The sequence below is a fragment of the Cyclospora cayetanensis genome, unplaced genomic scaffold, assembly GCF_002999335.1.
Source record: "Cyclospora cayetanensis isolate NF1_C8 unplaced genomic scaffold, CcayRef3 CcayRef3_contig_56, whole genome shotgun sequence".
NCBI lineage: Eukaryota > Apicomplexa > Conoidasida > Eucoccidiorida > Eimeriidae > Cyclospora > Cyclospora cayetanensis.
Genome location: NW_020312546.1, coordinates 76,862 through 145,486, shown reverse-complemented (window position 1 = coordinate 145,486; position 68,625 = coordinate 76,862). Strand labels below are relative to the sequence as shown.

Genomic DNA, 68,625 nt, shown 5'->3' with positions numbered 1-68,625 from the left:
ACGCAGGTTGACGCTTGCTTCCCAGCCGCTGCTGTTGCTGCTGCTTCGCTCTGCTGCCGCTCCTGCTGCTGCTCTTGCAAACAGCCCCATTCTTCCTATATTTGCGTTTTCGGCTGGAGGGCCTAAAGAGTGCCCAACTTGAGGGCAGCAAAAATTGGCTGGTCGAAATTGAATTCAACCCGACAGAAATTGGCGTTTCTTTCTCCCCCTTTGAACCCTAAACATGACACCGCGAGGACTCTCCAGCCCGCGCAGCCAAACAGCTCCCTCTGCTCGCCGTTTGCATGCCTAAAAGCCGTATGGCGCAAAACTCAGCTGGACACCCTTTTCTGCGTGGTCCTCTAGTCAAGTGTGTTGCCGTTCTTCCCCGCGAATCCTGACGCCCTCTCGCCATCCCACTTGAACTTCAAGCCGCAGGCGCCTCGCCGATCGTATCGTATGGCGTGCAGTGAGTGGCCGCCTTGAAAAGAGCGCAGGGGAGGAGGCACTGCTCGTGCCAGCCCACTTTTAGACATCTCTTTCTCTGTCTCCCGCACTCTCACTCTCTCTAGCCGAGTCGACTGGTTGCGGTGTATGGCGGTGCTCCCACGCGTCACAGCGGCTGAGCGCATCCCTACCTAGAGGCCCCTCCCTCATGACTGCATCATCAGCAAACGCACTGCCGTAATCGGGAAACATTGCAATTTAGCCGCACGGTAGACTTTTCAGAGCGGGATATCTCCGCTATGCGCGCGCCGTTCTTTCTCTTTGGTTTCGGCTAACGGCGGCAGCGAGCGAGCGAGCGAGCGACCAACGAACGGGGAACGGCAAAAGGCCGCACAAGCCGAACAAATGAACTTTTTACCGTCCTCTTCTCTCCTCCTTGGACTCTCCAACGCAGGAGCGTCTGTACGCCGTCCGCACAGAGAATCATGGGAACCCCCTGAAGGCACAGAGCTCGGCGACGTTTGCGCCCGTGCAGGAGGCGCGCCTTCTCCTGACATCTCCCCCGAGGATCCCTTCTTCTTCCCCCCTGACGAGACAGCCAGCAACGCAAAAGCAGCGGCAGCAGCCTCCTTCTCCCCCGCCAACCCTTCCAGGAGGAATGCTTCCTCTTCAGCCTCCTGCCAAGTGCCGTCTGCATCGCACTGCTCCGCCGCTGTTTCTCCGCAGGGGGGGCGCCCTCTTCGCACCGCTTCCTCCTTAGCATCGCAGGCGCCACAGAATAAGGGCGAAGCATTCCAAGAAGAGGGATCTCCCCCCTCCTCAGCAACAGTCAAGCAGCAGCTGGCAGCAAGCCACAGTAGTGTTCTACGTAGCCGTTTTGTCTCAAGAAGCGACTCTTTGCCAGCTGTGCGTCGTGCCTGCTCCGGAGTTTCTTCCGCAGTGCCTTCTGCTCCCTATGAGCGGCTGCTTCTGCAGCGGCAGCAGCAGCGACGGCAGCAGCAACAGCAGCAACAGCAGGAGGCCGCTTTGCTGCCACAGCAACAGCAACAGCAAAAGCAGCAGCAGCATGAGGAGGAATCCGCTTTGCTGCAACAACAAGAGCAACAACGACAACAGCAGCAGCATGAGAAGGAGGCCGCTTTGCTGCAACAACAAGAGCAACAACAACGGCAGCAGCTGCATGCGGAGGAAGCCGCTTCGTCGCAACAACAGCAGCAGCAACTCTGCACCCTCATCTCCTTCCCCACTCTTTCTTCTACTTATGGCAGCAGCGAAGGGCTGGCGGCGGCTCTGGAGGAGAGACACCTGAAGCAGCAACAGCTGGAACGGCAGCAGCAGGAGGAAATTCAGCAGCAGAAGCAGTTGATTTCGCAGCAGCAGCAGTTGACTTCGCAGCAGCAGCAGCACAGCCCGCCGCCTCAGGCGTCACCAGTAGCCGAGCTAAAGGGCCATGTGCTTTCTCCAGGCTTGCGGCTTCAGCTGTTGCACGAGCTCCTGCTTTCTTCCTCATCGGCAGCTGCAGCCTCCAGCAGCAGCATGGGAAGAAGCGAAAGAAAGTGGTGGAGCATGGACGACAGAAATCTGGAAGGCTTCGCATTTACGCATCACAGGACCTTTCTAAGGAGACTTGCGAGGTAAGCAGTTTGCATGAACACCGCTCTCGCCAGCGGCGACAGTGCTTGGGATCTGTATCGACTGCTGCTGCGTTGAAGGCACAGCGCATGCAAAGCGCATGAGCGGCAGATGCACGTTGAACATTCGAACCGACAGACACACTCCTGCAAGTCGTAGCCTCTCCTCCTGCAACTCCTATCCTCTGCCGCCTCGCCCTCTGTCTCGTTTCTGCACTCTTTCGTAGCTGCTTCTCTTGCCACGCACTCCGCAAGGATCTCTGCGTAGCTGCCTTTCGCGCTTTCCCCTCTCGTCCTGCTGTGTGTCGCTTTTTTTTCTTCCCCCAGTTTTTCTGTCGTTGCAAAGGCTTGTCTCGCTCGCACGGCTGCCTGCCTGCGGGGTGCAATGCAGCGGTACATACGTCTGCATGCGCCTTAGTGTCCATCCCACATGCTGTGCGGCGCTGTTTCATGAATCAAATTGCATGTATGCGTAATTTTCCTCTATTTGATGACGCACACCACACAGGCATGCGATGCGTCTTTTGCTAGGGGTGGTGTTCATGGGGTGCGTGCGCTTGCCCTTAGCCACACGGAGCCGCTGCTGACGCTGGCTTGGCTCTCACTGCAGATCGCTCTGCGTTTCATGGATGTATGTGTGTATTTATGTGTGTATATTTGTGTATGTGTGTATATTTGTGTATGTGTGTATATATTTGTGTATGTGTGTATATATTTGTGTATGTGTATATGTGTGTATATATGTGTGTATATTTGTGTATGTATATGTGTGTGTATATATGTGTGTATATTTGTGTATGTGTGTATATATGTGTCTATATTTATATTTGTGCATATATATTTGTGTATGTGTATATTTGTGTGTGTGTGTATATTTGTGTGTGTGTGTATATATATATGTGCGTATATTTATATTTGTGTGTGTGTATATATATGTGCGTATATTTATATTCGTGTATGTATATATTTGTGTATATTTATATTTGTGTATGTATATATTTGTGTATGTATACATTTGTGTATGTATATATTTGTGTATGTGTGTATTTGTATGTGTATCTACGTAGCCTTCCTGCTGTCTTTGTGTGCGTTTCAGAGGGGTGCCGCCTGCTTACCGCTGGCGTGCGTGGCAAGCAGTGGCTGCATACTACAGGGAGATGTGCTGCGTGAGCGGCTTGAGTCATGCATGCCTGTCTGCCAGCCAAGGGCAGCACTCTGTGCACTCTAGAGAGACTTCCGAGGCTGAAAAGCTGCAGCAGCACATCTTGACGCTCCCCGGCTCCGTGGATAAGGCTGCTTTCCTCGAAGCGTACGAAGGGGGGTATGTTTGCCCCAAGTTGTATGCAGCACTTGCAAAGCACAAGTCTGCATACTCGAATCTCATTCTGATTGACGTTCCGCGAACTTTTCCAGAGATCACCGCAGTGGATAGAGACGCGCAGGCTATGCTCTTCCACATCCTGGTTAGTGCGAAGGGGTAAATTCTACGACGGGGGATTGGTCTTTCGCGGCAGCAGCCGGCTGAGATTGGGGGCACGTCACACAGACACATCCACACACACATACACACAGCACTGTGTATGTGTGTGTGTGTGTGTGTGTGTGTGTATGTGTATGTGTATGTGTGTGTGTGTGTCGTGCCCCCTTGCGGGTGTGCCGTTCACGATCGGTGCGAAGTTTACGCTTGCTATTTGAGTCAACCTCCCCTGTCTTTGGCTAAAGTTTTCGAAGCCACGGCTCGTGGGTTGTTCTGTGGTTGCCTATCCTTCCGCAGAACGCCTTTGCCAACTTGCATGTGGAGGTTGGATACTGCCAAGGTGCGTATTTCTCCCCTTATCGGCCTTTTCCTGCTGTGTATTTTTGCATTTCTGTCATGCTTTCTACCGGGATTACGCAGCTTCTGCATTCATGATGAGTTTTCGTGGGTGCGCGCTGCGTATTCGGGCAGGCGGGCAGCGCTGCATGCGGAAACCACGCGGGTGTGCTGCTGCCGTGCTGGATATTCTTCCTTGTCGCTCCTTCTTCTTCTCGCAAATGCTATTTGTCTTGTTTTCCGATGTTGCCAGTACAGTGCAGTCCACAACCACTTTCGACCTTCATGGGCTGCGCTTCTGATATCCTTGCGCCATGCCGTCTGCTCAGGGATGAACTTCGTTGCAGGCCTGCTGTTGCTAGTCTCTTCGTTTAACGAGTTCGAAACGTTTTCCTTCTTCTGCTTCATGATGACGAAGCAACACTTGAAGGAATTTTTCAGGGAGCGATTCCCTCTCCTCAGGAAGTACATCAAAGGTGAAACTGCACTGCTGAGCCGCACAGACACCGTGTGCATGACCTCTAGAGCATCCGAAAGACAAAGGCAACGCTTCACAAACTCGGAGGTGTAGATGTCGGTGGCAGCTGTAAACTGTGCAGCTTGTGCTTGATCAAGCGGCCGTGAGAGACGAGCCAGAGAGAGAGAGATGAGAAAGGGTCGTGTCTTGCCTGCATCGATTTTGCGCGTACTCTGAGCCCGTCGTTTTTCCTGCTTTCTTCTTTCCTCGTATGACTTTACGTCTCCGCCCAGTTCCTAGCAGAATGGCGCGTCATGGAATGCTCTCTTCGATTCTTTGAGCTCCCTCCCTTGTCGTGTGCGTCTGTCTGTTTCGGGTGCAGCCTTCGATGAGATGGCAGTGGTGCACTTGCCCAAGCTAAGGGAACATTTTCTTGAGGAAGGCGTCTCTGCTCCCGTTTATCTGCATCAGTGGTACTTTGGCTTTGGCTTGCAAATCTATTTACGCATTAGTATTCCACTCATGCAGAAGCTACCAGAATGAGCAGCAGACAGCGCTTTCCATGAACAGTGCCCATAAGCAAGCCTCTGATCACGCACGCCTCTGCTGGGGTGGTGCCTGTCTGCACTCCATTCTGCTCACAGTTTTCCTTCTTTTCCACCGAGCGCAACAGGCCGAGCCTTTCTGCGCGCACACGCACTCAGATCGAGCAACGGGGCCTAAACCTAGCTAGTTCGGCTCGATTTTTCTGCAATCGCTTTTTCTGTCGTCTTCCGTTCCGCTTCACGGTTCTCGTGTTCTCACTAGCCAGCCCAGCCTGTGGTGCAGGCATGCTCTCCCCATGCTGCAAACTTTAGTGCCCACGCGTGTGTTCTCTGATTATATGCGCAGGTTCCTCACCCTTTTCATAACGTCCCTTCCCCTCCGTTCCGTTTTGGTGGTGTGGGATTTTCTTCTCGCGAGGGGCCTCCCCGCTGTGCTGCAACTGGCAATTGCACTACTGCGAGTTTTAGCTCGCTTTCTCCTCCGTCTCAAGTGAGTCGGAGCGACACTGGCTAAAGCTGTCGGTGCTAGCATGAGGGAACGGGCTCTGGTGCATGTCAACCAAAGACCGCGCACCTCGCGCTCATTATGCGCCCACATGACGAGTGTCTCACTGCCCAATCCGACGTGCCTTTCGTTAGCACATGTATACACATATATACATGTATATACACAGGCATATAGACAGACATGCGTAAAATGTTGCTATTGCAGTTGGAAGCGAAGGGTGGGGCTAATTAATCATAGATATAGTGTCTTTCTGACGAGGTTTAGTGGTGTATCTTGCAATGTGTTTTCTCTCACTGCGCTTTTCTTGTATTGCATTGCGTTTCGCTGCTTCTCACCACAGTTGTATTCACCGCCCCTCTTTTTCCCCTGCAGCTTTGTCGTTTGCACAGCGTGCATTGGCCAGTAGCTTGGGTGCGACATGCTTGCCATGCTCTGACTGTCTGGTTTTGTATTCATTCCTCTTGCACCTGCTTCAGATTCGAAGAAATAGTAAAATTCCTTAAATCCCTCAAGTGCAGCGGAGGTGTTGACGACTTCCGCATAGGCAAGATGTTAGTGAAGCAGGCTGCCAAAATACAAATACCGACGCCCATTTTGGAGGTACCGCTGAAAACTCGACAAACGCATCATTATCAATTCTTGATTCGTATTTTTCAAGCAGAAATGATTTTTGATGCGCACGTGTTCTAGACTTTCTCACGAGCCTTCTTTGCTCCTTGCGGGGTCATAACGGGTTTTGAATTGCCGTGGCGATTGCCTCTAGCGAAATGTCATGGTCCCTTTCTATTTGCCATTCTTCGTCATCCCCATCTCGCATGCTTTTTTGTGGACTCCCTCCTTTCCTGCCAAGTCTATCCTGCCTTCTTGGCTGCCCTTGCTCCCCCTTTCTCTCTCACTTCCTCTCCACCGGTTGGTCCCTCGTTTTCTTAGCCTCTTCTTCGTTTTACTTTCCCCAGGTTGCCGCCCTTTCGAACGCTTCTTTCATGAACATGCACCTTGGCGTTTCAGTATTCATGTGCTTGCGTCCTGACGTAGAGAGGCGCCGCACGCGCTTCTTGCGTCCTCTGCGAAGTTTTCGGTTATCACGGTGCCCTCACTTGTGCATCCTGTCGATCGTCCCTTTGCCTCTTCAGCTCCCGGCATTTTCGGACCGCGAAGTATCGTTCTTCGTCTTTTTCTGTCTGCGTCCGTTGTGGGTGTACAGGAAATAAGCCACATGAACCTGGAGACGATCATGAGGGAGGCCGAGTTAGAGGACGAAGAGGAGAGCCGTTCACGGAATGCAGCCTTCTTGACCGTGGTTGACAGCCTGCCAAGCGTTCCACGGTCCGCCCAAAACCCTTTGGCGCTTGTTTCTGGCAGGGCCGATGAGGAGGATGCAGATGATGATGCTTTCTGTAAACTTCCTCTCGGAAGTTCAAGTCTCTCGGGAGCAGCGGGTGGGGGGGGGGCGCCTCGGTCTGAGCAGTCTACCCCGAGGGAAGATCAGTCCGAGGAAATGGTAGTTCTGCGCTCTGCCCCTTCTCCTCCGAAGGAAGACGCAGAATGCCATGAAGCAAGCGTCTTGGAGCGCCAACGAGGGCCTGCTATTGCCGTGGTTCTACCGTGGTTCGCCAGGAGCGACTCCGACGCGCAGCTCAGTGCAAATGCAAGTCCAAGAGACGTAGAGGCACGCAAGGGGGCCGATAGGGGGCACGGATGCGGCGGTGCGTCTTCTGCTGCTGAGGCTGCATTGCGAGCAAGGCGCCATCACCAGCCGCCGTCTCGCTCGGAATCGCAGTCGGATGCTTCTGAAAAGGCCTCAGCAGATGGAATAGAGCAGAGGAAAGAATTTTTTAATCGGGCAGAGCCGCGCTGGACGCCGGAAGACACACTTTTTCGGGCAGCACGAACGTCAGCAGAAGCAACAACTTCGGAGGATCGAGACGGCGCTTTGACCCCAGAAGTAGAAAACGCGAGAAGCTCGTTCGCGGAAGTGCGGCTTCCCTCCCGTGAACCTGAATCGGATGAAGACGGATATGAACTTGTAGAGATTCCCCATGCCGAGAGAGGACGTGCCGAGAAAGCTGGAGACAGCAGGAGGCCGGACGGCAGCGGCAGCACCTCATTATTCGTTCCGAGCGCTTTCGCAGACGAACACGGAAGAGACGCTGAGAGAGACAGAGAGGGAAGCTTCATTGACACGCTTACCCTGTGGCTCGCGGGGCGATAGGCAAGCCTCAAGTCGTTAAGTGTGTATTTTTTTGTCTGGGCGCTTGTGGGAGCGGAGCGGTGAAGTCTAAGGGGCATTCGAGGTTCATGACTTGGCGCCAATACCCTATTTCATGGTGCTACGGAGCGCAGTTCGTGCTGTTGGTTTTATATGGTGGGTCTCAGTTGTATCGAGCCTTCTGCTCTGATGTTTGCATGCATGTCTGCTCTAGGCCCCTGAATGCCGAGCTTACTGCAGACCAAGTGGCTATCGTTTCTGTACATGACAGGGTAACAGATACATTTTTCTGTTTTTGGACAGTAATTTTGGAGCAATCCTTTACGAGGCTCAAGTGGTGCGGATATGCTGCTCTGATGTGGTCCGTTGCGTTGCGTGGTTCATGGAGAACCGCTTTTTCAGCCTACTTCACGTGTAGAAGGGCTGCCGCCTACACGGCCTTAGGAGAACTATGTTGTGCGATACAGCGCATGTAGGGTAACTCGGCGGTTATTACTGCACTACGATTTCACAAAGCGTACAGATTTTTGAGCGGAGACCATTGGTAGCGGGGCATTTCGGAGCTCGAAACACCTTTTGCACCGCAGCGCATGCATATTCTATGGCTTTAGTCCGGCAGCTAGGGCCTATGACTCTTGGAACTAGCGCAGTCGCATGGACCGAATTTTGGGAGAACAACAATAGAATTATCATGACGAAAACTGAGTAAATGAAGGTCATAATACTGGGGTTGGCTTACTACGGCAAATCTTTTGGAAGCTAGCGTCATGCAAGTGTATTAGTTTCAAGTGTACAGGCCAGCGAAGCTAAAACCTGCAATGGGCTCATGGCGCCACACAGCAATCGTATTGCTTTGATGAGGATAGAAAATCGATGATCGTGTATTACTTCTTTGGAGCACTGTCAGTTCGCCGTGTAACCTTTTCTCACAATGCTGCTGTCTGCGGCTACAGATTCGAATTCGTGGGTATATCCTACGGATCAACATGGAGCTGTTGCGAAACGCCTTAAGACTCTTTGCGCGAATGGTAGCCACTTTGCTGAGCGGGTCTGTGGAATTCGAGAGACTTTTAAAGGGTTGCGAAACTCACTGCGCTTCCCCTCATAGGTTAAGGAGTTGAAAAAAAAGCGAGCTTCTCTTGAGAGGGCACGCCAGACTTTTCTGCTTAAAAACCAGCAACTTGACACAGAGATGCGTAAATTACAATCGGAATGCGAAGAAGCAGCTTCTAGGTGCCAGATTCAAATGGAGAGAACAAATGTACTAAAGGAGAAGCTGGTTGTTCAGATCAAGAAGAAGAAGGCACGTCGCTGCCTCACTGCTCTCCTCTGCGCTGCTGCTCTCTATGCAGTTTATATCTTATGGCTTCCCTAGGAATTGCAAAATGCAAATATTTGGATTCGGACGGGGACGGCGTGCGGCGCAATTTCCCACATTCTCAGGTCTGCCCGTGATGTTCTTAACAGCAGAGAACGCTGAGTCTCTGCCTTGAGTGTTTTTCTCTCCTGCCTTGTATTGGGTTCCGTTAGCTCGATATATTTGACATAATTCTACTTGTCGAATTTCTAGGTTGCGGGAAGATCTTCAGAAAGTGAAACAGCACATGTTCACGTCTGAAGAATACAAGCACTACGCGGAAAGCGCAAACGATATTTTGTCCTTGGATGAGAAGATTGTGTCTGCTTTGCAGAAAGCTGCAATGCGTAAGGAATGGGCAAATAGAAACTTCAATTGTGCATTGCTCTGCCGAGATGGCACATCAATAGTGAATGGATAGTAGCTCCTAAAACGCAAACTTTAGTGGTATAATGCACTTTTTTCATTTTTTTGGCCTCAGTTACGGAGTCCAATCTCTCTGCGCTGGCACAAGAGACGAGCTTGACATTGGTAGGCAGTCCTCTTGTTCCTGACATGCAATTTCCACAATTAATGCAACAAGCAAACAAAACTACACAAACAGCCTGGGAGACTCACGTACAGCGAAAAAGCTAAACTGAAGGCACTGCTTTCGCCAAGTCGTCCTGACACTGAAGAGGATAAGGTGAATGGAGCTTCATGCTGCAGTCCAAATGACGCTTGAGAACTGACATCTCGAGGCATTTCGTCTTCCAGCTGCTTCTTCTGACACTGCTTCTCTGTGCTGTAAACAAATTGGACCTTCCTGAGTCATCTTCTGCAGCCTTTGCAAGAACGAGTGATGATTACTACGCATCGTTTCACACCCAGACTGAAAGGCGGGAGGCTTAGCAGAACGAGGAAAGCCTTCAAAACCGAGGACTACGCGAGATCGAGCTCGGGCTTACCCATATCGAGCGGACCCACCTAGTCTTATGAGATTGCAACTGTATTCGACGCCTCATGTGCGTTTGTGAACGAACCAAATTGAAAGGGGAAGGCACGCGGCACATGGCGCAGCGGCGAGCGTGAGCGAGTGAAGCAACATGAAGAACACACGAGTAGCAGCTGCAGATACCGTGGCATTAGGCCAAGCACCATCAACATGACTAATAATAATAAGAATCCGCAGTACAACCAGTTGCTCTTGCGCGCAGCCTTGGCGTCACTGCGTTCAACTAAACTGGCAGAGATTTTTTCAAAATTGTGAACCGCACGAATGATTCCGTCCATGGCACCTCTGTCTCACTAAATTTAGAGATATTGAATGACGAGACTGCGAATTGCCTCCTTCAGCAAGACAACCCGCTCAGATACTCTAACTTGATTCTCTGCTTGCGGTGGATAGAACAGCAATTAGCGCCAATAGTGTACCATTTCTTCTAATAATTAATGTATTATTTCACTTCCTCTCCGCATTTTCCCTTTTACCCGTTTGATTCCTTCTCCCAGGAAGCGCTAGTGTACTGGACTACATATTCACGAACCGAAAAAATATTCTTGGCGGCGCTCAGAAAAATCAAAAGGACGTTTCGCCCTGGCCTTATATGTGGGGTCTTATTCGTGACCATTTAATCAAGGGTAAGAGCACTTGAATGAATTTGATCCGAAAAGTTGAACACGACAATGAAAAGCGCCGGTTGTGGCTGTTGCTGCTGCCCTTTTCCACAGGGTGTATCGACGGGTACCGCGTAAGGCACAATCGCACTTGTTGGCTTCCTCCAGTTCAAAAGGCCTCTGTTTTTGCTTTTCTGGGATAAAACTAAACTTCGCTGCCATTGGATTAACTTCGAGACGTGACGCTACGTGACTGTCTTACAAAGGACGCTGCCGACGACGGCAGCCGTACAAAGGAGGGCGCCAGAGAGTCATTCTTTCCGCGTTGATACTCGCGTGGTTTTCTGCGCATTCACTGAATCTCAGCGCCACTCTTCTTTTCTTTTTGTGTGTGACCCCTCTCCACTCGCAGACGTTTCTGTGTTTCCCTGAGTGGACTCCCGGTTTGGCGCTCCTGCGTCATTGCACCGCACAGAACGAAGAGGATGATGAGCCGGGTGCACACCGACCAGGCGGAGTCGGAGGCGGATCTTTTATCGCTCTTCCCAGACACCTGGAGAGAACTGGCAGGCAATCTGCGGAAGCTTCCCGAGGAGCAACCCGTTCATGCGTCAGCCTCTCCTAACACCCCCCTAAGCCCCGAACACCCTGGAGGGCCCCCTACGGGGGCCTCCCAGCCTCCGGTAGACACACAAGCCTTCTTAGAGTGCACTGAGTTGCTGGGGAGCTTCTCGTGTGAAGTGTTTTTATCGCTCAGACCATGCGACGCCGGGAGTTTCTCCCCGCCCACCTCTTCGACAGGGAGAGATGCCGCGAGCGGCTCCCCCGCTGCGTGCAGCCGCGGCGAGCCCTTTGGGGATAAACGAGGCACTCTCCCTCACACTGCTTCGTCTGCAGAGGCGATGCCGATGGCAGACGGTGCAAGCAGCAGCGGCAGTGCCCCCTTGCTGCTGCCGTCGTCGTCAGCGCACGAAGGCAGTAGCGAGGCACCCCCCCAAACCGTGTCGCTGCCGAGCAGCACGAAGGAACAATCAGCTTTCGCTCAGCAGCCTGCCTCTCGAGACTTGCACGAGGCATCCGATGTCGCTTTGCCGCGACTCACCCTGACCACTGGCTCCCCAGAACGGGCAGCTGCCGGAGAACAACCCCCCCAAGAGGCTGCTGTCGGAGCCTTCTCACCCCGTCCTCCTCCTTCGCCAGTCTCCCTCCAACAGGAAACTGCAGACTCGGAGCAGGAGGCGCAGCAGGATGACGCAGCGGCAAGGGGCAGCGCCGCTGCAGAGACACCCCCCAACCCTTCCTCGCCGAATGGCAGCACACAGACACCCGCAGAGAACGCTTTCCAAGGCAGCAATGGCAGCAGCCTCTCCGCAGAAGCCTCCACAACTGTGCCTTGGGCTACAGCATTCCGATTGATGAGTGGAAATTACCGCAGAAGAGCAAGGAGAAGAACCCTCTTGGCACCCAGGTGCCACGATGCGTATGGACAGCTCGCCAGTGCAAGTAAGATGAGGCTTTTCTGCTGCCCTCTCACGCTTTCTGCAGCAGCAGCTGCTGCAGAAACACTGAGTTTCTTGGTCGTCACCCTTCAGCAGTGCTGTATGCTCCGTGGCATGGCATGCATGGCGTGGCATGCATGGCATGCATGCATACACTCACACCCCTGCCCCCCCGCTCCACGGCTGCCTCTCTATCTGCGCTGCTAAACCGCCTTCTATAGAGCTTTAGACGGCTTTAGAGCCTTCTCAGCAAAGAAAGCTGTCAGATGGATGGGGTTGCTGCTGTATGCATCGTCGAACGTGATTGCACACGAGACAGAGCGTTCGTGCGTCTTTTCTTTTCGCCCCTTCCTACGGTGGGCTGCTTGCGCCTCTAATGGCGTCTTTCGTGGATCGCCACCAATGCATGCGCGTAATTATATAGAGAGAGGGAGACAATCGTCCTTGTCTCTCTCTCTCTCATATTCTTCCGGCACACGGGAAGCTCTTAGTTAGGCTTGAGACTGTGCAAGAGAAGCAGCACCAGCTTCTGCGAATTTTGTGTCATGGCTATAAGTGTATATATGCATATGTACATACAAATGTATACATACATATATATATATGTATATATGTGTGTGTGTGTGTGTGTGCATTAATACGCCTTTTTATGTGTGTACCCCCCGTCTATCGCGCATTTCTGCAATTTGTCTGTCCTGCCTTTGAGGGGGCGTCTGTCTCTGTCTGTCTGCAAAACCGCTTGAATGAGAAGAAGGCGGGCGGGGGAGAGAGGCAAGGGAGTGTATCTGTGTATAGACATGCGAGAGGCAAGGGTGTTATTTTTTGGTGTAGAGATGCGAGAAGAAAGGGTGCTATCATTTTTGTACAGACACGCGGAGGTGTTCATCATTTTGTGACTGTTCGCAGTTAGGCGGCATGCGGCTGCCCGTGAATCGAGACGGCATCTTCTCTGTGGTGCTGCTGAGGGTTTGCTGTGCGTTCGAATGCCGTATGGACCGCGTAGCTGTTTTCCTGCTGGCGATTCGATTTCTTTTGCAGCTGCCAGTCTTTTTTGTGGGGGCAGTAGTGGTGGAGGCAATAGTGGTGGAGGCAGGCAGCAGCAGGGGAGTGGGAGCAGGTTGCGGCATTGCGTATGCCCCTTCGTGCGTAGTCTGCACGCTGACGGGGGGGAATATGATAACGCTGCTGATGGTGCTGATGGTGCTGCGTTGCCTTGGGGGTGGGGGGAGCTTTCAGTGTTTGGTGCTGCTGCTGCGGAGAGGCGAGCGAATGGCGCGGGAGAAGCTGCTGTTTCTTCTTCCCCCCGCTGTGTATCCTCGCTGGCTGCAAATGTTGCATGGGGAGAAGCAGAGAAGTCGGCTGCTTCTCGCGCAGCTGCGCCTCACGTAGGGGTAGAAAGAGAGCGAAACACGCGAAACAACGGAGGAGGTTTTGCCGCTGCTGCGGCTCCTCCTCCTCCTTCTCGGGAAGGCAGAAGCGGCGTCACCCTCCATCACCCCTGCCAAGATCTGCTGCTGCGCTTCCTGCAACTCTTTAGAGAGCTGCGTTGGGGGGAGGCAATTCGTCGCCGCGTGAAGCAGCAGCTCGCACGTCTGCAGGGATGTCTGCTTGCGCTGCTGCGGCTTCAAGAAGAGGTTCTTGCCACGCAACGCAAGCTAGACAGAGCTGCTGACGGGTGCTTCCCTCCAGACTGCAAAGAGTCGGTGCCTGTCGGTGTCTTCCTGCGAGCGGCCGCTCAGTGGATAGCTGCGCAAAATGCAGAAGACGGAAAAACCCCCTGCTCACATAGTGTGGAAGAGACGCCACTCAACGCTCCTGTAGAGACGCTGCTGCTGCCCTTTCTCAGCCACGCCGAACTCGAGCAGTACATACACCCTTGCCCTTCCCTCTCCGGGAGACGCTGTCTGTCTTCCTTAAAATTAAATCCTGCGCATGCTTCATACAGTATGCTGCTTCGTGCTGTTTCATGCTGTATGCTGTTTCATGCTGTATACTGCTTTATGCTGCTTCATGCTGTATGCTGCTTTAGCTGCTCTTTGAGACGTCTTGCTGTGCGCTGTTGGCTGTGGCTAAGTGCAAACTGTCATGAACAAGGGGACTGGGAAATCGGCGGGAGAATGCGAAGGTGGGCGGAGAGTGTTGCGTTTGTCAGGTTCTTAGTTCCTTCTGAAAGTCGCCGTACAGCCTCCATCGAAGAGCGACATTTGATGATTGCTCCTCTTGTCGCAGTGCTACGGGTGAATTTCGACACAGAGAATGTTGCTTCTAGCTTCCCCGTCACTCCTCTTCTTGTGCGCTGTTACGGCCACATGAAGACGTTTCTGCATTTGTTCGTGTGCTCACGCGTCTTCTCGCTTCTGCTGCTTGCTGGTAGCGGTAATATTGCAACAACGAGGCGTCTGTGTGAGTGCTTGCTCGCCGTGCCTCGTGCCTCCTTTCTTCCTTTCTCGCCTCCAGTCACGTGTCACGGTCGATCTATGACGGCTGCCTGTTCCTCTGTTTTTTCCGCGCAGCGTTTTGCTGTTTCTTGCACGTTCTACACTCGCAAAGCAGCCCTCCCACATACACATACATACATACATACACTCATACATATATACATACACACATACATACACTCATACATACATACACTCATACATACATACACTCATACATACATACACACATACACTCGTACATACATACATACACATGCATACATACACATACACACATACTCTCATACATACACATACATGCATACACTCATACATATACATACATACACATGCACTCATACATACACATACACTCATACACACATACACTCACACATACATACACTCATACATACATACACTCATACATATACATACATACACATGCACTCATACATACACATATACATACATACACATACACTCATACACACATACACTCACACATACATACACTCATACATACATACACTCATACATACACATGCATACATATACACACATACACATACACACATACACTCATACATTCATACACTCATACATTCACACATTCACACATACACACATACATACATACGTACACAAAGATACAATTACACCCACAAACACGCACAAAGACCACGCAATCACACACAAGGACGCACAAAGATACAATCCCACACACAACCATGCACAAAGACCACGCAATTGCACACACAAACACACACGCACAGTCTGCTTTGGTGTCGCAAAAGCTCCCGCATTTTCCATTGCCAGCCATCATTGTGGCGTTGCCAGAACGCCTAGGGAAGCTGTGGACTGTTGCTGTTGTGTTGTGTGTGTATGTCTCACGGCGCAACTGCTTCTTGCTTTGCAGTCGGAGCAAGAGCCGTTCGCAATTGCAGCCTCTGCATGCACACCTCCACAGGGTCTGACGGTGTCTCTCTGTTGCCTTGCAGAAGCGGCGAGGAGAAGCTGCTGAAGAGCTGCGTGTGTCTCAACGCATTGTCAGATCTGCGCAACATCAAGTGCGTGAAGAGGAAGGGGGGAGTAGGGGGGAAGCGACTGTTCTATGGCGCTTGATTGCTGCTTCGCGGCTTGCCTTTTCTGCCGCGTTTGTTGCTCCTCCGTAGCTTCCGCTGCCACTCTCCTTTTGGGCTTGAGGCTTAGCTTACATACTCCGCCTCCGCATTTCTGCCGCGCGTCTGAAGGCTGAAGTTTCACAAAAAATCAAAAAAACAATCGATTGCCCCCGTTCCTTGTAGAGCCAGTGGAGGGATACGGGGAAGGAAGGCAGGAGCGAGTGCCTTGCCATCCACTGCCTTCTCTCTCTTTTTCTCTCTTTCTCTCGCTGCGTTCCCCTTTTATATGGGGAGCCTTCCTTCTCCTCTCTCGCTACTCTTTACTGTCTGCGTTTTCCAGAGGACTGTTTGCCGTCTCTCCCATGCCAACCACTCCCACCCTCCGCCGCATTTATTAACACCCAAATGTCTCCTTTGCTTGGCTCAACTCTTCTTCCTCTGGCACGTGTGTGTAATTGTGCGCTTTTTGCCGCTGCTTTGCAGGTAGAACTCTGCCGCCAACAGCACCGGCAGCAGTTCGTTGTCTTCGCCTCCCACCTGCTGAATCACGGAGACTTTTTGCGCATAAAAATCAAATTCGAGGATTTCTGCAGCCTCAGCAAGGCTCAGTAAGCAGACGTTAGGAGGACGAGGGAGAGGTCGAACCTGCTCACACACGTGCCTGGAACGATTTTCACGCTGCGAATTATTTGTTCTTCGTGGCTGTGATGACTCGAAAGCCGCTGCAGCTGCTTGAGCTGCTCTTTGCCGTTGTCTTGTTTCGTGGGCTGGTGCTGCCTGTAGCTCCCCCTTCTCGTCTTATGATTCTTGCAGCTTTTGCTGGAGCATGCGCTGGACTGTATCTGCTCCTAGTGGGCTGAGGGATGCCCTTTCCTTCTCCCCTCTCTCCCCCTCCTCCCTCTGCTTGCTAGTCAGTTTGTCACTTTCTCCAATGCGGGCAGACAGCGGTGGCTTTTGTGATCTGCCGCATCCTGCCTAAAGGCTGAGGCTGATGGCTAGTTCTATTCGCATTGGTATCCTGGTCTGTATGTGTATGTGTGTATATGTGTATTATATATATATCACATATGTATATGTGTGTAATTTCTCGGAGTCTGCGCGCATACGAGCTCTTCAGCGCATATATATAAGGCGTTGTTCTCATGGGTCGTTGTATTTACATGGAAGCAACTGCTCAGTTTTCTTGCCACGATGCCATCTCGCAATGCATGCCAGTGCTACTGCCTGTTGTGATGCTGAACGTTCAGCATCGAATGTGTTTTTTCCTGGAGCTTCTTCTTGTGCGAGGGTGTGGCCTCTGCATCACCGCACTCTTTGTGGAAGGGACGATTTTTTTTGCTTTTTGTTTGCAAATGGCTTATTTTTTCGTTTTCCATGGGAGGCATACACTTCTCTAGTACATGCGACAGTATGCCTGTGCTCCTACATGCTGTCGCTGTCTGCTGTGCCTACACAGAAACGAACTTTTCGCGTTCGCCTTCTTCCTCTGTAGCAGCCAGGATGGGCAGACCGTAACATGGCCTGAGATTGAAGCCATGACTGAACCAAAGGTGTTTTTTTAATAAGAGCTTTCTCTCTGTCTGTCTGTCTGTCTGTCTGTCTTTCTCTCTCTCTCTTTCTGTCTGTCTGTCTCTCTGTATGTCGCTCTTTCTGTCGTTCTCTCTCTTTCAGTCTCTCTCTCTCTCTCTCTCTCTCTCTCTCTCTCTCTCTCTCTCTCTCTCTCTTTCTTTCTTTCTTTCTTTCTTTCTTTCTTTCTTTCTTTCTTATTAAGCGCATGCACGGAAATGAGGCGAGCTAAAAACTCAGGGGCGGCTGCCAAACGGAACTGCGAGAATCGCTGTACAGCCAGTCCTTTGGAGACAGCAAGGTTGTTGTTGCTGTATCGGGTATTTTTTTCTGCTTTTTCGAATGCAGGTTCTATTTCTCTCGTGGGAAGCCATCCGCATCGCCCTTGTTGCGTTTCATATGCTGAAAAGTCAGGCCAGTTGCTCTGCCCCTCACATGCAAGCATGCGTTTCGGTTGCGTCCACGGCTGCTGCGCGTGAGGCTGTTTCTGCATTCACTGCTGCTGGAGCTGCTAGCTCTTGCGCTGCCGCGAATGGCGATAGCTGCAACGGGGGAATAGAAGACGCAGAGGCAGCAGCTATTGCGCACAAGCCCAAGTTTTTTCACAAAGGCACGCGTGTCTGCGCGGCAGCCTGCGAAGAGGCCACGAGGGAATTTTCTGCGAGCAAAGACGGAGGGCTGCTGCACGCCACAGAGGGCTGCAGCAGCTTTTCTTCCGTATCACTGTCTGCTGCTTCGCATCCGTACAGGGGGGAGTTGCGTGGGGCAGATGCCATGCCTTCTTCCTCCGCTGCACGTGCCGACGCAGTTGCGTCCTCTCGAGCTTCTTCGCTGCTGCTGTCTGTTGTTTCCCGCGCTACTGAGCTGTGCATCGCTTACGACACCAAAATAGAGGGGGGTGGCAGAGAGCAGCCTGGGCGGACAGAGGCAGCAGCGGAACACATCCACAGAGTGATCGCTGCGGCGGAAGAAGCGCGCATGCACAACTGGGCAATCCGAAACTGCGACGGGCTCTTGATGGCACTTGTTGCTACTGCAGTTAAAGCTGCGAAGCGGAAGGAATTGTTTTCGTCCGCTGCTCACGCTTCCTTCCTTTGAGGTTCGCTCGTGAATCGACTGTTTTTTCGATTCGTTTATAGTTCGTCGGTGTTATGAAGGAAGGTCCTACACCCCTGAGGGCTGTGTGTACAGCTGTTCTACATCAGCCTGTGATGCGTGTCAGTGCTATGTAGAAAAGCAACCTTTTTTTTCTGTTTCGTCTGTGGCATGGGCGTGCCGCACTAAGGAGGAAAAAGGAACCGCTGCAGCGGTCCCCTCTTCAAGCTACCACCGCGCAACATCGAGGCAGCCAGCAGCAGGAGTGCCCTCTTCAGGTGTATAGATAACTAAAAGAGAAAGAGACAGACAGACAGAGGTTGGAAGGTACCAGACAAATTGGGTACAATGGCAGTCAGTGGCAATACCTACGTTCCCTTCAGAAAGGGGCAGCCCGCAGGCAGGCGAGTGCCGCTGTCATGCACCATGCTCGTTTCAGTGTAAGAACACGCGCGACTGGGCGAAACAAAATTTTAGCCCTTCTTGGGAAAGATGCGACGCGTAAGTGCGTTTCTTCGGAAGTCCGCCCCCCATTGAGTGGCATTTGACGGGGAAGTGAGCGACTTGTTGGCTGGGGGTACGCGCGGTGGCATCCAGAAGTTATACGGCCTCAGTGAAAAAGCTAAAGCGATGTGCAAACAGAGCATTGGGTGCTGCATGCGGCAGCGCGCACGAAGCACTGGTCTTGTGTGGCGAGGGAGGTCGTGTGGGAGTATCCTAGGAGTCATGGCTTCTCTCTAATCTGCCCTTGTCTCTGTGGCAGGCCATACTACCATCGGATATTTTTGCATTAACTGGTGCCTTTTGACATTGTTTGTTCCATTGTCAAGTCGTTTGCATCGCTCGTTCTTGCCTGCATCTCTCCTACCACTGGGGAGCTGCCCCCTTGTCCAGACGTATCTGACTCTCTCGAGGCATTTTTTGGACGCCTTTTCCGCTGATTGTGGCCTAGCAAACGCATTACCTCCTAATTCTTAGTCTTAGGATGCTTTTTTTCTTGAAAAAATGCGTTAAAACGGATCCTAAGCCGAGGTGCCTCGCCGGGGGGAGTATATGCGAAGACGGCCACCGCCGTTCAGCACAGTCGCAGCCGACACCTCCAGTGTCTGCGCCCTCGACAACAACCGACAGAAGCAAGCATCTCTTCCATGCTCTTTTATTTGTCTCACGGCTCGCCTAGTAAACGCTTTAAGCTCCTTTTAAGCGGCAAAGTGCATCCCGAATTCCGAACAAGGTGTTCAGACACCTGGGATTACCGCGCTTCCTCTCTCAAGCAGCAGAACGACCACTAAACGCGGTCTCACTTCGTGATGGGCGGTCATTTTCCATTGGAAACGCCTGCCTTCATTTCACTTGAATTTTAAAGCAGTGTTTCCTCCGCTTCCTGCTGCCCCTCAGGGGGATGCCCTCGCAGCCACAGGCCGCAGTGTCGCCGCCCTTGCCTCGCTGATCCTAGCACCCGCTAGACTCTGATCAACGAGTGACAGCCGCTGAAGCGCGTCATCGGAGTCGTTCGAGGAAGAAAATTCGCCTTCCGTTCATCCGAAACTGCAGCCGACACACACAGCGCCCACAGCAGCAGCAGCAGCAGCATCCGCCGCCGCCGCACCGCAAGCCCCCTAGTGTATGTACATATGCATTATATACACACTCCTTAGCGTAGCTCCTCTTTCCTCCCTCGAAAGGCGCCCCTCCACATGCTCCCACCAGCTGGCAAGACCCCCAAATCACCACCAAATGATGGTGGTCTAAAGCCTGCGCTTCAGTCGCTCTAGCGGCAGCGCGCTCCCAAAGGCAGGCTAGCAGTCTGCCATATCTCTGCTTGCAATCCTTTGCCGCGGCAGAAGTTCACCGAGGCAAGGAGAAAGCTCTTTCAAGGGCTAGTTGCAGTGCTCAGCGTTCGCCTCTTCTGCAGCGGCAATGGCTCAAGTTGCAGCTGCTCGGCATGCTCTCGGAGTGGCGTCTCCCGCTTCCCTGCCTTCTGCTGCTCCTGCAATCGCAGCGGCGGGAGAGCCGCAGAGTATTCGCTGCATTCATGACCATTACGAGTTGATCAGGAAACTTGGCTCAGGCTAGTAAGTCTCAGCGCTCACCTGTTGGGGGGGGGTCGTGAGAGGGAGGGAGAAACGGCGGTTAGTGCGCCATATTGGGGAAGAAGAGAAAAAGAACCGGAGGAAGGATCTTGCATGCTTGCATGTATTGGATTTCTCATTTCTGTAAAGTGGCTTTCAAAGCGTCAGTCTGCGATTTTTTGCTCCCGCCGTGTTGCTGCAGCACAGCCACCGTCTACAGCGCTCGCTGTCGCGCTACTGGTCGTATAGTTGCCGTAAAAGACATTGACAAGGCACGACAAAGGTGCGTTCGGCAGGCAGGAGGGAAGGCTTGAGACTAGTAGGAGTAGAGGGGAGTAGTACGAGCAGAGGGAGGGTGAGGCGCAAGTGGTTCACTGCCTTCGCCCCTTCTTTCTGCTTTTGCTTGCGATGTGCCTCCTCTCCTGAGTAGCGCAACATGATGCGCCGATGTCTTCACACACTTTTCGACATAAGGCCGCCTGCAACGTCCACAGCCGTAGGAGGGCTGCATGCGTAGCCTCGTCAGCGGTGCATGCATGCATGTTTTAGCCGATAACTGAAGCTCTCATGAAAACTTTTTGCGCATTTCGTTGGCTGCTCCCGCAGATTGATTGCGACTGACGAATACTATCGAGCTATCTACTCGGCTCTCTCGCGTTTACCCCCGCATCCTCACCTGCTGCTGCCACCAATTGCTTTGCTGGAGAGTTCTACGCACTTTTACATTGTATGTACTGAGCCGCAGCCTGCTGTTGTAGTTGCTGCTGTAGTTGCTGCCGCGACAAGAAGTCGTGCATGCCGCTACCGCCAGACTTTCTTTTCATACACATTCACATGCACATGCACATGCGTACACACGCATATACACTACACATGCACATGCACATACACATTCACATGCATATACACATGCATATATACATGCACATGCACATGCATACACATACACATGCATGTACATACATATACACATACACATGCATGTACATGCATATACACATACACATACATATACACATGCATGTACATACATATACACATACACATGCATGTACACATGCATATACACATACACATGCACATACACATACACATGCATATACACATACACATGCATATACACATACACATGCATATATACATACACATGCACATACACATACACACGATCGCCACTCGTGATGTTAAAAAGAAAAGGCACGTGTGTCCTCCTCTCTTATTGTTGGTCGTTTGAGAGCGAGATCAGCTCTTGACTAATAAGAAAGCCTCTCCTGCTCCGTGGCTGCGGCTGTACATCTGCATGCACGTTGGAGCTTTCATTGTGAGGGGCTTTTGAGGGGAGAAGGCACTTCGCGTAGTTTTCTGCTCGTTCGTTTGGCTGCAATCAACTGCATAGCCAAGCGATCGAGCGAGTGGCAATACGTTTCGTCCTGCAGCGAAACAAGCTCTGCCTCAAGCGCGTAATGCTGGACACATATTCACATATATTTTTATTCATATTTTTATATATTTATACGTCTCAGGTGATGGAAATGTGCGAGGGCAGAGACCTCGTAGATTACGTTTTGACACGCCCGCCTGGAGGCATAGCAACTTCTTCCTGCCGTCGCCTCATGCAGCAGCTGCTCCTCGCTATACATTTTCTTCACTCTTACAACGTGAGTACGCGCATGCAGCCATAACACCTCCGTTGGCTCTCCCCCTGCCGTACAGAAACTTCTCTTCAAGGCCGTTCCTCTAGCCGGAGGCTGAGCGGTCCATCGCTCCGACTCCGTTTGTTGTCTTCACAAAAAATGACAGCTTCCTCTCTCTGCATATCTCTGCATCTATATAGGGATACCCACGCAATGCATTCATAGCTATACAAATACATATATATGTATATCGATACAAATAGACACCTATACACATATATATATATATATATATATATATATATATATATATACATATTTGTGCATCTATGCAGCATCTAATTTACGTCTGTATATATATATGTATATATGTATATATATGCATGTATATGTAAATCTGTGCATGGATATCTCCTGCTGCTTGCTGCGCGTCTTGCCTGAGCAGATCTTGCATCGGGATATCAAGCTCGACAACATCATTTTCCGTCAAGCAGATTCCTCCTCCTCCGGGCAGCAAGATATCGGGCAGACTGGCGATTTGGCTCTCCTTGACTTTGACATGTGCCTTCTGCTGCGTTCTGAAGAGGCGCCCAAGCCGAGACTTCGAAATAATGAAATATCCGTTGTCGGAACCAGAGAATACATGGTAGAAATTGCGCTGCCATCTCTATCTCTATGTTTATGTATATATATACGTATCTATGTTTGCATACAAATATCTGTGTGTTTGTATATCCATATGCGTACGGCGTCGTGTGTGTGTAGGCACTGTATTTACAGTGTTTGCCTGGAAGGAGAGTCTGCATGACCTTACTGGGAAAAGCCGTGAACGTTTTTCCGTAATATATATATATATATATGTGTTTGTGTGTGCATGTTTGTGTAAATACATGTTAATATGTGTATTAATGTATAAATAAATATATATATAAATATAGATGGGCCGTGTTTCTGGCAGTGGCATTGCGTGGGTGGCCGCGCGCATGGAAGCTCGAAAATCCGCATATCGCCAGCTAGCCAAATGGCTAGCTAGCTAGCTACTTGCAAGTATATGCTGATTTCGTTGTGTGGTACACAGGCTCCTGAGTGCTTCATGGGGCAGTACAGCACGGCTTCAGATCTGTGGAGCTTGGGTGTGATTCTCTACGTCCTCTTGGACGGTCACTTTCCCTTTGACGTTACTGGAGGAGGAGGAGGGGGTGCTGGCAGCAGCAGCAAACACGGCGTGCCTTCTGGCTCCCCTGGAAATGCCGGAACGGCTGCTCAGCGGCAGCAGCATCTACAGCGGCAGCAGCAGCAAGGCATGCTCAGCGGCCGAGCCATACGCCGCATTCTAAAGCAGGGAGTTCAGTTCTTTGCTGGCTTGAAAGCGCGCCATCCGCTTGCTTCTGATCTCATTGAGCGTCTCCTTACCTTCGACGTCAAGACGCGCATGCAGTCGGGTGAGGGCAAAGGACGGGGAGTCAGCGGGGTGCCACATATGGACGGGGGGAAAGGAGGATGGCGGGAGGGAGGCAAAGAAAAGATGCCGTTTTGGGAGAGGCTGCTCCTGGATTCTCGCTGTTGTTGCCGCTGTGTGCAGCCTACGAGGCCCTTCACCACCCCTGGCTGCTTCCTATCCCCTCTACGGTGTCTAGCCAGCAGCACTGCGATTTGCGACTCGAGCAGCTGCAGCTGACAGAAAATGCCTCCGCTGTGAAGGGCGTGGGCAGCACAGGCAGCAGCGGCAAAGGCAGCAGCAGCAGTGCAGCAGCAGCACATGCAGCAGCGAAGGCAGCCGCGCCAGCAGAGCAGCAGAGGAGGCAGCAGCAGCACGTGTCAGTGGAGCTGCCGCAGCAATCACTGCCTTGGTGTCGCGCAAACAGGAGCTCTCCCTCCACTGCAGCAGGTGTGTAGTGTTGAACTTGCAGCAACACCTCCGACAGTCGCACAGACACGTGCAAGCGCTCGCAAGATCCCTCGCTGTAAGGCAACACACAACACCGTGAGAAGCCTTCTTTGCCTTGCCGTGATGCGTCTTCATTTTCTTAGGCTCCAAGGATCTGGCCGAACAGCAACAGCAAATGCAGCAGCAGCAAATGCAGCAGCAGCAAATGCAGCAGCAGCAAATGCAGCAGCAGCAAATGCAGCAGCAGCAGCTGTACGGTCACAGTTATGTGACGCGGCATCTGCACAAGCAGCAAATGCAGCAAATGCAACAAATGCAGCTGCCTGCCTCCTCCTCTTCCTCCTTGCCTCCTCTTGCTCCGTCTGCAGCTGCCGACAACAGTTCGGAAGACAAGAAGCCTTCTGCGGCGTGTGGATTTGCGTCATCAGCGCAGCTGCCCAAGAAAGACGACGAGGAGTCAGCGCTGCAGCAACTGCAACGCCAAGTGCAACTGCAGCAGCAGAAGCAACAGCAAACGCATTACTCCCAGCAGCAGGAAGGCTCAGTCAGGCCTCTTCCAAGCTACGGGGGTGCAGTTGATCTGCAGCATCAGCATTGCATGCACGTAGCACCTGTGCGAGATCTCACCCGCCTCCCTCCGTCTTTACAGGCTGGGAAGAAAGCTCTTCTGCAGCAGCAAGTGCAGCAGCAGCCGACTCTTCAGAGTAGCCAGCACAGCCCGCATCCAGAATGTGGATTGCGACAAATCAGCCTGCGGCAGAGAAGCTTGGAGTATTTGCCTCTTCCGCAGCAACACTCCGTGTGCAGAGAAGCCATACCTCAAACGCAGTAAGTGCAGGCTGGCTGGCGGGCGGGGAAGCAGGCTGGCTTAATGGCAAGAGAGAGAGAGAAGAAGAGGAGCTGAGAGCGCATGCACTCAGCTTTCTCTGTCTCTTTCTTTCTCTCTCTCTCTTTCTGTCTCGCTCTCTCTCTCTTTCTCTCTGTCTCTCTCTTTTTCTCTCTCTCTCTTTTTCTCTCTGTCTCTCTCTTTCTCTCTGTCTCTCTCTCTGTCTCTCTCTTTTTCTCTCTCTCTCTATCTATCGCTCCGTCTTACTGGTACCACAAGGCTTTTCTTTTTCTGCGAAAGAACATGCTCGGGAGTTGGGCGTGCCTTGGCAGCACTTTGGGGAGAGACTGTTTCTGCCGTCCTTCTCTGCCTGGTTTTTTGCGCGAATTTTTTTGCGCAAATAATGCGAAAGAAGAAAGGGGAGAGGAGAACGAAACGGGAGGAGCCGCGCAGAGAAGAGAAGAGCTTCTGAAGGGAGGGGATTTTCGCTATGCGTTTTTGCTTCCTCAGCACAACGCCTCCCTCCGCAATGAGCACTCGACTGCCTTCCTCGCTCCCACCTTCCTCGCAGCCAGAAGATTTTCTCGGCAATGTGGCGAGCAACTTCCCCCCTAGGGCAGGCAGCTCCTCACTGTCGCCTCCTCCGAGTTGCGTTGCCTGCGGCTTTAAGGGATTTTTAGCAGCAGCAGCAGCAGCGTCGGGAGTGCCATCAGGCCGGCAGGCAGACGCAGCAGCAGGCAGCAGCGCCAGCTGCCTGTCGACTCCGTACAGCACTGCGACAACAGCCTCGTGCAGCAGCAAACCTTCCACGCCCACGTTGGAAACGCTGCCAATTCCTCAAGGGGGGGAGGCTGTGCAGGTAGACTTGCAGCAGAGCGTTGTTGCTGCTGTTCCCTGCCTGGCTGCTCAGGAGCAGCAGCAGCGAAGCGCTTCATCGCAGCCTCAGCAGCAGCGCGTCGCAGCAAGCGGCAGCTGCCGAAGAGTCTGCCGCACGCCGCCCCCCCTTTGCGGTGTCTCCCTGGTGCTGCAGCTGCAGCAGCGTCTCCAGCAGCAGCAGCAGCAGCAGCAGCTGGCGCGACTGCAAACGCGGCAGCTCCACTTGCAGCACCAGCTGCAGCAACAGCGCCTCCTGCAGCAGCAGCAACAGCAGCAACAGGCGCCCTCCCGTCGAAACGCGCTCCTCAGAGCGTCTCTGGCAGCTCCAGTCGCCAGAGAACCTCCACGACTTGGTGGCAGCTGAGGTCGAAAAAAAACGAACTCGCACGCAACGCACCGTCACGCCGTCGCCTCCCCTTATCTGCTTCTGTTACTCGCACAAAACAAATTCAGTAGATAGCCGCCTGTCGACGCCAGAAAAACGAACAGCATGGGCAGCTCTGTGGGGTGTCAGTACTTCGCGCCAGTGCCCCTCCAGCTGCCACAGACAGCGAAAGGCCAATTGACTCCTCGCTGCAAGGGAATTCTCATCGATAGTTTATTAGCTCGCTCCCGCCAAACAGCCCCTCCTCCTCCCATCCCGCAGTAGAAATTTGAGCCGTCAGGCTGGCGTGGCAGCAGCACTTCTTGTAGTCGTTTTTGCATTTCCCGCAGCACGTTCCCATACATCTATGTAGCCTCTCTGCTGAAGGGGTGCCACAGCAGCGGCAGCGGCAGCAGCGCATCTAGCAGCCATGCAGCCGCAAGAGCGACTGGGGAGCTGCGGCTGCTTCCTCCTTCCCCTCATGTGCTTCCCTCCCTGATTCTCTCTTGTCTCTCCGCTTGGCAGAAAAAACCAACTCTTGGCGCCCATTATTTTTTACTGCAGCCTGGCTTCCCTGGTGACCAGCTGCTGCAGCTGCAACGGAAGCTGCCGTTGCTCTCGCTTGTTTTTCTAGATCCAGGGGTGACAACACATGGGGCTACTTTTTCTCATCGTGACACGCAGAGAGAGAGATAGATAGACAGAGGAATGATCTCACGCTGCCTTGGACATGTTGCTAACGCAAGGATATGCGCGAAAGCGCTTTCTTCCTCTCGCACACTTTGGCGCGTTCTGGCGGATGCCTCTTGACTAGCGGCGGCAGCGGCTGGAAATTTTCAGCGCTTTGTGCAGCCGACAAATTGCAGAAACTCTTTCCGCTGAACGCGCAGGGCGCGATGCCGGTCTTTGCATGATTGGTGAAAAATACGTGTAGCTCGCCGCGTCGCATGACCACTCAAGATGGCCGTTCCTCTCCCCCCTTCCCCTTATGATAAAATTTGACTTTCAAAACAAGAAACACTGCCCTAAACCGTCAAAGTGCCTTCAGGATTTGCGGAGGCAACTCTGAAGCTCAGAAGTTTCTGCGACGATCTCGTGGAAGGGAAACGGCGGGGCGATACAGAAAGGCGCCTAGGGGCACCGCGCTCGCTGTATAAACGTGAAAAAGCAGATTAGGCCTCAGTAACATCGAAAATAAATGCATATTCTCTAACTACAGAGCTTGAGCTAAGCCAACGGAGGAACTGCTCGTCATCGGTTTGCTATCGCTGCGTCCAGCTCTGTGTCAGCTGCCTGGGCGGCAGCAGCACGTTCAGAGCAAAGGGTTCCCACCACTGCCCCTCCACTGCATGTTGTGGGGTTACGGTGCAGGCTCCTGCCGTGTGGCTGCTAGCGGCGCTTCTTGGAGCTGGCTGTTCGCGCTGTTGTCGCGCTTGCGTTTTTTCGACCAAATTACACTCCAAGTAGGGCCAGAAAATGACAGGAAGCCTACAGAAAAAGTGCCTTCGCACGTCGTAGCGCCCCACGCCGCAAATCCTCACCCCCAAACACCTTGAGTCCCCCCCTCTACAGACGAGCGCGCAGAAGCCACGCTGTCTTCCTCCGCATCGCCTTGCGCTGCTGCAGCAGAGCCCTCCTGCGCATGCGGCGCGTCTCCTGCCTCTTCTCCCTCAAGCTCTGCCTCTTGAGCGTCTGGGAGGATGTCTGCATCGTCCTCGACGAACGAGGGCTCCTGAGGCAAACACAAGCACCAGCGAAGAGCGCCGCGCATGCGCCGAGAAAAAAAAGAGATGAAAGGACACCTGAATTCGGAACACGCAGATGCTAGGTATCGTGGCATCATGGACTGGAAGCGCGGGGGAGGAGGGGAGGGGAGGGAGGCTGCATGAGAAAAACGGGCATGCAAAGAGGATTGAGCCCGCGAACTTTTGCAAGAAACAGCACATCCTAAATACCCCTAGGAGCAGACACGGATTCAAGAAGCAGCGCAACTGCGCTCGAGACGAAACAAGGCCGCCCTGCAGCCACAGCGATGTAGACAACAGCAGTAGGCGCCTCTCACGCACTATTGCATATTCTTCGGCCGTTTGTCGAACGTTTGCTGCTGGGAAATGAACAATGCTCTCTTCCTGTATGAACCCCCCACAGGACGCAAGCAGAGGCCCATCAAATTCTTTGTTGACCTTTTGCTGCTGGTGATACTCCTTGACCGCTTTGCTGAGGTTCAGAGGCTTCGACGGATCATCAGACTCAGACTCAGGGAAGGAGTAATCGCTGCTGCCGTCTGAAGGAAAGCAGCAGACGCAGACTGGACAGGGGCTGCTGCCCGCATTCCTTCGGTTAGGAGCTATTGAGGGAGGACGTGCGCACAGTGAGGAGGGAAGAGAGAGCTATTGAACGGGATCTCAAACGCGCATGTCGCGTATCCCCTCACACGCAAACTTATCATCCCTCCCGTTGCACAGGAAGTCTGCGAACGACGTCGTGCTCAGCCCGTCTTCTGGCATCCATCTGGAAGCCAGAACCATGGTGCACTCTTGAGGTAGAGAGGGTATCACCAAGCAAGACTTTGGTCATGCAAACGAAACTTTTCGCGTGGTTTTCCCCGAACGCAACCCAACCCAACCTTTGGGAGCTTTTTTCGCACCTGACTCCCCTTCGGGCCCCTCGGCGTCTCGGAACTTGAAATGATAGGCGCACGGCAAATCTAAGATTCTCCCGTATCTCTTTTTGTGACACCTTGCCGCCAAAAAGGAGGCAAGCGACGCCACCAGCCCAGCAGCAGCGCTTCCAAAAAGAATGGACCACCCTCCTTGGAGAGGCAGGCAGAACTGGGCTGCCAACGCAGCCCCCAGGAAGCCCACAGACGTGCACACACTGCTGTACAAAAACAACAGAAATGCCATTCTGTGAGGGCCGAAGGCAATGGCGACGAAGCGAGACAGCGTCGCAATGCTTCCCACGAAATAGCACAGGAAAAATCCAAGGGATACTGAACTGAAGCCTCTTCCTCCCGAAGGAGCAGCAGCAGCACAGCCGCAAGCCACCACCCCCAAGAACTGATTCAGGACCGCAGCAGCGAAGGAACTGCTGCTCGCTGTGAAGGCTCCCCAAAACGCAGGCGCCATAATCCCCAAAACAGCAGCAAATGCCGTGTTCGCGGCAACATGCGCAGCGGAGTCCACCTTGCCACGCTGCACTGTCGCCAGGCGCCAATGTGCGAGCAGCAGACCACAGGCAAAGGCATTGAGGGAGCCTAACCCCAGCAACACCCATGCTCTTGGCGTCCTCAAAGCTTGACGCACACGCAGACTAACCCCCACAGCTGTGGGCTCCCACGGGGAGGGAAGCGCCAGTGAGAGAAAAAGGCCTTGTACCTTCAGCGCTGTATCCCACACGGAGGTCAAGGAGAAGGGAGAGAGCAGGTGAGACAGATACACGACCCTTTTGTCGGAGCCGTCAGCAAAGACTGGTGGCTTGGGCTCTCCGTTTCTGCCACTGCCACTGCCACTGGACGACCCGACCTCTCTCCCTTCGCCTGACACACTGCGTGCATCTCGAGCCGAAAACCTACGCAAAAAGAAAAGCGCAAGACAGGAGTTTATCTGGGGGTTGAGCTCCCCACATGCGCGCGCATCGTAGAGATGCCTGGGCACACACAGCATCTCACGTCAGAAACGAAACGTTCAAGACAGAGTACGCATGCGGCAAAGCTCTGGCATGTCTACACTCCGGCTACACTGGCACTCCATTCGTGACCCCTTTGGGCAAAACAGCCGTATCACACTTGAGCCCCTCGTTTGCAAACTGCAGTTACGGAGTTCGAAGGAGCGACTGCAGCAAGAAATTGCGCTTCGAATGCATTTCAGCCCCAAAATGATGGATGACGCGCAAGATTTGACGGCAGTGAGTGTGGGTGGGTTTCTTGCTACCAGCGTACAGGCACAGCGAGTGCATTTAGCCGCTCTAGAATCATGCGTCTAGACACCGAAAATCGCGCAATCAGTCTGCTCGAAGGATATTGGCTTAGCATCTTGCTCTCAGGCACAGGTTTGCCCAGGAAGTCTCGTAGTATCCGTTGCAGAGAGAACGAGCGGCGCATGCACATCCTAAACTGAAAAAGAGAACGTGTTCTGCTCACCATGGTGGGTTTTCAACAAAAACGCAGCCGACAATCTGCAAGAAAAACATGGTCCCTGTTAGCACGCGTACTGCTGAAACCACTGTGGACATATTTGAAAGCGAAGCTTCTGCGCCCTCTGAAGCATCAGACAAAGCGGCAAAAGCTCCACGGCCCACAAGCAGGCTGCATGGAAGGAAAAGGAAAGGGGCAGCCGATTCTTTAGAGGCTGCCTAGTAATCTGACGAGCGGGAGGTCAGGAATTCGAGCAGCACCACGAACTTTACCAGGAGCAAAGTGGCGCGTGCACCTTGTACTACTTTCGTAAGTACGAGAAAATCAAGCTAATCGAGACTGCGCATGCAGCTTCATCTTAGCCACGGGAAGCGGCCTTCGGGCTTCCATCCCATAGCCAGAGGAGCGCCTTTAATGGTTGCGCTGACTTACTGCGGTGTGTGGAAAATGCAGATGCAGGAGCCATGAGGGCAACAGCAGTGGGGGCGAACACTAGAAAGCCGCCCATGAAGGCTGTTCCTTTGAGCGTGGAGAAAGCAGCACATGATTTCGGATCCCAACGGAGGGCTACCGTGCTTGCGGGGAAAAGCACCAGCCCGAAGCCGAGTCCATTTAAAAACGCAAAGGACAAAAGGATATTCCAGTGGCTGGTAACATCGAAAGAACCCCCCATGCATGCAAAAAACGAAATAGAAGCACCCAAGACACTGGGCAGCCGCGGCCCCATGTGGTTGTCCAGGAGAGCACCCGCGGGAAGGCCTAAAAGAAGCCCCATGGTATAAACAAGAACAGCCCATCCCGAGAGGCTATAACACGAAAAGGGCTGAGCTGCGTCGGTGCTAATAGTGGGGTTTAGGGTAAACAAATGATAGGCTAGAGCACTCCACGAAAAGGCCGCGCCGCCTCCGATCATCAGCAAACAGCTCCCCAGCAAGACCAGCCATTTTCCCTTGTGTGAATTTTTCTCTCCCACCATCAATCCGGCCACACCGAGTTGCCTCCTCGGTAAGTTCATCATGCTTGTTAGGGTGTTTGCTGTTCCGGAACGACTGGGTTTTCATGGCGCCAGTACAAGGGAAAACACACGGCCATATAAAGTACAGAACGTTCGGATCTTTCGGGCACAGTCTGAGGTACAGGGAGCCTTGAAGTGGGCAAGCACATAGCCTTTCGCGGAGGGCATGAAACACTCCGATGCTGAGCACCATGAAGAAATATATTTCTTTTACAACTGAGGCCTTGGCTAATATTTTACGCTTGAAGCTCCAAAATTGCGGTGCGGGTATGTTCTTTTCAAAACCGATTCCGCCTGTCTTGCCCGACGAATAACGTGTCTTAGACACATCAGTGCAAGCGGTACACAGAACTTCCCAGTTGAAATAAGGGTCTCTGCTGCATATCAAGGGCAGATGTTTTGCTGTTGACAGGCAAAAAATAACTATTAACTAGAAAGAATAATGCCGCAAGAGCTTCAAAAGAGGCGTGGCAGCGCACCCTTCTCACTCTGATGCTTCTCATGAATAAACGTGAACCACACCATCGAGCACCCAGGGTTTCCCACAAACCACCGGGTCTCCAGCTTTTCCCTCAACATAGGGCAAAATGAAAAGCTTAAAACAAATACGGGCAAAAATTGTCATTCAAACGGGCTAAGAGGAAGGATCTTCTCTTCAAGCCACTTCATACACATACTGCCAGCAGCCCAGAGCAGGGAAATGATCTTCTCTGCTGCACAAGTAGAGGTCGTTCGCTCGGAAACTGGCGCTATGTATTTCTAAAACGTGTAAAAATAATGTATAATGAATCGCTCTAACGTTTTCGTTTTTTAAATTAATTGATTACCCCCGAATGGTCAGAACCGGTGACGAACGAGCCGCCACATCGATTGCCACATAATCGACCGTGAACTACCCGTGCGTTTACTCTCTTCTTGCCTTCGAATCATTAAATCATATCAGTCCACCAATGTAGCTCTAAAATTTTGCTATTCAATGCGAGGTATCCACTGTTAGACTGCTCGTTCAAAACTTGCTCGAAGTAAATTATAACACCACATCCGTGGGGATTCGAACACCCCAGCTACACACCCCATAACATGGCACCTGCTCACACCTCAAGAACCGTCTAAGTACATACACTTTTGAGTCTATGATAGAAAGGCCACCCTTCCCATCTGCCGTGAAACTCCAGTTAATATGCTTGAAACACTCACATCAACAGACGTAAGTCTGACATTCCGCTGTAACTCATGCACACCTTAGTGGCCTTTATAGTGCTGAACAGTGCACTTTGAAATTTGTTTAGTTCTCGCCACCCGTATAAAATTTCAAGCACTCCCCCGGGTAGACTCAAACGATCGACACATGCCCGGGTACCCCCTCACCCTATCGATGCATGCGTCAGCATCGCAAGAGAAACAGCTAGTTGACTACGCTTTGACTTCTACAGGTGCACAGAAACTGCGTTACGTGTGCACCCCACCCCTTGCGCTCTTCATTCGGCTTACAAGTGGCGGCCATACGGCCAATTTGCCCCAACCGCTGCAGCAACGAGCGCCTTAGAATTTTATGGCAACAAAATAGACATTACAGAGAACAAGCAAGCAGGTGTACCGTCCCCCCTCATCCTTTCTACAACCTTCTCAGCTGGTGGTGCTGCTGGGTGATTGTGTGAAAGTTACTGTTGAGGCTCAAACGCGGTTACAAGTGCATCTGCGCTGGACTGCATTGAAGTACAATGCCAATTAATGCAGCCTTCGTCAAAGCATTTCGCAACAAAGCCACCAAAAAGGCGTCAAGCCGCTGCAGCCGCCCCAGAAGGCCTTTAGCGCTCATGTTTTTTCTGAGGTGTCCATCTGACTTCCCTTATACTTCGCCGTAGTCTGCTCTGCCATCCCTCCACTCTCCCGTTGCCTATTCATTCTCCCCTCTACATTCCGCCTTATGTGCTGCCACGCACTTTCTCTCGCAGGGCCTTGCCGTGCCCACCAACAGCTATATTGCAAGTACAGAAGACAGCCTAGAGCCTGCTGAGCAGCCTCCACGTCTGAGGCGCCTTTGCGGGTTATAGAGCAATAAGTCTTGCCCAGACGCATGCAATGAGAATACTACGGAGAAGGAAATATTCATAAATGCAGCGCGTGCAGACAAACGTGCAAAGTATGGGGGACGGAGCAAATCCACAGCTACGTCTTGGCGCTTTACCCTGCAAGCGGCTTCTTTCGATGCCTATTCTCGCTTATGAGGCTCTTTGCTGCTGCTACTGATCTGCTCCTGTATGCTGCTCCTCCGTTTGCAAAAGCTCATTACCCACGGCTGATTCGTGCATTTGCACTCCATCCGCTACGACAGACGCCTTCCCCTCATTCACCTCCTGCTGCTCCTGCTGCTCTTGAGGCAAGGGCTGCTCCTGCTGCTCCTGCTGCTCTTGAGGCAAAGGCTGCTCTTGCTGCTCTTGAGACAAGAGCTGCTCTTGCTGCTCTTGAGACAAGAGCTGCTCTTGCTGCTCTTGAGACAAGAGCTGCTCTTGCTGCTCTTGAGACAAGAGCTGCTCTTGCTGCTCCTGCTGCTCTTGCTGCTCTTGAGACTCCTGCTGCTCTTGCTGCTCCTGCTGCTCTTGAGACTCCTGCTGCTCTTGCTGCTCCTGGTGCTCTTGAGGCAAGGGCTGCTCCTGCTGCTCCTGCTGCTCTTGCTGCTCTTGCTGCTCTTGAGGCAAGGGCTGCTCTTGTTGCTGCTCTTGTTGCTGCTCATGGTACAATTGCTGGTGCTCTGGTTGCTGCACTTGTTGCTGCTCCTGGTGAACCTGATACACCTGTTGCTGCTGGTGCTCCTGATACACCTGCTGTTGCTGCTGGTGCTCCTGATACAGCTGTTGCTGTTGCTGGTGCTCCTGATACAACTGTTGCTGTTGCTGATGCTCCTGATACAACTGTTGCTGTTGCTGATGCTCCTGATACAACTGTTGCTGTTGCTGATGCTCCTGATACAACTGTTGCTGCTGCTGATGCTCGTGGTATAGTTCCTCCTGCTGAGACTCTTGCTGCAATTGCTGCTGCTGCTCGTGCTGAAGCATCAGCTGCTGCTCCAGCTGCTTCTGGTGAAGCTGCTGCTCGAGCTGCTGCTGCTGCCGCTGCACCTGATCTAAACATTCGGCCTCACTGTGCACAGTGCGCAAGCGCTTGGTGTGAGGGTAAACATCCTGTTGATCCAGCTGCTCTTGCAACTGCTGCTCTTGGTGTAGGTGTGCTGCCTGCGGCTCGTTCTGCTGCTGCTGCTGCTCTTGCTGCTTCTTTTGCTGCTCCTCCCTCTCCCTCACCCTCTGATCATGCGAGAATGTGCACTCGCTGCCTCTAGTGCAGGCTCCCTAATGCATGCAGCAAAGCAGAAAATGCAGTAGCAGGCTGAGCAGTATTGGCGGGGGGCTGCATGCGAGGGGAGGTGCAAGCGAAAGCAGCAGCAATGGCATCGGCAGCACGCGAATAAACAGACAACACAATACAATAATGAGGCGCAGGCAACCTGTCAATGCGGCTATTACCACGAGGAAGAATTTGCAGAATTTTGTCCCTATGACACTTGGGGGAGGCCTCGGTCGCTTGGAGCTTAATGGAAGCGCAGGGCTGCACATTCAAAAACATACGAAAACAAACACATGTACAAACACAACAAAAACACACGCAAGAATACATGTACAAAAACACATACAAAAATACACATACAAAAAAAATACAAAAACACATGCAAGAATACATATACAAAAACACATACAAAAATACATATACAAAAACACATGCAAGAATACACATACAAAAACACATACAAAAATACATATGCAAACACAACAAAAACACACGCAAGAATACATATACAAAAATACACATACAAACACAACAAAAACACATGCAAGAATACACATACAAAAACACATACAAAAATACATATACAAAAACAAAAAAAATACGAAAACATACGAAAACAAACACATGTAAAAACACAACAAAAACACATGCAAGAATACATATACAAAGACACATACAAAAATACATATACAAAAACATACAAAAACAAAAAAAATACGAAAACAAACACATGTACAAACACAACAAAAACACATACACGAAAACACATACACAAAAAAACACATACAAAAACACAAAAACACATACACGAAAACACACATACAAAAACACAAAAACACACATACACGAAAACACACATACAAAGCACACATACACGAAAACACACATACAAAACACACATACAAAACACACATACAAAACACACATACAAAAACGAAAGCACACGTACAAACACACATGCCATCCAAAGAAGCAGCCCGATAACCGGAGTTGCCACAAATGCCTTTGCTTTTCCCCTGTGCTCTGTTGCTGCTCTGGAGAAAGTACTCTCTACTGCGACAAGCGTGCATCCCTCTTCGCCGCTGCAGACGGCATGCTCGAGGCGTGCAGCTGCAGAGACAGGCCGCTGACTTCTCCGCACGACGGCGAGAAACAGTGCAAAAGACGTGTGCAGGAGGAGGCAGTCAAGCTCCAACGGCGAGCAAGCAGGCAGCCTGCATGCAAAAAGCTTACTAATAAGCTGCTGCGGCTTGCCCATGAACAGCAGCCATGGAAGCCATCGCTGCAGCCTGCAAACGGGCTGCAGGACCGCCCACTGAAACACAAACAATCACAAAAACAAACCTGGGAAAAGCCTTGTACAGAGACACAAAGCAGAGGGAGTATATATGGAGAGAGAGAGAGAAAGGGAGAGAGAGAGACAGGCAGAGATATACACGCACACAAAAAGCAGAGGGAGTGTATATGTAGAGAGAGAGAGAGAAAGGGAGAGAGATATACACACAAAGCAGAGGGAGTATATATGTAGAGAGAGAGAGAGAAAGGCAGACAGACAGGCAGAGACAGACACATACACGCACACAAAAAGCAGAGGGAGTATATATGTAGAGAGAGAGAGAAAGGGAGAGAGAGAGAGACAGGCAGAGATATACACATACACGCACACAAAAAGCAGAGGGAGTATGTATGTAGAGAGAGAGACAGACAGACAGCAGAGGGAGTATATATATATATATATAGAGAGAGAGAGACAGAGACACACACACACAGCAGAGGGAGTATAAACATATATATACATATATACTACCACACACAGCAGAGAATGCATATATATATATATAGAGACAGACAGACAGCGACGTCTGCGGTACCGTGGAGAGGATCATCATTGCCATGAATATAAGGGCACTGATCGCCTTTCCGACATCGATCCTGCAGAGCGCACGTGAAGGCAATCGAAGAAGGATCATCATCAGCAGCATCATCATCAGCAGCATCATCATCAGCAGCATCATCAGCAGCATCTTCGGCAGCAGCAGTAGCAGCCTTTTGCACAGCAAGTCACGGTGGCAGGAGGCCGTTGCTATCGCCACGGGAGAGGAGACAAGCAGCCTGTGGCAAAAGTGGCATCTGCGTGAGGAGTGTGTGCCGCCGAGGGGAGGCGCAAAGCACGTCGGAGACTCCTCGAAGAAGGAAGCAGAAGGCTCCGCCGCTAAAAGCGCAGCGCGAGAAGCGCAGGAAGGCAACTTACAGGCCAGAAGGTGCACATCTTCGTCTTCGCCTTCGGATGCGCAAGCGGAGAGGCATAGGCAGCAGCAGCTGCTGCCGCCGCATAAGGGCCAGTTGCTGGAGCTGCTGCTGCCGCTGCAGAAGCAGCAGCAGCAGCATACGGGGAAGGCGCAGCATAGGCTCCGTAGTGGGCGGAAGCTGCTGTTGCAGCTGCTGCTCCGGCAGGGGAAGCCGCTATGTACCGTTGGTGATGTTGATACAGAGCAACCTCTGGGCTTGCTGCTGCTGCTGCATCTGCTGCAAACTGCACGTGAGCGTAAGCAGCAGGAGCAGCAGCCGCGAGGGCGTAGCTGGGGGCCCCCTGGGGGCCCCCGTAGCCGTCGATGTCGCCGTAGGGATTCACGAGGCCGTAAGCAGCCTGCTGCAGCTGCTGCTGCTGCAGCTGCTGCTGCTGCTGCAGCTGCTGCTGCTGCTGCTGCTGCAGCTGCTGCTGCTGCTGCTGCCGGTGATGCGGGCTATGCACTGCTGCTGATTGCGCGACCGCTGCGTGCGAAGCTGCAGCAAGGCACAAAAGAGACAGGTCGCAGTCATTCAACATGCATGCATGTGTGTGCATGCATGTGTGTGTGTGCATGCATGCATGTGTGTGCATGCATGCATGCATGCATGTGTGTGTGTGTATGTGAACTGAACTAGCGTCTTGAGAGGCAGCAAAGAGGAGGCAGGCATGCCTCGGAAGGAGAAAGCGTCATCAGCCGCTCTAGAGGCAAAAGCCCCAATCCGTTGGCATGAAGGCCGCGCATGCGATGCATACGCTGCATGCATCGCATGCATCGCATGCAGCGTATGCGATGCATGCAGCAGCAGGGGGAGAAGCAGCAGCGGCAAGAAGGCAGAAGACAGGAGGCAGTGGGGCAGAAGCAGTTCATCACACAGGCTTCTCGCCGAAAACAGTTTCCATACCCAATTTGTAGTCGACACTGAGTGCTGAAAAAGCGCCTGCCCTACCAGCGTAGTCTCCCTGCTGCTGCCCCCGCAGCAGCAGCTGCTGCTGCTGCTGTTGACTGGCAGCAGCTGCAGGAGCAGCAGCTGCAGCAACATTCCCCGCTGCAGTTGCATGCGGATTGGAGTGCGCGAACGGGCAGTTGATGCCGTTCTTGCAAGCTCCCTGAACAGGCAAGCAGGATGACACATATACATACCCATACACACACACACATATATATATATATATATATATATATATATACACATATATGTATACATACATACAAGCCGCGAAAGCTTCGGCATCTGGCACGTCGAAACATCCTCCCCAAACTCCCCAAGGCATCCGTAAGTGCAGCAGCCCATGCGCCTTTCTGACAAGCCTCGAAGGCAGCAGCGCTAGCTGTGTGTGTTACCATCAAGAAGCTCTTGCACTGCTGTGTCGCGGGAGTGAGAGAGTCTTCAGATGAGTGGATGAAAGTGCAGCTCTCGCCAGCAGGGCAGTATCCACTCTGCGTAAGCGCAGGAAGGCTCCGCAAAGTTGGCTCACACGTTCAGCTAGACGCAGCCTCAGGCGCTTTTGGCGAAAGCTGATCTCCATGGGAGCACACGAGGCGTCATCGGGCAGCAGCAGCAGCACCCCTCAAGAGAGAAGAACGCAGCAAGGAGAAGTAAGCAGCAAGGAGAGGCTTACTTGGAAGTATCTGCAGAGAACAGTCCGATACGCGAGGGGAGTATGTGCCTCTCGACCGCCAGCTCCCAGTGCAGCCATTTTCCCTCGAGAGCCACTAGGGGAGGGAGGAATGTTGCTGCTGCTGCTTGCCAGAGTCGCTTGCGCAGCAGAGGAGGATGAGTATTACTGCTGCTGACAGTGATGCTGCTGACAGTGATGCTGCTGATAGTGATGCTGCTACTACTGGCAGCAGCGCAGGCGGGAGGGGCCTCGCCACGAACGAAGATCTCGGAGCAGGAGCGGTGCTGCAGAAGTGCAAGCAGGTGCGGTAAGCTTGCAGGTGTCGACGTCAGCAGCGTGTGTAAATATATGAATAAATGTGAAAATATATTTTTCTCTCGCTCTCGACGTGGGGAGGGGGGCGCTCCTCTGCGCTGCTGCAGGCAGGTGTTGCAGGGGGTAGTGAATGCGCCGTTGTCACTGCCGCGGCAGAGGTGCCAAGAGGCTAAGGCGACAATAAGGGGTAAATATGCAGCGTTTGCGCAGAAGACGCAAGATGCGGCCGCAGGTGCAATAACGGCAGCAGCAGCAGCGGCTGCTGCTGTGCATACAGCGTATTAGTGCTGCGGCGCACAGAGAGCCTGCGTGTTGCAGCCGCCGCAGCATATGATCCGCGAGGAGCTGCTAAAAGCCCACAGAAGTAGAAACTGTGAAACAAGAAAAGGAGATCGCAAAGGCCCCTCACGCGTTACACATGCATGACTGCAAAGCCGCTACCCCTGCGCAGCAGCAGCAGCAGCAGCAGCAGCAGCAGCAGCAGCAGCGGCGGCGGCGGCGGCGGCGGCCGCTGCCGCTGCTGCTGCGGTGTACAGACAGCTCGAGACAGAGCGACGAGTTGCCTGTCGGCTAGAGAGGGCTTGCCTTGCCGCGTTTTCTTCCACGCAACAACACGCTCGTGGCTGGCTGTCGAGCGAGCAACCGCAATTATGCTCCGCTTTCCCCTCCGCAAGGCAGAGCCGCCGTCGCCGCTGCTGCTGCTGCTGCTCCTGCTGCTGCACACCACCACCGCCGCAAGGCAAAGCAACGCAACGCAACGACAGCAGCCTTGACTGCGCGACTTCTAAGTCAGGTGTGTTACAGAGAGAGAGAGAAGTCACCCCTGGCGACAGCTAACGCTGTCTGCCTCGCGCGTGACGAGCGCTTTATCGGCTAAGACAGCAGCAGCAACAGCAACAACACCACCAACGACGTTCAGCGCCGCTGAGGCGGCAGCCGCCGGCCCCTGTCAGAGCGAGCCGCTGCTGCACTTCAGCAGCAGCAGCAGCAGCCAGTGCCTTCATGGCGGCATCCTGGAGAAGCAGAGCTTCAGGGGTATCGCAGCAAGGCGTTTTCTCGCATGCTCCAGAGAGCACACAGGACGCTCGTGCCTTCCGCAGCAGCAGCGGAGAAGGGAGAAGAAGACGAGAAGAAAGAAGAGAGGACCTCCCCTGGCTCTCAGAGGCTCCCTGCCATCCGCTTCCAGACACGGCTGCCGCTGGAGCTTTCGGATGGCGTCTTGACGCTTCGAGAGCTGCCTTGCAGCCGCAAGACGCCTGGCAGACGCAGGGGAGGCGGGAGCAGACGCAAGACGCGCAGCAGCATGTCAGCTCCAACGACAGATGGACTTACTTGCCGAGATCCTCCGAGCAAGGAGCCGCCCTTGTCTTGCACTCCCAGCCGCTACAGCAGCAGCAGCAGCAGCAGCAGCTTGCACAAATTCCTCCTTGGCATGCATACCAGGGGCATGCAGGCTTTAACTGTTCAGAATACGAATCCAAGCCTCAGCACGAGCTGCAGCAGCAACACCTACACTATCGCGCGCAGCAGCTGCAGCAGCCGCTGCAGCAGCAAGCTGTCGAAGTCTTCCATGAACATCCCCAGAGATTGTTCAGAGAGACAGTTTCGTTTTCGCTTCCAAAGCAGCAGCGGATCGCACGAAGAACGAGCGTCCCCACAGACGATAGACTCGAGGAGCAGTACGTACACTGCATTGGTGCAGATGGGGGGAGCAGCAGCAGCAACAGCTACAGCAGCAGCAACGCGTACAGCTACAGGCACAGCAACAGCGAAACCGAAAGCTTCAGCAGGAGCTATGGCTACAACGCCAACAGCAGCTACAACAGCACCGGCTACGGCAATAGCTACAACGCCAACAGCAGCCACAACAGCACCGGCTACGGCAATAGCCACAACACCAACAGTAACAACACCAACAGCTTCAACGCCAACAACAGCTACAGCAGCAGCAGCAGCAGGAGGCAGGTGCTACCCAGCAACAGCAAGAAGACAGGCAGCAACAACAGCAACACAAACCAAAGCAGCAGAGGGAGAAGCGAGGTTCCCAACAGCCTCAGTAGATACAGAAAGTTTGCATTCCAGCACGGAGGCAGCAGCCATGTGAGCCCTATGCAAGATGTTGGCTGTCGTGGTGACAGCACTGCCCACGGCGCGAGTGTCAACAGCAGCAGCAGCAGCAGCTCTGCTTTTTGCGAGACACATCTTACTTTCAAGCAGCACGCTGCCTGCAGTTCCCCCGACTTCAGAAGGCAACAGCCTCGCCAGCATCAGCGCAGCAGAAGCAGGAGAAGCAGGAGAAGCAGAAGCAGCGAGGTTCCCCTGTTCACACTCGAGGCGGAAGGCGATTCTTCTCTCGAGGAGCTCCTGAAGCCATCAGCAGATGGACGGCAGCATCGGCTGCAGCAGCATCGGCAGCAGCAAGGGGGGGGAATACGGGGGAAGCGTTTTCGCGAGGAAAATGCTGCAGGAGGAGAAGCAGAAGCAGCGCATGCAGCAGCAGCAGCAGCAGCTAGCGGGAGCTCCGTGATGCAGTTTGCTGCTGGGCGTGCAGCGGCGTTGGCTGGTGCTGAAGCAGCGGGAGGAGCGGCATTTGCATGCGATTTTGCGCTGCTGCTGCGACGTTTGACCGCGAGGCTGCAGCAAGACGGCGTATTGCAGCCGCTGCATGTTGGCTGCTCCCCTTCAGAAGCAGCGACTGTGGCAGCGGAAGGCTTGAGCAGCGCTGAGGGGCGGGAGTCTGGAAGCGTAGAGGCGTGCGTGGAGACTGACGAGCACAAAAAGGACGGCAGCAGCAGCCTCCACGGCGACGCGCTTCCCAGTGTCTGCCGGGTAGACGCGAAAGCCTTGCATGCAGCCTTGAAGCAGCAGCAGCTCGAGTTGGAGCGAAAGTTTCGTCGCCACTACGACGAAAGGTGGCGCTTAAGGGGTTCCTCCGCAGGAGGCAGGTACTTTGGAGCTGTCTTAAGGGAAGAAACGAATGGTCGCATGCGACGAGCAGCGGCAACGCAGCAGCAAAAGGAAAGAAGGGGTGTTGTGCGGCAACAAGAAGAAGAGCAAGGAGAACAAGAAGAAGAGCAAGGAGAACAAGAAGAACGAGAGGAGCGAGAAGAACGAGAGGAGCGAGAAGAGCAGGAGCGAGAAGAGCAGGAGCGAGAAGAGCAAGAGCGAGAAGAGCAACAAGAAGAACCGCAGGAGGAGGAGAAGCCTCAGCAACTGGAGACGGAAGAGGCGGCTGCCCAAGTGACATCGACAGAGCGCCTCGAACTCGTTGACTTCGTTCTTTTGCTGCCTCAATGGTCGAATACAGAGCAACAGCAACAGCAAGAGAATTCGCAGCAGCAACAGCAACAGCAAGAGAATTCGCAGCAGCAACAGCAACAGCAAGAGAATTCGCAGCAGCAAAATTCGTCAGAGAAGGATCAACGGCAGCAGCTTCAGGCCCAGCAACGTGCAGAGAAGGAGAAGGGCGTATTGCTGGAGGTATCTCACCAGCAGCTTGTGCGTTTTCATCTTTTTCTGATGGCGCTTCACAAGGTGACACTGTCGGTGTGCTCCTTTTGTGCTGCGAAGAGCTGCCCTAGAAGCAGCTCTCCGAGAGAAGCTTGTCAATGTAAGCGCGATCAAGCGTTGCGGCTGCTGTAATTGCTGTGCTGATTCAGCTGTTGAGTCTATAGGACCTTGTTTTTCTGTGCTTCTCGCGAGTGGAGAGAGTGGAGAAAAACGGATAAAGTGCTGCGCTAACACACACTCTCTAAAAGCTGTCTGTTAGGAGGGCAGCTGCTGGCTGCAGCGACACCCCACAGCGACAGCGCATGCGTTTTTTGTGCTGAAGGGGCAATCTGCACGCGTTGTGGGCATAGAGGCTCGCGCTTTTCCTCCGATCATCGCTGCGACTTCCGGTCGAGTCGGCGTCTGTCTTTCTTTCGATCCTTGTGGGATGTAAGTGCGATTGGTGGCGTGTATCAGCTTGCGCGCTAGACAGCTAGCTAATCAGCGAGCTAGCGGCGTGGTGCGTGGGGGGCTGATTAAGATGTGGCTAGCCGTGAAGGGAGTCGAAAAATTGAGGTGGGGAAGTGGGCGTTAGTGAGGTGGGAGAAGAGGTCGCAAAAAGCCTCTCCATAGCGGACTTGACAACGAGAAATGCGCAATCTACCCCTAATTCTTTTCGCATGGCTGCCTTGTAAAACTAACTTTATAACCCCCCTCCCGTTTTGCCCAACTGCTTGTGCGTTTGCCTTCTTCTGCCACAAATGACGTGCATTTTCTCCTTTCCCATGCACGCTGTATGTATGTGTATGTGTGTGTGTATGTGTATGTGTGTATGTGTATGTGTGTATGTGTGCGTGTATATGTATGCGTGTATTTGTGTATGTATATGTATGTATGTATGTATGGACGCTGTATGTATGCGTGTGTGTATGTATGCATGCGTGTGTATTTGTGTGTTTGTGTGTTTGCATGCCTTTGCATTGCAGCGCCGCTACGCCTCCGTTCCTGAGAGTTGCGAAGTGCGCTGTCTCTGCTGTGGTGGTAACAGCCATTGGCTCTGCGGTTCGCCTTTGCATCCAGTCGGGTAAAGCGTGCTGACGGGCACTTCCTGCTTTTTGTTTCTGATGTCTGCTCTTGTTTTTGCTGGCGAAAGAGCCATAGAAGCGTCTCGAGACGCGCGTCTGCATCTAGGGCATAAACGCGACTTCGTGTGCCTGCGAGCCGCTGCCTCCTTAACCAGACAAGTCGTGCGTGCGTTCGCGCCTTTTTCCTGTGCTGCTGACACAGCTGGCTAGCTGCTGCTGCGAGGTGCTGCGCTTCCGCTGCAGACTGCATTCTCTGAGCCTGCGATCGCAGCCGCGTTTCAGCGAGCTGACGGCTAAGGGCTTGCAGGCTGCGTGGACGCGCAAGCGGATGAAACGCTATGATGCGATGAAAGAAAGAGAGGGCGACAGGAATGATGCCTCAAAGGCAGCACAAGCACAAGCACAAGCAGCAGCTGCAACGTCGCGGCATGCGCAGCACTGGAATCCACACGGTTCGCACGTGGAGGAACGGCACGTGCACGAGAGACGCCGTCAGCATTTCTACCCCCACCGACTCCAGCACAAGCAGCCCCCTCCGCAGAGTCTTGAGGATATCCCTGCTCAGTTGCATCCACAGCTGCTCTTGAAATTGCCCACTCAGCAACACTTTCACGTGCAGCAGCCATCGCACTATGGGCACCCGCCATGGGGGCAAAATAAAATTCCCCTCTCCCTAGTCCCCTCCCCTCCGATGCCACACGAGAGACTCTTCCCTGCCCCCTATTAAAGCCGTTCGTTTTAGATCGAGGCTTTCGTTTACTCTCTAGATGTGCTGGCAATTAGGAAAGCCAGTAATGCGTCTCGCATCCCCCCCTTTCCCTGCATCGTCTTCCTTGTCTTAGCCAGTGTGCTTCTTTTCCCTCCCCCCGCGACGATCTCCTCTCTAGTAAGGCTTTTTCGCACGCTGCGAGTAGTGTAAGCGCAGCCGTAGGGGGCATGCATGCACTGAAGGATCCCGTCATAGGGGCTACTAAGAGCCGCAGGGGCAGGCAGCGCTCGCAATTCTCGAGTGCGTAGAATGCTCGACAATCAAAAGAAGGCTTCCCAGGGGAAAAGAACCAAATTCCACGATTGCTACGAGACCTCCTGCAGCCTGCCTACGCTTTCGCGTCGTAGCCATGCACGCAGCATATCCACATGTAGAGACACTCAGGAGCTGAAAGTGTGCCTGTCTGAATCTCCCTGTGTGCATCGCCGTGCACCAAACAGCGCGTCTGTCTGCCTCTCGAAAGACACCCCGCATTGCACATGACGCGTGCGATACGTCAACCGCATGCGCATGCGAGCAGCCAGCTTGCACATGCAAGGGTGGGAACCTCTTTCTCTCTGCGTATTACTATGTTTGAACCGAGTATCCTGATGCATGCGCGATGTCGGCATGCGTATCTTTAAACCACGAGTATGCATCTCGATCTACACGTATTCGGCAACCCCAGTAAGCGCTTGCAGGAAAATTATAGCGGTCTGTCTGCCTATTTGAAGCGTGAAAACATGCGTATCTGAGGCTGGATTCGCGTTTTTCAGTAGGGCATAGGGAGGCCTAGGGGGAGTTGTGCAGCTCTCAGTAACAGCACGCAGCCACCCCTCCTTGCTCTCGTGTGACCCTTCTTGGCGGAATGAGATAAGCGCATCCGCCCTAGGGGAGTCTTGTACGACTATCTGCTTTCGCCGAGCATCCGCTTCGAGCAATCAAGCACGCATGCACGCAGCTTGCATGGACGGAGTGGCTTGGGCAAGGCTGGCTGCTGCCTGACTGCTGTGTGCTCGAAGGGGCTTACACGCTGGCGTGGCAAACAAACGACACAGCCCTCCTTCCGCTACACGCTGGCGTGGCCTCCCCATGTGCGCGAGCAAAACTCGTAAAGGCACTTGACAAGAAAAAGGCAAGAAGGGGGGAGCAGCGGCGGCAGCAGCAGTCGCTTGCCTGTGCTGCCTGTTGTGTACCTAGCTCGTTTTGGGTGCCCCCCCTCCTGCGCTGGGATGGCTCAGAAAGGAACCTGCGAGAGAAGAAGCTGCTCTTCTTCTCCGCGCTTGCAGCAGCACTCTTTCGATTCTAGCTTCTGTGGGGGGAGGCAGCGGCGGCAGATACTCGTATCGCTGCCCCCGCGCGCTTGCAGCTGGGGGAGAGCAGCCTCCTAAGAAGCCATACATTTGCTGCTGGTGAGGCTGAGTAACAAGTGCTGCTATCGTGTCGCGTGCTAGCCTTTCCTCCTGCGAGCACAGGCCTGGCGAAGGCGGGAGTAAGGGTGGTGCTTCTACGGAGTTTCCTACGCGTGTAGACTCTTTAACGTACCACGGGTGCGGTGGAATTGGTGGCAACACATCAGCAGCAGCAAAAGCACAAGAAGAAGAACAAGATGAAGAAGAAGGAGATGATGATGAAGATGATGAAGCTTTGTTAGCACTGTGGTTGCCTCGGGATACAAAGGAGAGAGAAGGCGCTAGGGTGTCGTAAAGGCAGGATGCAGAGGATACTTCTTGTCGGTTCGCTAGAGGTGTTTTCTCTTGGTCATGCTGCTGCTGGGGTTGTTTTTGGAGTTGTTTTTGTTGCTGTAGTTGCAAGGATTCTTCGATACGGCGCTGGCGCTTGTCTAGCTTTTGTTGTTTTGCGTAGTTTTCTTTGAGTGCGGTGTATAGACACAAGAATATGTCCTTCAAGAGGGCATCAGTGAATGCTTCGGCAGGGGGTGCTGCTCTGCCGACAGCACCCACTACATCCTTGCCAGCTGTTTGTCCAGCCTCCGCAGCCGCTGGCGCTTTTGATTCGGGAGTTTCTGCAGCACTAGTGTGTGGTCTGTCTGCATGCTCCTGCTGCGATGCGGATTCTTCCGAAGCAGCAGCGTCGGCATCCCTGCTGCCCTGCTGGGAGGTTTCTTGAGGTTCTGCGGATGCTCCCCTGGAAGATGCGCCTTTCTTTTGAGACTGCTCGCCTCTGCTACTGCCTTCTTTTGGCGAGAGCCAGTAGATTTCAACGCCTCCCCCCCTGTAGACGTGCCTTCTGGGCTTTTCTCTCGAAGGAGGTGGCGAGGGATCTTCTCCGAACAAAAAGTTCTCCGAAACATAGCCGGGGAGAGATCGGAGTTCAGAAAAAGAGCGAAGGCGCACAGCAGAGCTCAGTGCGCTGCTGCCACTGACGCGGGGGCTGCTCTGTAAGGCTTCATGCGCCAGAGAGCAGCGGAGCTCGCGTTGAAACAACTGCTTCGCGCGTAGCCTTATCTGCTGTCTGCTTCCTTGATGCGTCTGGCTCAGTGCCTCCTTTGTCTCCCTGTGACCACAGCTGCAGCAGATGCAGGAGGAACGGGGGCCAGAGTAGCAGCAACGAACACGAGGGGGCGAGTGTACGTACAGCTGGATTTTGAGAGCAAATCTAGGGGCTTTGGAGAGAGAGAGTTTCCCGCCACTCCCGTAGAAACGACCAACTCGCGAGCCAAAGTAGTAGAAAACACGTGCAGATTAGCCCTTTATTTCTGGCTTACGTGGGGCACTGTCGAAAGGCGCCACTGAAGACAGCAGGGGATCTCCTCTGCACTGGTGGCATTCGACCGCTTTGCTGGCCTCGTGTCTACCGAGAGGAAGAGCTCAGTGGCGGGTGAAGCAGGGGGAACAGGGAGGTGGGAGGGTTCAACAAAACACGCGTGCTCATGAAACAGCGGGGGTGCCTCGATCATGACAGCCGTGTTTTCGCCTTCTGTCCAAAACGCCATGCCTGCGTCTTCTTCATGATCAAGGCCTTTTTGCTGCAGCCACCGACTTCCTCGCCAGCGGCTCGAGCAAAGCCAGCAGTACAAAGAGCTGTGCGTGTACTCGCTCCAGAACCGCCTTGAAGGGAAGCCTTTGCCTTCTCTTGAAGTCGATCTGAAATAAAATCCAATGTTGCTGGAGGGGCTGCCGTTGCCTTCCACGAAGTGTCTTACTCGGAATCGGGGGGATTCTTACCGTTAAGCAAGCATACATATATGACGCAACTAAAACTGAAGCTCCACACCAAGGAATAGATCTCCATTTCAAATGGAGAGGAGCTGCAAATGGATGGTGCCTACTGAGCGACCGCAGCGGCTTCGTGGATCGCGGCAATAACAAGACTTCTGCCTGCCGCAGTTTAGGGTGCAGTTTGTAGCCTAAGAACCCCTTGCGATCGATTCTGTCTTCTCATTACGACGTGCTGTACTCCCCAATTCGCCTCTTTGCAGCGACACATTTTGTGCTCATCTCCCAGCAAAGGGCCCGTGGCGCCTCTCTGGCTGCTGCAGCCACAAAGCCATCCGGAACTGCGAACTCTGTGCCCGTTTCAAAGAATCCTATTGTATCTTTTTCCTGGCTATTTTATTCTTTGCTTTCAACGGAGCCAGGCTAAACTTGCGGCTGACTAGTTCATGCTGGAAACGAGCACGCCCTGTCGCATCTAGAGGCGCTAGAGAGAACCCAACAATCCCCCGCAGACAATCCTCTCTTGGAGATATTCAATGAAAACACAGGCAGCGTTACCTGAATTGTGGGAAGCGTTTCCTTTCGGTGATAAGAATGTATCATTCGCCTGGTTCTCCATGCCCCGTGCAGCCCTCTGAGATAGGTCCTTCGCGTCGTTCACAGGAGTACATTAGTGGCTGCTGCACTTCCCTGAAGTCATAAGAGCAGATTAAACTGAAGTAGCATCATGCAGCGCCCTTCACCAAAGTACTTACCGAGGGTGCCCATACCTCAAGGAGGTACTTTCAAACTCCAACCCTAGGCCTACCCTATTCCAGTCATGAAGTCTCCAGCCAAAAGAGCTCCCTCCTCCTTCTCCCTTCCCTCACTCTCTCAGGTTTGTACGGCTCTTTCAAAGGCCTCCACAGAGAGGCACTTGATATCAGATTCAACGCAGACTTGAAAAGGGAGGGGACTGGGTGTTCTCCAAAAAACGCAATTTCATTTCCCCTCTACCCCTTACGGCCAGAATTCCAATATGAGGAGAGGAAGGCAGCAAGGGTCAGCGTAGCTCCACAAAGGTTGATGAGGCTTTCGTAGGAGAAAGGTCGTCGTGTCTTGCACAAGGCTCTCAGATTTCCTGACTGGAGGGCACAGGGACGCACTTTTTAAGCACTGCGAGCATTCACAGCTAGTTGCATACAGCATCTAGCGCTCACGCACACAATTTGAGTCTTCTTGTGTGAAGAGAATAGTACTTTGTAACAGACGACATATACGAACAAGCAGGCTAGTCAATGATCAGTGTAGTAAAATGTGTTCAAGTGGAGCTTGCCCTTTGAATAGTGAAGGATTGATCTATCAGCTTGTCGTTTCGTGTATCTTATTTCTTGCAGAGTATTGTTGGCTTGAGCGAGAGACGAAGTATGGTAAATGTGCCGGATCTGGCAGAAAAAGAGTCAACGCAGAGTCTTTGCCGTCACGCACCAGCAAGCCCATTTAAAAGCTATCGGGAATTGCATCTTCTACCGATACAAGCCCACATAACACAGACCTCTGAGCGTCTGACTGATCCACTTTGAAGAGTGCTGCCTGTGAGCTGGACAGAGGAGGCTGATGTTGTTGCAAGGACGTTTGTTGGGCAAGTTACAACTCCTCTGTTTGTCCTACCCAATAATACACGTCGTTTCTTCCCAGCAATCACAAGCTGGTGGCATAGGAGTGGGCTTCATTCTTTCTCACGAGGATACGGGCTCTCCAACACATCAACTTATCGCTCATTATTGTTGGCGCCTCACCCAAGCTGAGCAGCGGTACCCAGTGCGAAAAAAGCGGTGTGATGGGGGCAAGAAAGTGGCAGCTCTTTTAATATTGTCACCGTTTTCTGTCCAAACGGATCATCCGTCCTAATAGTTGCTGACGAAGAGTTTTCAGAACTTTGATAACCCTCTAGCTGCTCGGTAGCTTGGAAGCTTTCTGCAGTAACACGTGACAGTAAAGTATATTAGGGGCATCTCCAATGTGGCTGCCCATGCGTTTTCGTGACAGCATAGGTAAATGCTGTTGTGTCGAGCGACCGCTCTTGTTTCGGTAATCCACGGTTTCTCTCAAAGATGTGGGAGTCGTGTTTCCGACACTCATGAATCAGCTACTATTGTCAAACCCCGGAATGCATGATGCTGGCCTGCTGTGATTCAAGGCAACACGAGAACTCCGTAGCCTGAAAAATGGAACTTCGTTCCGCAGCGTTGCTTACTAAAGGATTTGACTGAGAGATCTAATGACGGCAGAGTGACAACAGCGAAGACATCAATAGTGGCAGCAGTGGCCATGGTTGGCTCAAAACACGTGATCCTGTTCGTTCGGGGCACAAAGAGCTGCATAGTACACTGCAAGGGCTGTCACGATCATTTTCCTGTCCTTCGATGCATGCCGCGACAGAGGAGCATGTGGTGTCGTGCCAGGCTTCCAGCAACTGATGCTGTTCAGGTTTCCTCAAACTAGGTGGGGGGCCATCTGGCCCCTGAGGGAATTTGGACTGATCTGGAATTGGAGTTTAGTGCTCGACTGCCAGATGTCAGGATAGCGTCCATGTCGACAGATTCAAAAGCTTTCATCTCATCCCTTGCTCTGGATCAGTCGCGGCTCATACAGTCGGGTGAATATTCTTAGCTCATGCCAAAGCTACACGGGTAGCCATAAGAAGCACTAGGAATCGAGAAGCAAAGCTCGTTTGTCTCATCTGACGCAACTGTTCGACCCGCCTACACACCAATTCTAAAGGATCATTACGAACCACCCTGAGGCGAATGGACGAAGGAGCGGACCAGAGGCGCGCTTCTGCAGTGTTTGCGACTCAGCGCTCCCAAAACTGCTTTTTTGTGAATTCTTTCGCCCACTTTGCAGTATTCGCAATGCGTTATGCTGGCTCCCACAGCAGCCACCGGAATGCAAGGCACCGCAGCATGCAGGGCGTTGTGACGAGATTAGATTCACGCAACACCCCAGATGAACACAAAGCAACCCCACACCTCGAGGCGTTTCAAAAGCGTAACCTAGTAAATCAGCCTAGTGTCGCCGCAGTAAAAAGCACTGATCTGCGTCATCAGGCATACCCATCCCCGATGCGGCTCGAGCTTCCCACAAACTACTGCTTTGCCAAGATTCGTCTGCTCCAATCCTAGTAGCCCAAAAACCGACAGCAGCACTAATACGCGCCGAGATTTTATGCCACTGCAGTGATGGCAAACCGAAGAATCGTTAGGTTCCTTAAGCGGCTTGTAGCTAGAGCGGTCAGAGGATCCTCCCCGTCTCGTTGCCACTGCTGGGCATCCCCACACGCCTCCGAACCAAACAGGCCAGAAATTCCAGCCAATGTACAGTAAACGAGGGCTACATGAGACTCGACAGTTTACGAAGATGATAGAATACGTGTAGTTCCTCCCTCAGTCAAACAGGGAGAAGCCCATGTCTGCATCCTCTTCCTCCTCTGGCTCCTCCTCTTTAGCGGCCTTGCCACTCTTCTCAGGAGCAGCATCACCAGCGGCAGGAGCAGCAGCACCAGCCGCCGGAGCTACAGCGGAGACGCTGCCAGCACCGGAGAGAAGATCCCTGCAAAAATCCCCAAAGCACAACACAAGGAGACAAGGCATATCAATCAAGATGAACGGGCTGCCCATATCAGCGCATCTACCACAGATAACGAGGTATTGCGTCTTGATCAAAAGGATTCCATGGACATTTCAACATGTCGAGAACTTTGTATAAGAATACAAAGCACAGCACAGGAATGACGGTAATTGTCGTAATAAGGACTGGCAGCCACTGAGCAGTGAGATCCCGCAGAAGCCAAGGCGGCGCTGCCGTAGGTACTTGAGTTGGCTAATAGCGTAAATTTGGATTGAAACAAGCAAACAAGGAGCCGCAGCGATTTCTGGAATAAAACCGAACGCCCTTCAATGTTATCATCTCTCCCCACAACGGCACAGGCACAAACGTGTGCTGATTTGCGCACAGCTCGTTGCTCGGAAGGAACAGCACAGCGAAAGGAAACGGCAGCCACCAAATCGACACTGAGAGAGCACAAAATGAGAAAACACGGGGGAAACGACTTACGAAATCTTGTGCCCCTGGAGTGCGCGAGCAAAGAGGCCGGGCAAGTAAGATTCCACAGAACCCCCGGAGGCAGTAATCAGCTTCTGGATATTCTCAGCTGAAATATCAAGGCCCTCGTCTGAAAGAATTAGTGAGGCATAGGTGCAGAGCAGCTCCTGGCGCTGGCCGTCCGAGAGGGAAGAAGTGGGGATGGCTGCCATCTTCAGGGGGCTGGGAAATGCTGCGGCGCGGTCTTACGGGGAAATCAGATAAATACAGCTCTACTTTGACCGCAGATGCGCACGGAGCTAAGGAAAGAATCCACCTTATTGTCCGCAACACAGCTAGAAACATGCACGCAGCACCCAGCAGACGATGCACGCTGCACAAGGCGGTGGCAGCCTCCCCACCGTTGCCGCGCATGCAGCCCCAACGCATTTCGTGGTAAAACGAGAAGATGGTGCGTTCATGAAGTAGGGTAATGCAATTGCTAGATTTTGCAAGCTAGCTTTATATGAGGAAAACATACAAAGGCTGCCCAGTGGCAACTTGTTGGTATGCGCACCAACTACCGTTATTCTTAATGTAACCAGCTCCGCCAGCTGCAGGTAATCCCCGCTTGACAGCTTTCAATTCACATTTACCCCATCAAAATCATGTTAAAGTGTATCTGTGGCTTTGTACTGGAGTACTCGGGCAGGCAGGATAGCACCTCGTTGTGAGCCTGTACGTTTTTGCGAACCTACACTGAAACACTTTTCCTGCATTATCCATAACTATACTACACAAAAAATTGGCTAATCGCTTTGCCTGTCATATATTCAGTGTATTCCAGAATATCGGTAGCTCGTTTCAAGAAGACGTAATGTTGTGTACGCATGCGCTATGTGTTGGGTGCAACTGGCTCTGAATTCTCGGAGCGTATTAAAAGTGCAGCTGCACGAGCCCTAGTTGACCCTCTTCCCTCACGTGGGACCCCTGAGGGTAGAGGGCAGAGGGATGCGGGCTTCTTTTGAGAAAGCCTCAATAAAATTCGATCGAGTTTGTATAAAGTCTAGATTCAAGTTGTTCCTACTCTGACCTTGGAACAATCACTAGTGCTGCCAGCACCGCAGCGTTCGATGCAGCTGGTGCTCACTTGTTCACTGGCTGTAAATGCGATTAAATACGAGGTTTTCCCACAACAGTCGCTTGGTCCTGTTCAAGTTACATGGTAATCTAATAATCTTTTTTTCTTCGGCACTAGTATGAAGGAAAGTTCCCCTGGCAATGAAAACTAAGAGTGACCCAGCACGTGCTGAAGCGACAGAAGCCGGCTTGCCAGCTGAATATCACGCTCCATCTAAGGTCTCCACGTGGAGGCACTTTTCTCCAAACGTAGACAACTTTATGGAGCTATTCAGCGTTACTCAAAATGAATTTTGCCTTCTTCTACCCGCAAACCCATATAGCTCAGACAGAGAGAAAAGGAATAGCTAAAGTTCGCGTAGCTACACCCTCCAGCCACTTGAAGTGTACACAGCTAGCCGCACGTAACATCAAGCGGATATGCTCGTGACATTGCACCTTTTTGTATCGAATTGATGCTACTCTACGAAAAAGCAAATAACTGAGCAGACAAACAATTATTCAGAGGCCAGGTTACTCGCATTTACATGTACTATCAGTGCAGTAGAGAGTATTCAAGTCTAGCTTGGAAAACCAAAATATTCCCCCCATTTCAAGCATCAAGCCCTTGTGTTTCGTGCGTAGATGAGTGCTGTCGGAAAAGTTCTCGGCTATTATTTTCCAAGTAGCTACTATAACTACATTTGTGCGCTGACATTCTCAGGTATGGTGATTCTACATTGGTACCTTGGAGTCGCCTATTGTATCCGCTGTATTTACAAGGACGCACTTCCTTGTGAGACGCGGAGATACTGCTGAACTAGTCTGTACTATGAGTCTCTCTATGTATTTAGTTTGTGAGTCTCGAGGTATGAGGCAAACACTTTTTTCAGCGTTGTTTAGACAACTAGCCATTGCGGTACAGCGGTCACGTTGATTTACTTCCTTGCTCGTTGCTAAATACTGTCTGCCTTTCTTCGTATTGAGTTCTCTTTAGCGGTTGAGACACACTTTAAATTTCTCAGATTCACTACTTTCGCGTTTCTGTATGCCTCGACAGTGGCGACAAGGGAGAACTCTTCTGCTGTCCTGCACGTGGTGGGTCTCTGCGTACACGTACGCAACAAGACGCCTCGACATTTGAATTGGGACAAGGTTTAGCGGGCTAAGCTGAGCTTAAATGTATTTTTATGCACTAGTCATATTTAATTACAAGAGAGCTAAGTATCGAACCATTTGTTTGTCCCTTTATAGGACCGAATTCGTGAACAGCAGCGTTCACTCGGAGCAAAAAGACGCAATGTCACATTCGCGTGCGCTAGATGCTATCTGCAGTTAGCTGCGAATAATTAGAGTGCTTACAGTGTGCAACTACGTGGAACCTAGCTGTCAGTACCGAGATCTAAGGTTTGGGGTTTGCTGGTAAGGGAAGGCGGTAGTTCTTTTGATGATCACTAAGTAATTATTAGGTTTCTACTAAGCCTAGAGTACAGTGGCTCCTTAGGGAGATCTGAGATTAAACATGAATATCAGCTTGCAGGACAGCCTACCCACAGTCGCTGCGCCACAGTCATTTTCTATCGTTAGAGAATATTCTCCAGACTGTTGTCACGGACTCGAAATTTTCGAACTACTACATGATTTGATCAAAACCAAGCATATGTTGTAGGAAAACGTTACACTCAACTGAGTTCACTGCCGGTGGATAAGCGGGAGGCATCTGCATCGAGCCCTGAGGTGCTCTTACCTCTGACGCTTAATCTAGAGTCCCCTGGGGAGACATTTGACTCCCGACTAAATAAAAGTGATCAAAGCTATTGAGCCTTTCCCAGAAAAGATCCTTTTCCTCTATCTCACGCCTTTTAGTTGTCCCACGGGGCTAGGTGCACATAGCTGCATTCTCTTGGAACGCCGAGCATTCACAGCTAGCCGCGCATTGCAGCTAGCGCACGCGCACACAGCATTGTGATTAGGATCGAGCGAAAGCTGCTCTGCAAAACATAAGATGCACGGACGACCAGACCAGCTAGTCAACTCTTGACCATTTTAAAATTACATGTAACTAGCGTATTGAATTGTGACTAACTGTAGCTTAGACCGCTACACTTTTTCCTTGCCCCCTCAGTCCACAGGGTCTCAGGCCACATGACTGAGAGCACAGCAGCGGTTGAAGGAGACTCACATTCTGATAGCTCCAAAATCTTGTACACGGTTAAGGCCTAGTGAGTTTGGCCGCACAGAATATAAGTTCAAAATGTGAAGTTAACCTAGCTCGTGACAACTATAAAATGAGAACGACAAACCTATAAATCCATGATTCTGTAAAGTGGAAGCTGGACGCAAACTTCTCGAGAAGTCTCTACCTGATTGTAATCTGACCTGTTACAAGCATATGCAATCGATGAGAACCGGATATTTCCTTTTTTAGACCAAGGCATAACAATGCTTGGAGCCTTGCAAAGGTAGCGTTCACGTGGTCCACAATGCATTCATTACACAAGCTCCTCGAATCCACATGCTACAGGCGATTGTTGACCGAACCATTGTGGAGAGAAAGCACATGTTAATCAGAGAACGCCTGCACAGACCGCCTGTCGTCGCAGTACCGCGACTCTTTAGCATGCACAACAGTGTGGTCAAAGCTAGAGCATAAATGCGAAGAACCGCGGCTTGAATTTCCCCTCATAGATGTATTATTGTCTTTGGATATCCAGTTACCCCAACATTTCCCGTAATAGAAAGTTTCTGCGTGCACGACTCATCGTGCAGCAAAAGAAAAATCGGCTGCCAGGCACCGCCCCTCTCCGAGACCACCCCCGGACGACCAGCATCCACATAAGCCTGATATCGCCTGATGCGAGTCAGCAAGGTCATGTCTAAAATGTATGAGCGTAGATAAATTTTATTAAAGGATACAAAGCCATTAATTCTTCGGAATTCAGCAACATCCATTCCACCCTTGCGAATAATCCCGCCTCTCAGCCTGCTACTTTCGAGATAGGCAACGGAATCGTCTTCGGCCATTTTTATGGGAATCCCTCCATTATTTAAAGACAGAGGAGCAATAGCTTGCAAGTGCTAGTGATATCTTCAGTGATTATTCAATGAAATGGGAGCAAACAACTCAGCTTGTTTGCCGCGTAGGGCAGCTGGAGCAACTGCCCGACGCAACGGGGCGATAAGTAGTAACCGCACTGCCGAAGCCGCCCTCAGGCCTACCCAGAATTTCAAAAAGGTGTCGATAACGGTTGACTCTCAGGCGGCGAAAAGTGAGACGCGGGCTCAGCTTTCCACACCACATGGCAGCCCTACTAATGGAGTTGCGAGCTCTAGCGGACTAACGGAGGAATGCGGTGATGCGCTACATGCGCAGCTCTCACCGGATGATCAGCAGGTGAAAGTTCGTGGTCAGCTCCCAAATGTCTCGGGGATAGAAAGTTCAGCGAATGAAAAACAGCAGGACGCGCATTTTTTGGAAGAAGAGCAGCCACGAGAACCCGAAGCGGAATTTACTATCAACCAAGGTAGTCCAAAAGAAATTTCATCTCTCTCCAAGACAGAGAAGCCAGATGAAGCTCTGTATGTGCAGAAGGGTGAAGGCGCCCTAAGGCATCAGCACCACATCCATGTTCCCTCGCACTTGCTGGCCACTAGAACAGAAGAGGCATGGGAGCAGCACCAACACGAGTCTCAGGCACTTCTCAGCCCTCACAGTTGTTCGGTGGCTCACCGAGTTGCGGCTGCACTCAGAGCCGCTGCTGGTGAACGTGCAGCAGCTGCGGCAGCGCGGGCTGCCGAGGCAGCACAAGCGGCGAAAACGACGCAGGAGGATGAGGCAGAACCACTCAGAGGCATACAACTCCTCCAAGCTTCAACAAACCAAGATCCAGCCTTTAAAATGTGCCATGAACAACCGGGTTGTACTGCAAGCAGTTCCGCAGAGGAACAAGTGCATCTGCAGCAAGACTCCAGGGGTCTGCATCCCCAGAAGAGCTGCTTTCCGCATGTCTCTTGTTTATCCTCCACTGATGACAGTGGAAACGATGTCATGGTCAGCAGCGGCATGATCTGGAGCGAAACTAAGAGTAAAAATGCGATTTCTTCGGAATACTCTGTCGTGAAGACAGCTCTTAGACGGGTTGGAACAATGTTTTCTGCAACCTCTGCAGCGCTGGCTTCTCCACCCGTAGCAAAGACTACCCATGAAGAGGCAGGTAATTGTGAGATCGTCTCTAATGTTCAACGTTGTCTTAGTGCTCCAGAGTGGCACTCTGGAGCCCTAGCGGGCAGTGGTATTGCTGGAGAGCAGCGAGAGGGAGCCGATATGCTGCAAGGAGCACTGGACCGAGCCATGGGCACGCTTACCAGCGATACTTTCAAGAAACATGTAAGCTGTGCTTAGGCTTTTGCGCTCGCTCCTTAGAATTGTACCAATGCATCTACATGTAATCTTTGTTGTAGGCAGAATCCATCGTCCGCCTGCATCATTGGGTAAACTGCTGCAGGCTGTGGCGCTGCTCAGTCAGTCTATCAGCGTGGCAGCATCGTTGGTGGAAGCAATCAAGATGTGTGGGGACGCAACACAGCCACAGGGTAGGCAATCTTTCTCCGAAGCACACATTCCTCCCTGCTTGTACGCCACAGGCAACACTGGTTTGGTAGTTGTTGCAGAGTAGAGTTGATCGTGTTGCAGAATCACATGACCTTTCAAGGGTAATGACACCACTTGAGCGCGGCAATTGCTGATCCGGATGCTGACGCAGAAATACTTCACCCCACAGTTCCCACTGTGCATGGATGATAAAACGCTTCGCTCAGGCGCGTTTTATCCAGCACATGCAGTCAGCCGCCGCGGGGTGACAGGCGACATCCCCTGCCCACAGAATACTATGAAGCCCTCAATATATCAGCCCAGATGCAACTGTCAGGAGCTGTGATTTGAGATTTATACCTGTTATGTACATGACGCTGGCCATGCCACAAATGCAGCGCCCCTATTTGGGGATGCTGCAACTATGGAGAGAAACACCTGTAAAATTTTATTATTGCCAACACCGACGCCCTTATTTTACGACTAGGTTCATTTACCAATGTCCATTGCAATGCATGAACAATATAATTACGATGCTCGCTCGTTAATCCTGGATCAGCCAAAGCCACCTTTCTAGCTACCCTTACAGCAATGTGTGAATGGGTAAACATAGCAGCCTAGCCTTTTAGTTCCACTACAACGGCGCAAACGTCTATCGAACAGCGACAAGACGCTGTGTTTTAACATAGATGTGGCTCTTATTCTCTACAAAGTCTTCCGCGTATGAACGAGGCTAAAGTATCTACGGAAAACCACCACCAAAAAGTCACATTTGCTACATAGAGATTTATTGCAGTGGTGCGGGTGGTGCACACGTTTCTTCATCGCGGCCCAATAAAATTCGTGACCTTGCCCTCGAGCCAAAGGCCAGCAGTGTGGCCAAGGGCTTAGCCAAGTTCTACCGCTGCGCTGCGATTAGTCGGATAAACTTAGTGAGCGGCATCGTAGAGCTCCAGGATCAGCCTTCCCTACTTCTTTTCTATTGACACTGTAAAAAGGGACACCTGTCTAAGGGGTTTCAAACGAAGATCCATCGTACAATGAAGGGTAATAGTAGGCCTCTTGGTACAACAGTAGACTAAACCTCCTGTAGTACACTGCATCCCTTTGCCTTCGAATAAGACGCGTAAAGATGATTCTAGCGGGCGGCGCTTATTCGCGGGGGCGGGAATGTGCAGTGCTGCCTAACGTGGTATAATCAAACCCCCACAATACAGACCCCCATGAACCTCTGGAAATAAATACATCAGCAATTAAAATTATCAGGTAATATTTGCTTCAATGCAAGGGTCTCCTTGGAACTAGTTGACTACATTGCAAGTCCCTGGTTCCGAATGCTTGACAGGTGAGATTCCTCTGCAACAAGAAGAGCTGCTTGGGTGTAATACCGAAATTCCTATCAGATTATGCTGTTACCAGCAGTTTTAGGGTACGTAGAATTTCAGGGTTCACTCCGAATCGCGCAATGGCAACAGTGTACGGAATGTGCGGACACCTGCTAGCGCAAACACGACACGTAGCGAAGCATCAACAACCCCTACCCAACGTAGTTCTACACAAAAATACGGAAAACTTGTAACGCACACGAATGCGGTTAATATTCCTTTAAACAGGAAACGGCGAATTGTAAGCAACCAAAGGCCAAGCCTATTCTTTAGTGTATCCGTTTGATCTGCAACAACAAGAGTCCTTTGCATGTGCTTCTGCCAGGCCTATGCACTCCTGCCTGAAACAAGCATGCGCCATGCAGGCATCCAAAAGTCAATGCGTGTTTTGAAGCACGCAGAAAAGGAGACCTCACAAGCGCGGATGGATACCATTCACCTTCAACTTTGAAGAAAAAGCCATCACGAGTGTTAATGAAATGGGATCTATGTGCTCATTGGTTTGCCATGTGCTTAATAATGTCTTTATACAATTTTAGACTCCCGCCTTGCTCGTGAGAAAGGTTGGAACAAGAGCTAGTCCATGATATCCCTGAGAATTCTGGTTCTGCTTCAGATACTGTGCAAGCTGGGAGTCCACTTTGGTGTCCACACGGTCTCGGTAAGGGCAGAAACAGACAAAATTGAGCTGAGTGTACTTCTAGACGGAGTGAATGGCGCCAAGCTTATTCTAAGTCAGAGTTTCCAGCATGGTCCTAGTCAAATTGCCTTCACACGGCAATCCTGGCATCACGTGTGGTCCTGCGTCATTTTGCAGAAAAGGAAGTGTCCTTTCTTTAGGAAGCGCCCTCAGTGGATGTAGCACGCTAGAAAACTTCAAGCATAGGAATTACCGTTGTGCTTGAAGACGAGCCCAAATACGAGGTAAAACACCTCGCACACGAAGGTGGCAACGTTTGGGGGGTGTGTTTGAACCTCACTACAGTCCATCGCTAAGTACTGAATGTGCTCATCTAGTTGCTGAGCAATAGCTTCGTATCTTTTTGGCATTACGATGTGCGCTGAGTTTTTTTATGTTTGAAGGTGCTCACATGGGAGTGGCCTAAGAATCTACTGCCCACAAGGATTTCACTAAATGACCTTCTCAATTGCTTGTCAAGCTGCCCCACTTGATCAATATCCCTGGCCCTGAGTGGATTCAATTACTTATGCACCTTCCAGTACAAGCATAGCGTGCAGTGCGGCTTGCTGGAACAGAAACACCTACAGTTATTGTTTGTCATCGTGTACCGATGTGGATATAAGAAACCAGCCCGGTAATATCGTACAGGAATTCCTTGACACTCTTTACTTGATCTACAGGTGAAAATTTGCTATCAGGCCTCGAGTGCTGAATCCAGACGATCTTCTTGATTCGGCTTCGTACAAGGCGGTAGATTACGTATCATTCCGGTATAGAAGAGAGAAGACAAGCAGAGGCTCGAGTACAGCCGCTTTAGAATCCCTGCACAGTAGGAAACGACGCCGCCAATTCATTTTGCAATAGGGCGGCACAACTGACTGTTGAAGTGGTCGTAACTGTTCTTGATATTATTCAAAAGAATATGCTTGGAGTCGTTCGCGTACCTCACCACAAAGCGTGCTCCGCAGGCTTCTGAGTAAATTTTCTGTTGGAATAAACAAAAACAAGCCCGAACTCTTATCAGCTGAAGTCAACTGCTCAACCGGTAAAACGTCAGTTGCAAGCTTGGTTAGGGGAACGATCCCCCTGAAGCAGGCCTTCAATATTATAAGGACGAAGCAACAGAGATAGAAACGCTGCTTATTCCCTACCAGAAAACGCGCTCGAGCGCTCTCTTGGGGGTTTTAATATGCCTTACATTTGAAGCCATCAAAAAATTCTACTTTGAACTGGGAGCCCCTAGACCTTGCAAAATTAGAACGCACTGTAAAGCAACCTCCGATATCTGACGGAGAGGCCGTGGTGCCGAGCACCTTCATTTCAACGACCTATAAGGACAGCACACACAAAGTTTTCAGTGACCCGGTACATCTGAAAGATTTGCCTTCGGTGAGGGCAGCCTGGATGATAGCTTACCTTCGGTGAGTTCTTTTGCAGTCAAGCACGGCACCTATAGAAAGCTACTTCCAGATTAACTTTAATGCAGTGAGGCCCATCTTGGTTTGGTGACGAATGTGAGATTTACCGATTACTTTGACTGGATACAGTGACAACGGAGTAGGAGGACCTCAACGCCGCCACAAATATATTCGAGAACAACTTCATTGTGGAGAAACTCATCTTGGTAAGGTTTCGTATGTGAGATTCAGAGTAGCAGTACAGTCAGTGAAGTCTGCTGGTACTGAGCCTCCAGGAAATGCTACGTCGTGAATCCCGCAGCTGGACGGCTCTCTACCCAAGTGGTATGTATAGTTTAAAATCACACTGCCAAATCTAGCGTATTTCAAATAGTCTCCAGATGGACTTTCCTTGACATGTCTGCTTTCCTCTCCTTCGCCAACAGACACGTGAGTGTAGATTCCAGGGGTGTTGCAAAAAATATCCGAAAGTCTTTGTTTCTCTTTAATGTCCATCAGACCATAGCATAGAACCAACGAATGTTGATGGTGTTTTGAGGCGTAAAGTGAGTGGTACAAATCTCATCACACGGAAGCCAAGCCGGGGAGCAGGGGTACGCCGCTCCCGATTGTAGTATTTCAAGGCTTCAGTCAGTTGTCAGATTATTCTTTGTAGCTTTGTGAATGATCCGAGCATTGGACGACTCTGTGTTTGACTCGCCACACCAGCGTAAACAAGGCGTGGTTGGCTGGCAGCATGCACCTACGGAAACGTGTCCACAGACGATGGCTTCGAAGGTGGTCGAATGATAGCCCTATATCTTGACGATGCAACAGCCAGATACTGCTCCGACCAACAACCCAGACTTCAGCACTTTTCAGAGTCATCGGAAAGAAGTCAACTTTAACCTTTATCCCTTCCTGCATTGTAGTATCAACTAGGAAATCTAAGCTAGGCCTTACACGGCTTCTAATACTAAAAGCGATGCAGAAGCTGTTACATTTAGGGGTTTTGTTAAATCTTGCCTCTCTAAAATAATCGCTCTTATTTTCTTTTTACTGCATAGCAGGGGTTTCTTCCATACTAGCGTGATGCACGCCGATTGTCTCGAAATTTACAACGTGCGAATGCCCCAAGCGCTCGAGGCTTCAGGCTACATGAGCCCCAGCTGTCTATTCCCCTATCAGAGAGTATTTGTTTGAAACTATGGCAAGTAGATGGAGGAGCTTGGGGAGTGAAGCTGGAATGGCTTTCCTACCAGCTCTGGTCGCTTTTTGCACCCGCTCATTACAGGAGTGAACAAACACAATGGAGCGTACAGCTGCTTTGCATGACAGTTCAAGTCTCATTGCTGAAAATAACCCTTCGATAGCTAAAGGCCCAATAGGCCTTGAGCGTAAGAGGAAGCTAAACCTGAAGAATGTTAACACAGGTGCATTGTCCTAGTTCGATTCCTTACTGTCTACTCAGTATCAGGCAGTGTTGTTGGCCTGAGGGATCCGAAAAACACCCTACGACTCCTGGATCAAGGCGATGTAACCCTAGACCAGCTGGACATCTTGCTATGCTAGGTGCCCTAGGGAATGTACAATGACCCTTCGAATGGCTAGGCTCCTCTCAATTGTGCTGCCTGATTCCACCTTGCTCCCCTAAGGTTTGCATTCGGTGTGTTGGTCCTGGAATTCTATGAGGAAGCCAAGCGACGTTGCCGTACGCAGACGCATCTGTCCTGTCAATTGTAGCTCGAAAAGGTACTACAGGGTCCGGCGTTCTGTGTAACCCCCAACTGCCGCAGCCAAAGGTGAGCGTCTCGACATTCCAAAACCCAAGTAGGTGCTTTTAGTTCTTGGTTATGTATTGCATACCGCTGCTCAGTATCAAACATTCGGATACTTCTGTAGCGGTTTCTTGTCATGCTCCATCAGCCCGTCAGCTGCATATCCAGTTGCCTTTGCCAGCAGGCGTAGGCGTACTCGGATTAGAAGAGATCATGAAGTGTACGGGACTATGCTGTAAGCCTTTCGTCGCTGCTGTATTGTTCTCAGCCCACTAAAACTACAACCCACTCTCGGAGAGCTGCACTTTCGCTATCACCATATCAGCGAACTTTGGCCCCATAGGCATGCAGCAGCATTTCGAGACACCGAGGAAATGCTTCTTTTGAGTGCCGCTGTTAAGTTCCTCTGGCCACGCTTCGATAGTCTTGGCATTTGGCGGGGTGAGAACTATTCCGTGCTCTGCCGCCGTTCATCGGAGGTACTGAATCAAGAAAATCCCAGAATAGCTATTCTGTAGCCTGGGGTATGTTTTGCAAGCCTGGAGGATCTTTAGTACTTTGCCAAGCAACTTGGCATGAGAAGCTTTGCCCGCGCTACACAACAGAGCGCCATCCAGGCTCAACTCTTTTGTCAAGATAGGGGGGAAGACATTGAGTCATAATGGCCTAATAGCTGACTGGAGCTCCTCGCAGGTTAAGGGTCATGACGCTAAACTCATACTCGCCCAGGCAGGTATCAGGTATACAGTCTTCCACTGAGCTTCCCGTGCTATGGATACTTGATAAAATCTCTGTGTAAGTATTTCGCCACCATACAGCACGTCTAACTCCTGAATTGCAAGTAGCAAATATTCGTGGAGCACTTTTAGGCCGTCACATATCTTGTCTAAAAATGTGCATACAATATTGCTGCTTGTCCACTATGTCATCAACTTCTGGTCACTATCGTAGTTAGTGCAGCAAAAGATGAGAAAGGCTTTTCCAGCTTTTGTCCTTCAAATCCTGCAGAAACATTTTTGCGCTTCAAGCTCATCCAAACTAAGCCAAGAGTTAAGTCTTTTTGTTGGCATCTTGCCCCGCTTCAACGATAGAGTGTGAGTGATGACTCTATCCAATGGCGTAATGGTGACCACTCACCCACAAACACGCAACGGAAAAAGCACAGCGCCCGCTTCTCTTGGCCGTAGAGTGGTTCAATCCTCACTCAATAGCCACGCTTCGAAGATGTGATACCTCGCACCTATGGCGGAAATCACCGCTCAGGCTTCCACAGTTCTTCTTTTCTCCGCAAAATATTTTGTGCTGTATTGTATCACAGCGTATTGCTCTGTGCCGGCCTTTCGGGGGTGGATTTGACTGCCAATACATTCTGAACAGCGGCGACTAGGTAGTTTTCCAGCTGGGGTCGTGGCTCTTCCAGCTTTCCCCTGCGCTCAAGCTCCTAGTTTAGCCGGTCTACTGGCTCAGCCTTCAACACGTTTTTAACAGCTTTGGTCCTCCTGGGTTCCGAGCATGCGAGGATCGTCTCGTGTTCTGCACTCATCCGTTGCACCCCCTCGACCATCTGTGGACGTATTGCAGGCGTGGCTTTATGGTGTTGCCTATTCAGCTTTTCGTTGGGAACATCTGTAGAGTACCGTGCTTCGCTGCTGCTGAAGTCTCCGTATGGCAGCCGGTGGAGTTTTTTTGCCTTCCAGACCTGCAGCTTGATCTTAATGAGCTCTTACACGATTGCTTCCCGCCATAGCAAAGCAGCACCGAGGATCTTTCGCTACGGGACTTCGCTAACTGGGAAGTTGTGATGGCTCCAGAAGTCTTCTAGTAAGAACATAGTGGCCTGAGCAGCAAGGTCTATAGTACAGCTATTCCGGAGAGAGACACAGCCACGGCTCACGTAATAGATACACCGTCTAAGCCCTTCATTCACAAGTAGTGGCACAAAACGCCTGACGCACACGTGCTCAACATTGCTTCCTCTTGTATCAAACAAACATTGCTCTACAACAAACAAGATATTCGAACAGACACACTCATTTGTCAATTAGTCACTAGTTCTTAGTCAAGCATAGCTTGTTTGCCACAAGGTGCTGAAGCGTAACTTACCCCGTTTTTCGCACACGGCACAGATTCGTGTTGTATTGAACTAAGCGTACTGTGAACGAGATGCACGAGCCACCTAGGCAACCAATGGGGTATTCCTTACTTTTACTTGGATATAACTGTGCAGTGAATTGTACCTAAGTGCAGCTTGACCTGTTTTCGCCGTTTCAAGGGGAGGTAGCAAAGAAATGCATTGGCAGAGAGAGCTCGGGAGCCTTAGCAGATCCTAATTCTCTCAGTATTCGGTTCGGAGTACTTCGAATGTGCCTACGCTAGCTGCTACTCCGCGGAGATGTTTATTGTTCCCATCGTTGACTGCGCCATTTGTCGCGAATAGCCCTCGGTACCCGGATTGTTAAACCAAGGTGTAGAGTTTGAAAAGAAGGATTAGTATCCACTATAATTTTGCAGACTTGAGTCTAATGTCTTTTCATTGATTAATACAGAACAGTGAATCTAATACTTGCAAGCTGCCAAGTGTACGCACCCATCCATGTACCCCATGCGCCCTTTTTCGATGCGCATGCGGGCGACGGCAGCATCCATGCTAAGAGGCCTATCATCTCCAGACTATCAGGACAGAGCGATGCTCGCGTTTTCTGGATAATTGTTCAGTTCGCTTGGTGTAAAAGGAATTTAACTCCCTCACTGTCCCGTTTCCCTCTGCGCCTCCTCCCCTCAGCAGCCCACCAATAGCAGATTATCCTGTAGGCTTTCAGGGTTTGATAGCCTTTCCTGCCTTTTTTGCATATTTAAAATATTTGCTGTGCCATATTTGGCAACGCTTCCCTGACCTGCGGTAAATACTCTTGTCTTCGGGCGAAAATGGGTCGTCGCGGTGGGTTGCAAGGGAGTGGGGTCTCCTGCTGCATCCGCTTCATTTTGTCCTTTTCCCTGTTCTGCTCCCTGCTTAGCTTGCCATCTTCTGCAGCTGTCCAACAATCTTTGGAGAGCATGAGTGTGGTAGGAGTAGGAGCAGAAGAGTCTAACCAACCCTGGACTTTGATCCCTTCTATGGAGCCCCTGCCAACCCGGCACGCAGAGAAAGCTATGCCTCCCGTATCAGGGAGAATCACGGTGCTTGTCGGAGTCGTACTACTGCTCGTTTACCTGTGTTTAACGGAATGGAGGGTTAAAGAACAATCGAACTTGAATGAAGTTGAGGCGAGAATCAAGGCAGCCCAAGACAAGGTTGCTGGAACGCTTAACACGGGCCTGACGGCGGTAAACGACCGCCTAGGGAATACTGGACATGCATTCAGTGGCCGTCTTGCATTATACTTGACAGCTTTGATCTGTATTTTGGTTGGCTCAGTCGACTTGCTCAGGTCCGCCTACAGGCGAAGAAATTTTAAAAAGCAATTTCCCATACTTTCAAGGGCGCCCTCCCTAAAACCTTCTGCTTTGATAGTTCTCGGTGTGGCACTTATATCAGTATTTGGAATGAAACTGGCCGCGGATTCTGTTTTGGCCTCCTTGGTCTTCTGAGAGCTTTTTGTCGTCGCCGACAGAAATTCATGTGCAAATTATTATTTTAAAGGCAAGGAGGCGAGTTCGAGGCTCCATGAGCTATCAGAGTCTACCATGAGCAATGCTGGGGTGAATGATTCTATATGAGAGCTTTTTTCGTGGAAGCGCGTACCACTTTGTCCCGTAGGAGGCCCCACCTCTGAGGATTTCCATAAAACGAGCAAACACAACTTCAGCTATTTGAACCTGCTTTATTAGGCCTATGCTCAAGGAAATGACTCTGTGGTTGTTGGAGAGGTCGTATTGCATCGGCACTTTGGCCAGGGGAAGGGTCACCAAGGAGCTCCACGGTGTACCTGTGGAGGAATAAATCGATATTTGTTCTCGAGAGCTCTTTGCCGTGCTGCAGCCCCACCAGGCGTATCAAGAGAGTTACTGTTGCCTTAGCGTCCCCAGTTCTCTCGTACTGCTGCCTCTGCTTAAGTAGCTGCAGTTGCTGCTACTGGTGTTCAGAGCGGGGGTACTGCTGTTGGGGACAGCTGTAGCAGCAGAAGCTAGTACTGTTTGCGTAGGGCTGTTTTTGAAAGCGCTGAAATCACCTGTGGGGAAGGTGCTGGAAAAGGTCGCTAAGGTTAGTTGCTGCTAGGGGAAGGCGAGGAGAGGGAGAAAGGAGGAAAGTGCATGGGCCTTCTAGTGAAACATTGGGGAAGGAGGAGAGCTGCTGTTGGCGGTGAAGACAGAAAGATGCAGTTCGGAGAGCATCACCGAAAAGGGCACATGTAATGATGGGTGATGCCAAGGCATAGGCAGTGAGAGTGGAAGGAAAAGGCGGGAGGAGATCACGACAGACTCAGGAAGCGGGAGTCGCATGGACGGAGCGCAAAGCGAGGTTAAATAATAGGGGTGGGGGGAAACAAATTCGCTTGAAATAAAAGGAATCAAAGCGAGCAGTGAGATTGAAGGCCACGGCGCACATGAAGGCCAGAGAAAGAAAGCGATGACTCTTGAGCAGGGAGGCGCGGGGGACCGCCCATGTGAATCTCGGATATGTACAGGCACCAAGCCTCCTGTTCGTACCCTAGCAGCATTGGCAAGTCATAGCTGATGCAGAAACACAAGGCGTCAAAACAACACCATCTTTACATATCAACCGACTGCACTGCGGCTGAAGCTCCACGTGCCACGGGCCGTTCTGCGAATATTACTGCTTATGCCGCTGTTGCCACGGCGGCGCCCACGCCGGAATCCCAGCTTGAGGGCAAGATCGTCATGCCCACAAACGGTGCAGTATGTTCTGGCGCGTTGCTGCTGCTGAATATGCCCTGCGACGTAGTGCCGCAGGCAATGTATGCAAAAATCGACGTGCAGAGGTCACTGTTAGTTAGGCCCTCTGCCGCGGCGAAGCAGCGAAAAGTAACTCCCTTAAACAACACGGGAAGAACCAGCCCCTCAGTGGTCTTTTGAGATCAGAGAGCAGCAATGGATGAAACAATAACACGAGATAGCGGTGGTCAATGGTAGGAAACCAACAGTTGCCATGGCACCATGGGAGCATCAACAAGAGCACAACCAGTGATATGTGCAACAGCCAGGCCAGTATCAGAAAATTTTGAAACCCATAACTATAGCACCAACAAGGACAGCAGTATCAACAGGGGCTGGAATAAAACAGCAGCAGTAGCAGCCGCCGCTAGTTACTTTAACGGCAAGAAGTGCTACCCCTTTGCATATGTGCGCCACAGCTGCAAGGAGCTAGCTCGTCTTGATATTCCTGCAATCGCTGCTGATGAAAGTGTCGTTGCTCCTGCTGTTGCTGCTGGAAATGCTAGAGCTTGCGTCTCGCCTCTGAGCAATGCTCTCCTTAACATCAACACACCGGTGGGGCAGCCACGCTAGCTGTATCAGCGGCAGCCTGGAGGACAACCAAAAAGACGGTAAGCGTAAACAAGGCCTCCACACAGATCACAAAACGAGTTTGTCAAAGTTCGGATTCCCAAGGCTCCAAGTTTAGTTGAGGTTTTTCTCCCTGCGCACCATTGGGTCCAGTGCGGCCAAGTGCAGCAAGAGGCCTCCCTTTTTGTCTTAAGTAGTAGAGATGTGTTCCTTCATTCGAATTCACTCCGCCCGCTGCAGTACGCAGTCCCCGTAGCTAGTCATGTCTCGGAGCAGCAGCGAAGACGCCGCGGAGGCGGCAACGCCGTCCCCTACCCGGGATGCGCCTTCTACCAACAGCCAGTATCTCCCCCAGCTATGGCCACTGTTGCTGGTACCCCTGCCGCCGCCTCCAACAACGGAAGCCGCACCAAAACTTTTCGCGGCCTAAAATATTTACAGACGCAAAAGCAGTAAATCCACCGCTGCTGGTGCTGAACATTGGCAAAAGCAGGAGGCAGTACACTAGTAGCAGTACAATGTTGCCCTACCGACGTCTCCAAAGGCTCCTTCACGCCTTCCGTAGACTATCCGCAGATAGGCAGTATAGCGTGACGTCAATACCGGAAACACAATGCCGAATCCTACAGTCCAGCCGTGACAAGCTTATGCTACTGTAGTGATCTGCACTAGATCTGCTGCACCCGCGAAAGTCAGACCGTAGCACCAGCGACACCGAAAACCTTTGACTACACACAGTTCCATGCTTTGTAGGGACGGTCACCTGTATGCAAAGCAAGCGCTTGAAGACTGTGTGGCTGTAAAAGATCCGCGCGCACTGTTGCATGCGAACCAAGCTAGAGCTGTGGGGCAGTGGCTTCCGTATTGTCCCACTGTGCGTCAATGTCGCTTCAGCCACAGGCAGCCATCTTAAGAATAAGCTTTGGCTATTTGTGCACTCTTCAAGTTTGCCCAGAGCTCTACCCTAGTTACTTGTTGAACTTATTTATGAGCGATTGGGAAGCAAAATTCTTAGGGGCTGCCT

At 51.7% G+C, this 68,625-nt stretch overlaps 7 protein-coding genes across 7 annotated transcripts; 4 read left to right on the top strand and 3 right to left on the bottom strand.

The window, feature by feature from the left end:
- Window positions 1-3,214: 3,214 nt before the first annotated feature.
- On the top strand, window positions 3,215-8,065 carry LOC34617752. Its single transcript, XM_026334998.1, is given in 7 exon segments — window positions 3,215-3,520; window positions 3,832-3,874; window positions 4,710-4,800; window positions 5,219-5,362; window positions 5,857-5,980; window positions 6,585-7,592; window positions 7,757-8,065. Coding segments are annotated over 7 exon segments (2,025 nt in total).
- A 12,101-nt stretch (window positions 8,066-20,166) lies between these two features.
- On the top strand, window positions 20,167-24,078 carry LOC113146742 (CBL-interacting protein kinase 25-like; the record flags this gene model as incomplete). Its single annotated transcript, XM_026334997.1, has 5 exons — window positions 20,167-20,321; window positions 20,521-20,590; window positions 21,842-21,981; window positions 22,397-22,538; window positions 24,022-24,078. Coding segments are annotated over exons 1-5 (564 nt in total), but the record flags the coding sequence as incomplete, so codon positions are not given.
- A 4,401-nt stretch (window positions 24,079-28,479) lies between these two features.
- LOC34623832 lies at window positions 28,480-29,658 on the bottom strand. Its single transcript, XM_026334996.1, has 2 exons — window positions 29,654-29,658; window positions 28,480-29,476 (listed from the first exon to the last, which is right to left on the bottom strand). Exons 1-2 carry the CDS (start codon window positions 29,656-29,658, stop codon window positions 28,480-28,482), a joined length of 1,002 nt encoding a protein of 333 aa, XP_026190781.1.
- Window positions 29,659-33,569: 3,911 nt separating this feature from the next.
- On the bottom strand, window positions 33,570-40,723 carry LOC34623833 (AF4/FMR2 family member 4; the record flags this gene model as incomplete). The annotated part of the gene is made up of 10 exons (XM_026334995.1): window positions 40,640-40,723; window positions 39,062-39,135; window positions 38,031-38,145; window positions 37,727-37,795; window positions 36,650-37,072; window positions 36,270-36,330; window positions 35,632-35,713; window positions 34,578-34,659; window positions 34,290-34,403; window positions 33,570-33,740 (listed from the first exon to the last, which is right to left on the bottom strand). Coding segments are annotated over exons 1-10 (1,275 nt in total), but the record flags the coding sequence as incomplete, so codon positions are not given.
- Window positions 40,724-40,732: 9 nt separating this feature from the next.
- LOC34617848 (RNA polymerase II degradation factor 1) lies at window positions 40,733-42,601 on the top strand. The gene is made up of 4 exons (XM_026334994.1): window positions 40,733-40,872; window positions 40,924-42,010; window positions 42,092-42,233; window positions 42,456-42,601. Exons 1-4 carry the CDS (start codon window positions 40,733-40,735, stop codon window positions 42,599-42,601), a joined length of 1,515 nt encoding a protein of 504 aa, XP_026190779.1.
- A 7,948-nt stretch (window positions 42,602-50,549) lies between these two features.
- On the bottom strand, window positions 50,550-51,419 carry LOC34617850 (60S acidic ribosomal protein P1). The gene is made up of 2 exons (XM_026335012.1): window positions 51,220-51,419; window positions 50,550-50,715 (listed from the first exon to the last, which is right to left on the bottom strand). The coding sequence occupies exons 1-2, from the start codon at window positions 51,417-51,419 to the stop codon at window positions 50,550-50,552; spliced, it is 366 nt and encodes a 121-aa protein (XP_026190797.1).
- A 3,995-nt stretch (window positions 51,420-55,414) lies between these two features.
- Window positions 55,415-56,707, top strand: LOC34617851. Its single transcript, XM_026334993.1, has one exon. The coding sequence runs from the start codon at window positions 55,415-55,417 to the stop codon at window positions 56,705-56,707; it is 1,293 nt and encodes a 430-aa protein (XP_026190778.1).
- The last annotated feature ends 11,918 nt before the right edge of the window (window positions 56,708-68,625 follow it).

What these genes read in the sequence shown, in the direction of transcription:
- LOC34617850 (XM_026335012.1), bottom strand. Translation starts at nt 51,419, where the DNA reads ATGGCAGCCATCCCCACTTCTTCCCTCTCGGACGGCCAGCGCCAGGAG. An exon ending in CTCCAGGGGCACAAGATTTC is followed by an intron (nt 50,716 to 51,219) that starts GTAAGTCGTTTC and finishes GGATTTTTGCAG; the next exon opens with GGATCTTCTCTCCGGTGCTG.
- LOC34617848 (XM_026334994.1), top strand. Translation starts at nt 40,733, where the DNA reads ATGCAAGATGTTGGCTGTCGTGGTGACAGCACTGCCCACGGCGCGAGT. An exon ending in AGCAACAGCAACAGCAAGAG is followed by an intron (nt 42,011 to 42,091) that starts AATTCGCAGCAG and finishes AAGGAGAAGGGC; the next exon opens with GTATTGCTGGAGGTATCTCA. An exon ending in TCCGAGAGAAGCTTGTCAAT is followed by an intron (nt 42,234 to 42,455) that starts GTAAGCGCGATC and finishes TTTGTGCTGAAG; the next exon opens with GGGCAATCTGCACGCGTTGT.
- LOC34617851 (XM_026334993.1), top strand. Translation starts at nt 55,415, where the DNA reads ATGGGAGCAAACAACTCAGCTTGTTTGCCGCGTAGGGCAGCTGGAGCA.